This window comes from Rhincodon typus, chromosome 15 (genome assembly GCF_021869965.1).
Source record: "Rhincodon typus isolate 14 chromosome 15, sRhiTyp1.1, whole genome shotgun sequence".
NCBI classification, from domain to species: domain Eukaryota; kingdom Metazoa; phylum Chordata; class Chondrichthyes; order Orectolobiformes; family Rhincodontidae; genus Rhincodon; species Rhincodon typus.
The window spans coordinates 17,446,684-17,518,772 of NC_063346.1; the positions used below are offsets into that span (position 1 = coordinate 17,446,684).

The 72,089-nt window shown below is 39.4% G+C and overlaps 1 protein-coding gene across 1 annotated transcript; it reads left to right on the plus strand.

The window, feature by feature from the left end:
- Positions 1–9,338: 9,338 nt before the first annotated feature.
- Positions 9,339–31,422, plus strand: cotl1 (coactosin-like F-actin binding protein 1). The gene is made up of 4 exons (XM_020517661.2): positions 9,339–9,665; positions 9,767–9,849; positions 11,487–11,644; positions 30,903–31,422. Exons 1-4 carry the CDS (start codon positions 9,589–9,591, stop codon positions 31,011–31,013), a joined length of 429 nt encoding a protein of 142 aa, XP_020373250.1. The 5' UTR covers positions 9,339–9,588; the 3' UTR covers positions 31,014–31,422.
- Positions 31,423–72,089: the final 40,667 nt, after the last annotated feature.

The window sequence follows — 72,089 nt, forward strand, 5'->3', positions numbered from 1 at the left end:
AACAGTGCTATGGATGAACCTGCACCCAAAACTGCAGTAGTTCAAAAAGTCATCTCCACTTTCAACACCACTTCTCCATGGCAATAGGGATGGGCAACAAATGATGACCTAGTCAGAGTCACCCACATACCATGCAGAAATGGAAGGGGCCTATTCGGTGATGATAAATTTGACTAGGTTTGGTGCTTTTCCATGGTAGGATCTCCCATCATCTCTCAGCTTCCACAAAATATAAAGGGTACAGTTGTATAAAGCCACAGTTAAACTGCATCTGGTGGACTTCATTCAGTTTTAAGAATCTTGACTCAAGAAGAATATATTGGTTGAGGGAAGGAAAGACAATGTGTAGTGCAGAGACAATGGAATGATAAGAAGGCTATAATAGTTAAATTATAAGGTCAGTTGCACAGTCATAGAAACATGAGAACATAGAGACAGAAGTAGGCCATTCAGTTAATCAAATCTGCTCTACCATTTAATATATTCATGGCTAATCTAACATTTCAATACATTTTACCCATTCTATTATAATAACCCTTCATGTCATTGGTAATTAATTTATCAACCTCTATTTTAAACCCACTCAAAGACTCAGCTTTTATAGCCTTTGGAGTACAGAATTCCACAGATTCACTACCCACTGAGTAAAACTATTTTTCCTTATCTTGATCCAAAATGGCATCCCTCTTATTGTTAAATTGTACCCCCCGGTTCTTGATTCCACAAACAGGGGAACATCCTTCTCTGCATCTATCCTCTCTATCCATTTAAATATTTTGTAGATTTCAATAAGATCAACTCTTATTCTTCTAAACTCTAGAAAATACAAGCCAAGTTTGCCCGATATATTCATAGGTCAAACCCATCATCACAGTAACGAGTCTGATGAACCTTCATTAGACACTCTTGATGGTACTCCCCCTATGGCAACAATGTGTTTCCCAAGGTAAGGAGACCCAAACAGCACAAAGTACTCCTGGAGAAGTCTATCCAAGGTCCTATACAACGAAGCAAGACTTCCTTACTCCTGTACTCAAATCCTCTTGGGATAAAGACTAGCATTCTATGTGCCTATCCAACAACTTGTTGCACCTGTCTATTAGCCGTCTTATTGACAAGGATACTCAAATCGCTTTGCACATCCAAACTTTCCAGCTTCTCACCATTTATGATATATTCTTCATATCATTTCCTTCTATCAAAGTGGATAACCTCACATTTTTTCCACATTATATTCCATCTCCCACATTCTACCCAATTACTAAACCTATCCAAATGCTTCTAAAGATGTTTTATATCTTTCTTATTGCATATAATTCTGCTTGGCTTTGTGTCATCTGCAAATTGATAAATATTACATTTGGACCCATTGACCAAATCATTGATATATATTGCAAATACCATGGGGTGCACGTACTGATCCTTGCAGTACCCCATTAGTCATAGTCTGACATTGTGAGAATGGCCTTGTTATTTCAACTTTTTTTTCTGTCTGTTCACCAAAGCTTAATCTATGCCAGTACATTACGTCCTATACCATGTGCTATAATTTTGCCAACTAACCACCTGTGGCAGATCTTACAAAACCCTTCTCCATCCATTGACACCCCTTTGTCAATTTTGTTAGTAACATCCTCAAAGAGGCCAAATTTGATTTTTCATTCACAAATCCATGCTGATTTTGTCCAATTAGATCATTTTTATTCAAGTGTCCATTCATCACATGCTTTATGATAGATTCTGTAAATTTTCCTTACTGTGATGGAAGCTAATGGGTCTGTAGTTCCCTGTTTCTCACCCCTTGCTTCTTTTTTGAATAGTGGAGTGATGTTTGCAAGCTTCCAATATGCAGGAATCATTCCAGAATCTATGGAATTTTGGAAGACGATCATCAATGCGTCAACCATCTCCTTAGCTATCTCCTTCAACACTCTGGGAAGTGGCCTATCAGATCTTGGGGACTTAGTAACTTTCAACCCCACTAATTTTTCCACTACAATCTTCTTATTGACATTAATTTCCTCCAACTCCACATTCTCCCTCGTCACTTGGATCTCAAATTCTAGGGGATTTCTTGTATCTTCCTCAGTGATTAGGTTTGTGACCTCTTAACTATAGAATGTTATGGGTTGATCCATTTGAGATTTTTAAGTTGACTAAATGATTTGATCAAGTTAAAAAAAAGAGACTTGCACATATCTAGCACATTCAATGTTTTAGCAAAGATCTGTAGCTCGGGTTACGGTTGGAGTTGTTGGTTGGTTTGCCGAGCTGACTGGTTTTCATGCAAACATTTCATCTCCCTTCTAGGTGACATCATCAGTGCTGTGTAGCCTCTGTTGAAGTGCTGTTGTTCCGTCCCACTCTGAATTTATATGGTCCAGTCTGTCGTGGTGGGCACTCTTGTTTCTGGTTTTGCACCGTAGTGATATGTAGATGGGGTCTACTTCAACATGCTTGTTAATTGCATTGGGGCTGGTTGAAAACCTTTGACGTTACAGCACTATTCACCCCTAACGACATGACACTAGCAAAGGAGACACTAGCCACTCTATTGGACAATCCGAAAACACAAACCTCCAATAAAAACATCAGCAAGGATAACATGCTAAAATTACTAGACCTATGCCTTACCACAACTTCATCTTCGACGGCCAGGTATATGAACAAATTAATGGAACACCCATGGGTTCACCCATCTCGGGGCTCATAGTGGGAGCCATTATGCAAAGACTAGAATGCACAGCCCTCCCCCAGATCCAGTGTAAACTATGGGTTAGATACATGGACAATACCTTCATGATCATTAAATGAGCAAATTTTGAAGAAACACACTACCTTATTAACAGCATATTCACTGGGATCAAGTTCACCAGGAAAGAAGAGAACAACAATCAACTCCCTTTTCTAGACGTAATGGTGGAACGAAAGAACAATAGGGAATTCCTTACCAGGATATACAGAAAGACTACACACACAGACCAAATCCTGAATTACAACAGTAACCACCCCAGCGACAAAAAAAGAGTTGTGTCAAGACTCTTTAAACGAGCGATAACTCACTGCAACACCCCAGAGCTGCGCAAAAATGAAGAAGAACACTTATATAGAGTCTTTGCAAACAATGGTTATCCTAACAGCTTCGTCCACTGATACCCAGCAAACAAACAACATCAAGAAGACACTGTATGCCCCAACACACTGGCCACCCTACCCTGTGTTAGAAACACATCAGAACTGACAACAAGACTCCTTTAACATCTTGGAATAAGGATAGCTCACTAACCAACAGCCACACTGTGCCAATTTCTCTCAAAGACAAAAGACCCCATACCCACAATAAGCTGGACAAATATGATGTATAAAATACCATGCAGCAACTGTGAGAAATGTTACTTAGGACAAATGGGTAGGAAACTCACCACCAGGATACATGAACACCAAATCGCAGTAAAATGGCACCACCAACTCTCCCTCGTTTCAATACACTCTGACATAGAAGGACTGGGAAAAAGTTACAGTACTAGGACAAGCAAGACAAAGGCAAGCATGAGAAATTCCTGGAAACCTGGTTTTCAAACACCAATGCAATTAATAAACATGTTGAAATAGACCCCATCTACATACCAATACAGTACAAAACCAGAAACGAGACTGCCCACCATGACAGATTGGACCATATAAATTCAGAGCAGGACAAAACAACAGCACTTCAACAGAGGCTACAAAGCACTGACAATGTCACTAGAAGGGAGGTGAAATGCTTGCATGAAAACTGGTCAGCTCGGCGAACCAACCAACAACTCCATATCTAGCACATTTCATAACCTTATAAAATACAAAAACACTTCACAGGCACAAAGTTACAATGTCAGAAAAGCAGCAGCCAATTTGCAGCACAAGACCCTACAAATGAGATAATGACCAAATAATGTGTTGTTATAGAGTTATAGAGTTATAGTCATAGAGCAATTTATCATGGAAACCGGCTCTTTGGACCAAATTGGTCCATGCTGACCATGGTGCACACTCAGCTAGTTCCAATTGCCTACATTTGGTCAATATCCCTCTAAACTCTTCTCATCCATGTACCTATCCAAATGTTTTTTAAATGTTGCTATTGTATCTACCTCAACCACTTTTTCTGACAGCCCATTCCATATATGCACGACTCTCTGCATGAAGAAGTTGCCCCTCAGGTCCTTCTTAAATCTATCTCCTCTCACCTTAAACCTATTCCCGCTAGCTTTCAATTCCCCATCCCTGGAAAAACGACTTTGTGCATTCAGCCTATTTATGCCCCTCATGATTTTATATGGCTCAATAAGTTCACCCCTCATTCTCCTACATTCCAAGGAATAAACTCCTATCCTGGCCAACCTCCCCCTATTACTCAGGCCTACTAGTCCTGGCAACATCCTCATAAACCTTCATTGCACACTTTCCAGCTTAAGTATGTCTTTCCTATAACAGGGTGACCAAAACTGTATACAATACTCCAAACGCAGCCTCACCAATGATTTATACAACTGTAACATAACATCCCAATTCCTTTACTCAATGCCTTGACCGATGCAAAGCATCTGCAATAAAAGTGGATGAACTAATCGCGCAGATAGATATGAACGGGTATGATATAATTGGGATTACTGAGACATGGCTGCAGGGTGACCAGAGATGAGAACTGAATGTCCCAGGGTATTCAGTATTTAGAAAGGACAGGCAAAAAAGGTGGCGGAGCGGCATTGCTGGTTAAAGTGGAAATTAAGCAATAGTGAGAAAGGATATTAGCTGTGACAATGTGAGATCTGTAGCGGTAGAGTTGAGAAATACCAAAGGGCAAAATAAAATTGGTGGGTGTCATATATAGTCCCCCAAACTGCAGTGGTGATGTCAAGAATGGCATTTAACTGGAAATTAGAGATACATGTGATAAGGGAGTATTGGTGGCCATGGGTGATTTTAATCTGCATGTAGATTGGGCAAATCAAATTAGCCACAATGCTGCAGTGGGGGAATTCCTGGAGTGTTTATGGGATGGTTTTCTTTACCGGTATATGGAGGAACCATCTAGAGAGCAGGCCATCTTAGACTGGGTGCTGTTTTATGAGAAGGGAATCATTGCCAATCTAGCTACGTGAGACCCCTTGGGGAAGAGTGACCATAACATGATAGAATTTTTTATCAAGATGGAGAGTGAGGTTGTTGATTCAGAGACTAGGGTGCTGAACCTTAATAAAGGAAACTACAAGGAAATGAGGTGTGAGTTGGCCTTGATAGATTGGGGAGAGTTACTTAAAGGGATGAGAGCGGGTAGGCAATGGCAAACATTCAAGGAATGCATGGGGGAACTGCAACAACTATTTATTCCTTTCTGTCGCAAAAGCAAAATGGGTAAGAGGGCCAATCCAAAGCTTACAAAGGAAATAAGAGATAATAAGTGATCCAAGGAAGAAGCATACAGATTGACCAAGAAAAATAATAAATCTGAGGATTGGGAGCAGTTTAGAATTCAGTAAAGAAGGACCAAGGGATTGATTAAGAAGAGGAAAACAGAGTACAAAAGTAAGTTTGCAGGGAACATAAAGACTGACGCTAAGAGTTTCTATAGGTATGTGAAGAGAAAGAGATTGGTAAAGACAAATGTAGGTCCCCTACAGACAGAAACGGGGGAATGTATAACAGCGGGCAAAGAAATGGCTGAGGAACTGAATGCATACTTTGGTTCTGTCCTCACAAAAGAGGATACAAATCAGGTACCAGAATTGTTGGAGGATGTGAGATTTAGTGAGAGGGAAGAACTGAGGGAGATCAATGTTAGTAGAGAAATGGTGCTGGGAAAATTGTTGGGATTGAAGGACGATAAATCCAGAGGGCCTGATAATTTACATCCCAGATACTTAAGGAAGTAGATCTAGAAATTGTGCATACATTGGTGGTTATTTTCCAGGATTCTATAGACTCTGGAACAGTCCCTGCAGATTGGAGGATGGCTATTGTCACTCCAATATTTTAAAAGGGAGGTAGGGAGAAAACGGAATTATAGACCGGTAAGCCTAACATCAGTAGCGGGGAAAATTCTCGAGTCCATTGTCAAGGATTTTATAACAGAGCATTTAGAAAGCAGTGGCAGGATCAGACAGAGTTAGTATGGATTTTTTGAAGGGAAAATCATGCTTGACAAATTGGTTGGAATTCTATGGAGATGTAACTAGCAGAGTTGATAGGGGGAGCTAGTCAATGTGGTGTATTTGGACTTTCAGAAAGCATTTAACAAAGTCCCACATAAGAGATTAATGTGCAAGATTAAAGTACTTGGGATTGGGTGAAGTGTATTGACATGGATAGAAAACTGGTTAGCAGAGAGGAAACAATGGCTCGGAATTAATGGGTCCTTTTCAAATTGGCAGGCGGTAACTAGTGGGGTGCCACAGCAATTGGTGCTGGGATCCCAGCTATTAACAATTTATATAAATGATTTGGATGAGGGAACAAAATGTAACATCTCCAAGTTTGCAGATGATGTCAAGTTGAGTGGGTGGGTGAACTGTGACAAGGATGCAGAGATCATTCAACATGATCTCAACAGCTTGGATGAGTGGGCAAATCAATAGCAGATGCAGTATAATTTGGATAAGTGTGAGGTTATTCACTTGAGAAGCAAAAACAAGAAGGCAGATTGCTACCCGAATGGCTATAAATTGGGAGAGGGGAGTGTGCAGCAGGACCTGGGTGTCCTTGTGCACTGATTGCTGAAGGTAAGCATGCAGGTGCAGCAGGTGGTAAAGAAGGCAAATGGTATGTTGGCCATCATTGCGAGAGGTTTCGGGTACAGGAGCAGAGATGTGTTGTTGCAGTTATACAGGGCCTTGGTAAGACCACACCTGGAATACTGTGTGCAATTTTGGTCTCCTATTCTGAGGAAGGATGCTCTTGCTCTTGAGGGAGTGCAGCAAAGGTTTACCAGGCTGATTCCGGGGATGGCAGGTCTGACATATGAGGAGAGATTGACTAGGTTGGGATTGTTTTCACTACAGCTTAGACGAATGAAGGGCAGATCTCATGGAGACTTATAAAATTCTAACAGGACTGAACAGGGTAGATGCAGGGAGGATGTTCCCGATGGTGAGTGTGTCCAGAATCAGGGGTCACAGTATGAGGATTCGGGGTAGATGATTTAGGACGGAGATGAGGAGACATTTCTTCACCCAAATAGTGGTGAGCCTGTGGAATTCATTACCACAGGAAGTAGTTGATGCTAAAACATTGAATGTATTCAAGAGGTGGCTAGACATAGTGTGAATGGGGTCAAAGGTTATGGGGAGAAAGTAGGATTAGGCTGTTGAGTTGGACAATTAGCCATGATCGTGAAGAATGGTGGAGCAGGCTTGAAGGGCCAAATGGCCTCCTCCTGCTCCTATCTTCCATGTTTCTATGAAGGCCAGCATGCTAAATGCCTTCTTCAGCACCGTCTCCACCTGTGACACCGCTTTCAATGAACTATGTACTTGTACTCCTAGGTTCCTCTGTTCCACAACACTCCTCAGGACCTTCTTGGTTTGACTTTCCAAAATGCAACATCCCACACTTATCTGTATTGAATTGCATTTGCCAATCCTCAGCCCACTTCCCCATCTGATCAAGATCCCTCTGTAATTTTTGATAACCTTCTTTGCTATCAATGATACCTCCTAATTTTGTATCATCCACAAACTTTCTAATCATGCCTTGTACATTCACACCCAGATTATTTGTGTCAATAACAAATAACAAAGGTCCCAGCACCGGCCTCTGTGGCACACGACTAGTCACAGGCCTCTTGTCTAAGAAACAGCCTTGAACCATCAGTCTTTGCTTCCTACCATTAAGCCAATTTTGAACCCAATTAGCTAGCTGTCCTTGGATCCCATGCAACCTAACTTTCATGACTAGACTGCCGTGTGGGACATTGTTGTCTTCATGATGTTTGAGAAATATTCACCTGGGCATGAGGACAGCTCTTCTGTTCTCTATAATAATTCCAGGAGATGTTTTACCCCTATGTGAGAGGGCAGATCTTAAAGGCTTCGAATTATATTGCTACTCCTTCACTGACTCTGGGTCAAAGTCCTGGAATTCCCTCCCAAATGCATTGTGGGTCAATGCACATCAGGTTGACTGTAGTGGTTAAAGAAGGGTCTAGGCCCGAAACGTCAGCCTTTCTGCTCCTATGATGCTGCTTGGCCTGCTGTGTTCATCCAGCTCTGCACCTTGTTGTCTCTGAGTATAAATGTTAGTAAGTCTTGCTGCAGCAAATCTTGTGCATTACTTTGGTTGGACCACACCTGGAGTATTGCAAATAGTGCTGATCTCCTTACTTCAAGAGGAATATACATTTACTGGAAGCCATTCCAAGAAAGATCAGTCAGCTGATTTCTGGGATGAGGGTGTTGTCTTATGAGAAGTTGAACATATGGGTCTATACTTATTGGAATTCAGAAGAATTTGAAGGAAACGAGGGATGGTAGGGAAGTAAGATTCTGAGGAGGTTTTGACAAGTAGGTCTTGAGATCATGTTTCTCCTTGTGTGGGAATCTCAGACTAGAGGCATAGTTTCAGAGTAAGGGATCGCTCATTAAGACTGAGATGAGAAAGGTTATTTTCTTTCAGATGGACCGTTATTGTTGGAAGTCTCTTCTTCAGAGAGTAATAGAGACGAGTCAATGAATATACTTAAGGCTGTGTTAGGCAGATTCTTGATCAACAAGGTTGTCCAATGTTATGGGGGAGGGCAGGAAAGCCAGATTTTGCCATTAAAACTATTTCCAGTTGTGGGAGCCCAGAACAAGGGCACTTAATGACAAGTTGGTGGTGGCATTAAGAAGCACTTCTTCATAAAATGGAAATTGGCAATTTCCTGAAGCTGTTGAGTTGAGATCAGTTGAACAGTATTAGGTAAGGTCATCAAGAACTGTGAAACTAAGATTTGTAAATGGAAATGCAATACAGATAAGTGGTGATTTAAGGAAATTAAGGAACAGTTTGGAGAGGCTGAATGGCCATTCCTTCCTATCCAGGTTCAGGCATGTAAATTGCCACTTGGATGAGGTTGGCATCCATCAAATCCATAACCAAACTTTTTTATATGAAAACAAAATCCCAGGAAACTTGGGAGCAGGGTGAGTCAGTTGGGTTATCGCCCTATACCCTTAGGATCTGACGAAGGGGTAGGTTCATTGCAAACCTGCATTCTCCCTTCTGAATTCCAACAGGGGGAGACAGCCATGCTCAGTGGCCACTTAGATCAGAGTTAAGGAGGTAAAGTGAGCTGATCATGACAGACGGAAATACGACATCACCAACGCCCAAAGCCGGTAAAAGGGGTTGACATGCATCCGCTAAAGCTGCTTGCATTTATCTGCAGCCTCATAGCGGGTGCTTCCTAACCTATGCCTGAGACGTGTTATCAGATGCTGCAGTAAAACGCCAGCAGCAACGTCCCTACGAGCTACAGACTTTTATTATTTTTGCTTTTGCTCTTAGTCCATTGATAGTCGGATCAGGGATTTGTTGTACAGAAGTTCGCCAGCTGATTCACCTATCGCTCAAATGGCTACAAAGATAGATAAAGAGGCGTGCAGAGAGTCATATAACCGCGTCCGGGATGATAACAACGATGTCAATTGGTTCGTTTTAGCCCAAATCTCCCTCTTTGACTTGTAATTATTGCAAACTTTATGCTATTTAAAGTCTTTAACTGTGTGTATGTGCATCTCTTCCTTTGCAGGGTTATTTTTAAATACGATGGGCACCTTATTGTTCCCGATTCACAAGGCACAAATTACGAGGACTTTAAACTTCATTGCACAAGTAAGATTTAGGTTTTTTTTAAAAAAATGTAAACGCCATTTCTTCTCGATTTATTCTTGTTTGACGTCTGAAGCATCCATCTCGTGGAAACAAGGAGATAGCTCGCCTGCCTCAGAAAATCCTGCACTGTGAGAGAGTGCTCCGTTATGTGCTAAGTGCCATTCTTGCGACTTGAATAGTCTCAGGTTAGCCTGCATCTGGAAAACTGCAGCCGCAACAGAAACGATCATTTTGAATCCACGTTCCTTACCAAAGTGCCGATGGCGCAGCTTTTCCCGCACTATCTATCCAGCCTAAGGTTAATCATTAACTAGGTTTTGCTGTACTCAGGTTTAACGTCTCAATGGAAGGGGTGCGCATTTTAGATAAATCAGAGAGAAAATTAATAGACCAATCTAAACAACTAGATTCCTGGATGCAGCATTTTTACCTATCTGAATGACTGACTATCTCGTAACCAATGTAGTTTTGAAAAGGGGGGTGAAAATCACTTATTTAAAATCAAATATTCATAACTTTTAAAAAGAAAACTAAATTCTACAGCCCACTGCTATGAAGTAGCGGGCTAAAGCTATTTCTTAAACCTCCGCGACAAATGTATATTTGTGTAAATATGTATTAAATTGTCCCTCCGGCTATGTTTTGTGTTACTAGTTTAAAGTTTGCGATTAAAATGTAACCTTTTTTATAAAGGTGTGGCTCTCCAGTGGGGAACTGTTCAACGCTTACTTTTGGTTCCTTGTTCCTCCAAAGCGCTGAAGATCAGCTGATCGCCCTCAAATATTTAAAGATTTTTTTTTGAATAAAACTTTTTTTAAACGCAATTGATTTCGAGCTCCGAAATCCGAAGATTGGAATTTTGTGTTGTGATGCATTAATTGACCATAAGTATAAAATAGTTTAGCTGCACTGAACTGCAAACGTTAATCAGGATTTAACTGTCGGGCAACTTCAATCATCTCAAGACAGAACCATTTTGTTTAAAGAAAGCTTGGCATTTTAACGTTGAGAAAATACCATAGAAATTATGATGTTATGTTTGCAAACGTGTGCCATCTTTATTTCCATTTTGACTTTTGGGAAGATCTGTAAAGAGTAGATTTAAGATGATTTTCTATTACTATTGGATGGTTTGAGTTGGTCCCAAAGATGGTTGAGATTTTGTTTCTATTTTTTCCTTGCTGGGCTTTCTTCTTGTTCCACCCACCACAAGTGGGTGTGGAGAGATGGCTTTTGAGCAAGACATGAGTCAGAAGTTAGAGCCCAGTTTCTTTTCCCATTTGAGTATTTGAACCAATCCCCAAAGTCCTGTCATTCTATAGCATTGCACGTTGGCACACTTTCTGCAATACTTTGAAGTAGCTGTAACAAATTATCCATTCACTTTTGAAGACTTCTTCCTTTATTTTGGTATATACTTTAATTCTTTGGGTCATTAATGAAAGAATGTGTTCAAAACAGGTACTAATTCATTAGCGGATATAGTCTATCTTTTTTTATTTTTGTAAAAAAGCTAAAAATCTAAAGATAAACTAGAAACACTGAGCATTTATAGAGAGAGCAACCTTGCTGAAGCTGAATGACCTAAGTACTTATACTCCAAATGGTCCTACTTCTAATTTACTGCCATTCTGCAGATGATCGTATTTTGTTTGGGTTTCATCGAATCATCACTGGAGATGCCATGAGCAAACGTGCCAAGTTTGCTCTCATCACCTGGATTGGAGATGGTGTTGCTGTACTGCAGAGAGCCAAAGTCAGCACTGATAAAAGTTTGGTGAAGGAAGTAGTACAGGTAGGTTGTTTGCATTAGTTGAGTTTTTCTTTTCAACCTTCTTAATCCCATTTTATGTTCTTTCATATAATCAAATATTATATAATGGAGACAATTAGCAGAATGAGTCTTTAATTTACATGTTTGCTTGTGGTTTTGGTTTCCTGTTAGCATTTCAAAAATAAATGACTATATTCATAGCCATGTTCAATCCAGAATCTAATATAGATTTGCAGGATGCCTTTGTCATGCAAAAAAGTTTTGACTGCCCTACAATCTGTAAATACCAAGAGAAGTTTAACTCTTCAAATAATCTGTAGTTGTCTTAGGAATGGCACATTAAACTTTAGGGCTTTTTAAATGCAGCTACATTTTACTCTTCAAAGCTGTCTTTTCATATATTTCATGATGACACGTTGAGCTGTGTATATGTATACTGCACTGTTTATATTGTATCTAAAATGTATTGGTGGGCAAAGTGACCATTTAACCAGTTGAATGCTTTAATAATTGGCTAACTTTATTAATTCCAAGCAACCAGTTTGCTTAGTTACCTCAGCTGAATAGCAATTTTAATTTGGCTATTAATATAAATGTGGGCAGAGATGTATGTCTTGAGGAGAGACAAATAAAATACAGCACTGCCTGCCCTCTAAAAGTTCTAGCTTAAAAATTAAATCTCCATTTAAAAACTACGGGATTACAGACCCTGTTTTGAGATTTTTAAAGCATTTTGCCCTGTTGCTCCGTGTCTCAGCGATAGAAGACTTATGATTTTTGACTTTCTCCTAACACTGTACCAGTATCCGCAGAAGAAAAACAGTTTCCATTATCAGACAGTCTCTAATGAATCACAACCTGCTCTCTCACGCATCTTTTGTGTGGGATAGCATGCCACGGGAGTAATAATTAACTTTAATTATAATGTAACCCACCAGGGATTACGTAGAATGTTTATCATGTAGACTACTATATTTGTCCTCAATTATTTTTGCAAGTAACATTATCTGGAAGCAAGTAAATAGTACAAATGATTCGACCACACATTTTTGAAAATATATATTTACATATTGCATTTCTTGCACCGTCTAATTATATTAAAAATAACTTGCCATTCTTTCATGGACTTCCACGTGCAGAGTTAATACACGAGCTATCACTTGCTGTCCCATGTGAGCTCGGAATTTTTAATGCCTCCTGTTTCAAGAATTGGCCACAGAATGTGGTTAAGTGTACGGTCTAAGGTTAAGCCCAAGAAGGCTCTGAAAGAGTTGTTAATTTATACTGGATTTTTGTGCATGTATGGATATAAAGTGGTAAATAAAATTGGTAGCCTACAGCTACATAACCATGTGGGAATATGATGTCATGGTGATCAGAGATCTGGTTCTAAAGGATGTGACCGGAATACTAAATATTCCTTGAGTAAGTAGTGATGAGGAAAGGTTGGGAGTGAGGAGGAGAGGTGACTATTGATTTTAAGAAGAATATTAATGAAGGAGAATGTGGATGCCTTGTAGAGACTAAAGATATGAATTTTAATTAAATGGATTCGAAGTAGTGGAGATATCATTATACTAACTATGCTAATTAGATCAATAAGGAGGGAAAATGCAGAGGGGTGAAAGAACCAAAGTGTAATGATGATAGGAATACTTCAATTTGCCTAATGTCATTTGGAAGAACAAAAAAATACAAAGGGGAAAAGAGATTATGAAGCATGCTTGAAGAAATTTTCTTGTTTGGTACATTTCTCCTAACCAGGAAAAATTGATATCTGTATCATCTGGTTCTGATGAATGAGGCAAGTGGTGTCAGTAGGGCGAGCATTTAGAGGACAGTGATTACAATACCATGATTAAGTTGGCTTTAGAAAAGATGAGCAACCAAAAGTGAAAATTCTTAATTGGAAATTCGTCCATTTCAGTGGGTTGAGAACTGGTCTGTCCTGTGTAAAATTGATGTCAAAGATTGGCAAGTAAAACAAAACAAAGTAATGGCTACAAGAGGAGAGCATTCAGGTTTAGGGTAGGACACTTCTGTTAAGGGTCAGGGAGAAAGTGTGGCAACTAAGGCCAGAATTCCTTGGATATTGAGAGCGAAGCTGAAATAGACAAAAAGGTGTGCATGATATATCAAATTGGTAAGAGCATGAAAAACAGGCCAAGTGTAAAAGCCAGAGATGAAATTGAGTCTAGCGGGATATGAAAAGATGCTGGAAGTTAATATCCAAAAGCCTGGTGATTGGTATATAAAAATGAGTGAGGCTGATTTTAGTAACTGAAAGACATGTTGGCAGGAGTCATGTCTGACGTGCTAAATGAATACTTTGCATCCATCTTTACTGAGTAAAATGACATTGCCAAAATCATAATGAAAGAGAAATTAGCTGAGACTGGATAGGCTAGAAATTAAAAAGCCATTCTTAGAAAGGCTGCTGGTATTTAGACATAAGTCAGTTGGACTAGATTGGATTCATTCCAAGAATCCTGAGGGGGGGTGGGGGATGGGGGGTTGGTGAAGGTTGAAATTTTTCAGGTACTGGCCATAATCTTCCATGCTGCTTGGTTACATTGGAGGGCTAGAAAATAACCAATGTTTGACTCTTCTTCAAAAAAACAGTGAAAAGGTAAACACAACAACTGCAGTAACCTCCTATGCTTGGGAAACCTTTAGGAAGAATAAGATTAGCTGAGGAAAACAAGCACAGACTTATTAAACGGTACATCATGTTTAACAAAGTCGATTTCAGTTTTGAGACAGCAAATGATCGATAAGAATGCAGTTGACATTTTCTCCCATCCCTTCCTTGACATCTGTTTCCATTTCTGGGAGATGGGCTATCCATCTAGAACCACAGAATCCTTACAGTTTTGAAGCAGGCCATTTGGCCCATCAAGTCCACGACGACCCTGCGAAGAGCATTCCACCCAGACCCAACTGCCTACCGTAGAACCCTGTATTTTCCATGGCCAATCCACCTAGCCTGCACATCTTTGGACCATGCAGACATGGAGAGATGTGTAAACTTCACACACAGGCACCCAAGGGTGGAATCGAAGTCAGGTCCCTGGCACTTTGAGGCAGCAGTACTAGTCATTATGCCGCTGCTGTATCCACTACAAACCCATTGACTCTTAGTTACCTGAACTACACATTCTATCGTCCTGCTTCTGTAACATCTTCCATTCTCCCAGTTTCTGCGCATCTGTCCTGACAATGGCACCTTCCACACGGGGGTCCTCAAATCTTCACTTTTTTTTTCCTCCACTGAGGATTCTTCACCATGGTTGACAGTACTCTCGGCTATCTCTGTTTTTGTTGTTGTTGGTGGAGACAAAGTTGCTGGAAAAGCTCAGCAGGTCTGGCAGCATCTGTGAAGGAGAAAAGAGTTAACGTTTCGGGTCCGGTGACCCTTCCTCAGAACTCATGTCTCCACCAATATGCTTACTCCCCACCCCCACCATCTTCAACATATATGCCACCTTTAACCCAGTTGTTATCACTTTTGAAGGAAGGTCACTGGACTTGAAATGTTAACTTTGCTTTCTTTCTACAGATCCTGCTGAGTTTCTCCAGCAAATCTTTTTTTTTCAGCTGCAGTATTGCAACCTGTTCTGGGCAGCACAATTTATGAAGAGTGAAGGCTTTAGAGAGGGTGCATATTGAATTTGAAGTTGGAGGTTATTTTTCCTTTTGGCCGTGTTTTGTGTTTGGACCATTTAGAACCAAATCTGCTTGATGTAACTCAAATATACTTCAGCTATTTAACTGGTATGTTGCTTCAAATCTTGCCAGTGATTTTTTTGAAGCCATTCTCTGGTTCTGAATTTTGGAACTTTTAAAGTAAAGAGTTGTTTTTCTTAAAATTTGTTTGATCCTAGTTGCATGGAGTTTGTCTCCTTTTTAAATATGAATGTAGCAAGTTTTATCTGGTTGTCCTGTGCCACTAATAAAGGGAGAATTGATTGATTTGGGCTTTATACTCCTTTTCCAAGAGTTTAAAATGTATTTTTAAATTAAGTCTCCTTCCCCAGATCTGGGACAAGCACAAATTAGAGTGTCATGTCTACCTGCCCTGTCATCCCCCTCCTTTCCACTAGTTGCCTCCTGCAGAATTTGGGGTCCAGATGTGAGTTGGCAAATACAACCTGCATGCAAGTAAGGAGAATGTGATCTCTAGAATCATTGGAACCATAGAATTTCTACAGTGTGGAAGCAGGCCATTCAGCCCATAGAGTTCACACTGTACCTCTGAAGAGCATCCAACGCGTGCACACACACAATACCCCCTAATGCACAAAGCCTGCACATCCCTGAACGCGATGTGCAATTTAGCATGGCCAGTCCACCTAACCTGCACATCTTTAGACTATGGAAGGAAACCAGAGCACCTGGAGGAAACATGTGCAAACTTGGCATAGACAGTCTTTCCTGTATGGGCCATTTGCTGAATGGAAGGGCCAGGTGTTCCTGAGAAAATAGTTGTGTAACATTTCACCTGTTCAATAAGGCCAAGATTTTGGTTTTTTTAATGAGGATGCATAGGCTTACCTCCGAGGTTGATCTCTGTCTTGGAACTCTGCTTCCCCTGTTGCTTTTCTCTGCTCTTCCTTTGTTATGCAGATAACTATGTTGTAGCAGCATTTATTGTCTAGAAGGCAATTGAGAGTCACAAAGATTTCCTTCCCTAAAAGATGTTAGTGAATTTACAACAATTGACAGCAGTTACATGGTGGTCATTAGGTTAGCTTTTAATTCAGATTCTTACTGATTTCAAATTTCCCCATCTGCCATGGTGGGATTTGAATAGTGACCCCAGAACACTTAGGGTGGCACAGGGGCTCAGTGGTTAGCAACGGCAGGGACCTGGATTTGATTCCAGCCTTGAGTGGCTGTCTGTGTGGAGTATGTGTGTTGTCCTCATGTCTGTGGGTTTCCACCAGGTACTCTGGTTTCCTCTTAAAGTCCAAGGATGTGCAGGCTGGGTGGATTGGCCATGTCAAGTTACCATGGTTGTCCAGGGGTGTGTAGGTTAGGTGGGTTAGCCACGCTAAATACGAGGATAGGCTTGGGGCACAGGTCTGGCTGGGATGCTATTTGAAGGGTTGGTGCAGACTCAGTGGGCAAAAAGGCCTCTTTTTGCAATCTAATTCATAGATTCACTACATGTCAGCTGACATTATCACTCCAGCAGTGAAAGTCATAAAATATCAACCACGGTGTTTAAGGTGTAAATTGGTTAATGGAACTGAGAATCCACCATTAATTCAGTGTTTTAAATGATTGAACAAAATAGTAGAATATTTGAAATGGTGGGAGCCTTGGAGTGTTACTATGCAACTTGTAGTGGTGCACACTGCCACTGTCAATGGATTGGAGCCAATTAAGTGTGCTGCATGGTCTTGGAAGATGCCAAATTTCCTGAATGTTGGAGCTGCACTCTGCAGTCAAGTGGCGTGCACTGCATCTCCCTTTCCTGACTTGTGAAGGTGGTGGAGATAGGATAATTCCTAACTTCTGAACAAAAACAAAGTTGCTGGAAAAGCTCAGCAGGTCTGGCAGCATCTGTGAAGGAGAAAACAGAGTTAACGTTTCAGGTCTGGTGACCCTTCCTCAGAACTTCTGACCTGCTTTTTGTAGCCAGAGATATGGTATGGCAAGTCTAGTTCTGTTTCTGGGCAATGATAACACCTAGGATGTTGACAGTGGGGGGGAATTCAGCGATGGTGATGCTGTTAAACATCAAGGTAATGGTTCAATTTTCTTGTGAATATGGACATATGTTAATTGTCATTTATCAGCCCAAGCCTGTCTAGGTCTTGCTGCAAATGGCCATGGACTGCTTTAGTATGTGGGGAATATTTATGGTACTGCACATTGTGCAATCATCAGCAACTGTCTACTGAGTTTTATGAAGGAGGGCAGTTAATTGAAGCAGTTGAAGATGATTGGACCGAGGACATGCCCCTGAGGAAGGCTATTGTGGAACAATGGTCGTTCTCTACCTATGGACCAGAATACCTAGGTTCAAGTCCCCCATCTTCCCCCGCCCAAGGCATCTTTATAATATGTCTAAACACATTGACTGAAAATGTCTCATCTGAGGAACTTCTGCTCAATGGCTTAATCCCAACAGCACAACCATCTTCCTTTTCTGCTAGGTATGACTCCAACTAGTGGAGTGTTTTCCTCTAATTCTCATGGAGCCCTAGCAAGGCTGGAGTCATTGATGTGAAGAGCAGTCACCCTCACTTCCCTCGAGGACAGCTCTTTTGTCCATGTTTGTACAAAACTGTAACAAGGCCTGGTGTTGAGTAGTGCACTGGATCTCAAGCTGGGCATCAGTGAGCAGATTATGCTGTGGCAAGAACTAATTGATAGCATTTTTGATGGCTTCTTCCTGTTAGTTAAATGATTGACTGACTGGGGTGGTAATTGGACAGGTTTAATTTGTCTTTGTTTTTGGGTACAGAACTAACCTAGGCAATTTTGCACACTTGCAGGTTGATATCAGTGTTATAGCTATACTAGAACAACTTGGCTTGGGGCACAAGTCCTCTGTTCTATTGCTGGAATGTTGTCAGGAGTCAGTCATTGCATTGTCTGAAGTCTTTGGCTGGTTCTTGGTCTCATGTGGAGTGAATCAAATCAGTAGACCAGCATCTGTCATGTGGGGTGAACTGAAATGGCTCTTCTGCCTGAAGGTTGATGCAAATGCTTCAGCCTTTTCTTTTGCAGAAGGAAAAGAAAGCTATGTCAGCTAAACAATGAACAGTATGGTCGGCAATTGTGGCTGCAACGGGAAAATCATTTAACTGTTAAAACCAAAAATATTGAATTGGGGGCTATTGAAAGATTCTCTTGGATATATTACATGTTTTGTATCCATGTTTAATAGCTGTAAGTTGTGTTGTTAACCGGAAGTGGTTATATAGTAGATGATCATATTATCTTGGGCAGAATAATTAACCTTTAAAATAGATTAGTGCTGGCCCAGATGTAATGTGCCAATTGTCCTTAAAAGAAAGGGACAATTGTTCTGCAGGCCCAGTGTATCTTTTAGTGGTTTGCTGGAGTCAAATTTCCATATTTGGAATGATCTTAATCATTCCAGTATTTAAAAGGTACAGCCAGGTGATAACAACACATTAGCTAGATTTCAGTAATGGGTAACCTTTCTTGTTTTCAGGCATCCAAGGTAGAGATAGAGTTGGCACCTGAACATGAAGTTTTATGTTACAAATGCAATTTTACTCAGTTATGATTTCCTCAATGAGGACAGTCCAAGTCACGTGTGTGCCTGGACTTTCAATACTTTTTTTGACAAAGCATCTTGCAAATAATTGTTTCATGAGAGAATCTTCTGTAATTGGAGGGGACTTAGTACAGTTGAATGCCCATAGTCAAAGTTTTTGGTTTTTGATCTGTGTTTTTGACTAGTTACCAACAGCACCCAGCAAGGATTGGGCCTTTCTATTTGCAATTCTGTCAAAGCTGTAATTAAAAGGTAGCAGAGGAAATAACCCTCCAGTTTGGTATTGAATAAAGCAATGACTTGTGTTAGGCATATAGAAACATTCAAACACAACAAGCAGATCTTAATTTATTGGTGCCATTAATTTGTTTGCCAAAAGATGTTTATCCCCAGCAAACAGTGTTATGCATGTGGGCAGGACTAAAAATACATATGCACCATAGGGAACAGAAGTGAAAGCAGTATTAAAGGAAACTAGAGACAAAAGAGCTGAACTGATGAGGTGAGAGTGATTTGCCTTTGACATCAAGGCAACATTTGGCTGAGTATGGCATCAAGGAATCCTAACAAACTAGAAGTGGGAATAGATTTGATTGATTTGGTCAATACTTTGATATAACAAGGTGACTAAATTTGTGCAAAAGAATTATTTCAACTAGATTGGTTAATGAGGACTGAGGGTCACCTTTGGGTTATCTAAGGGCAGAACTGTGGATGTGTGTCCTTCTTGCAGTCCTGTAAAAAGTGGTAGGCCTGTGGAATGAATTGCCTGCTCAAATGGTGAATATTGACATTCTGTTTGCGGGACTTGAATTTTCTTAATCAGTACAGCAATTGTATTACACAAGTCCTAGGTAGCTTTGCAATATTTCATCATTTGTGGTTTCCTAGATTAGTTTGGGTTGCCCCAAGTGATTGGAAAGTTAGCTTTAGATCAATTAATAATTGGCCTGGATGTGACTGAACTTTGTTTCTGGTAGGTTACATTGCTCAGTGTGGCTAGAGGGTGTCTACAAAATTCTTTCCAATTCTAATGGAGTGTGTTTCACGAACCAGTTGATGTTTTCCTGCTCAGCACTTTGTATTCGTGTTTAGATTTCTATTTGAACTGTTATTTAACTAACTTAAATTCCACTAATTAGAACAATTTTGTAACTGTTCAAAGCTTTGTGTAAGGAAAGATTCCACGATTCTTTATGGGAACATTGTGCTTGGGTGTCATACCCTACTAATCTTGAAACAGAAGTGAGATGGCCAAGTCAAAAAAGAAATGCTTAACACTTTCTTGAAGTAAGTGAGCTGGGGTGGAAATCTGGAGCTTGGGACTAGGCACATGAGGACCTGGCCACCAGCTGTCATGTGATTTTAAAAAAAAAAAAATTGGCAATGTTCAGGGAGCCACAGTTCTATCACTAACTAAGGATGTGGGCCTAGATGAGGCTATGGAGGGATTTAAAAATGAGGATGAGAATTTTAAAATCAAGATGTTGACTGACCAGCCCCATTGTTTAAGTTAGCAAGCATGGGCGAGGTGGAGAACAGGACTTGCTGTGAGTTAAGACACTGCTGGTAATTGTATGGAGGATATAATGCAAGAGACCAGCCAGGAATATGTTGGGATATTTGAATCCAGTACGTTTTGGGCAGAGGCAACTGAAGCTGGGCAATATTGTGAAGGTGGAAATAAGTGTTTTATTTCTAGTCCGACATGGGTTTTGGCTGGTCCAACATTTAATGTCCATCCCTAATCACCCTTGACATGATTCCAAGCTGGTTTTTTTTTTTTTTGAACTACTGCAGTCCAATTAGTCTAAGTAGACTTAAAAGCTGTTAGGGAGGGTATTCCAGGATTTTGACCCAGTGACTGTGGAAGTGTTGTCTATATTTCCAAGTCAGGATGGTGAGTGCTGTTCATGTCCTTTTTTTAGATGGAAGTGGTTATGGGTTTGGAAGGCACTGTCTAAGGACCCTTGCTGAATTTCTGTGCTGCATCTTGTAGATTACACACACTGCAGTGGTGGAGGGTGTGAATAGTGGTGGATCTCATTCTGATCAGTTGGGCTACTTTGTCCTGGATTGTGCCCAGCTTCCTGAGTGGCGAGTGGCAAGTGGGGAAATTCCATTGCATTCCTGATTTGCACTTTGTAGATGGTGGACAAATTTACAGGAGTCAGGAGGTGAGTTACTTGCTATAGGCTTCCTAGCCTCTGACTTGCTTTTGAAGCCAGTAACTTTCGCTGGTTAGTTTTGCTAAATTTTTTTGTTTTCATCAATAGTAACCCCTAGAATCTGTTTTGCTGGGGGTCCTTGATACCACATTCTGTCCTTGACGTCTCGGTAGTATTTGGCAATCACTTTTTTTTTCCCCCCGTGCCTCCAGTTTAGCTCTTGTCCATGTTTGAACCAAGGTTGCAATGAGGTCAGCAGCTTGGCCCTGACTGCTCACTGACATTATTCAATTTGGTTTTAGATTGTTACTAGGCAAGTACTGCACTGTTGATTTACTCCACTTCCATTCCCACACAGGGAAGACTGATAGGACACAAATTAGTCGGCTTAAGTGTCTAGCTTTGTGTACAGGACATAACCTGGGTAATCTTCCACATTGTCAGGTAGATGCCAGCATTGTAGCTGTTTTGGAACACTTGGCTTGAGGACTAAAAAGTTCTGGAGTGCAAGTCTCCAGTACTATTGCTGGAATGCAATAGGCTGTGGTCTGTGTAATATCAATGCCTTTAGCTTTCTTCTGATCACTTGAAGTGAATCAAATTGGCTGAAGACTGGCATCTGTGATGCTGGCAACCAGTGAAGAAGCAGAGATGGATCAAATACTCAGCACTTCTGGCTGAAGATTGCTGCAAGTACTTCAGCCTTATCTTTTAGCACTGGTATTCTGGCTCTCCCATCATTGGAGATAATGATATTTGTGGAGTACCTTCCTCTAGTGAGTTGTTTTAGTGGTTCAGTCGCCATTTGTGACTGGATGTTGCAGGACTGCAGAGTTTAGGTCTGTGGAGTAGTTTAATCAGGTTGGCACTCCCTAAGTATGCCTGGTTCAGCTCCTGGCATGGCATTTTGTACTCTGGTTGATGATAACGCTAGAGTGGGGGCTATGCTGGGCTATGAGCTTGCAGTTTAATTGAGTACAATTTTGCCGATTGGCCACTTGAGTTGCAAGATCTGTTGAGCGGTCTGTCCCATTTAGCACCATTTAAGTGCAGTAAACGTAGTGAGTATTCTTGTGAAGACAGGACTTTGCCACTGCTACCAATACTGTCATGGACTAATGCATCTGTAACAGATGGATTGGTGAAGATGAGTATGCTTTTATTCCCCTCTTGGTTCCTTCAGCACCTACCATAGATTCATTCTTTTAGCAGCTATATTTTTGAAGGCTAGAATGGTCAGAAGCTCATTTCTAAATCGCATCCTACACAAAGATAGTGAACCGACTAGGATAATCTCAAACTGATCCTGAGAAAATTGATAGTCTGCATCGATTGACAGGGGTTGATAGGTGCTGAGAATAGTGGCTTCAGTGTTCTTGAGTGGAGAAAATTTATTGCTGCTGCAGTATTAAGTTTCAGATAGCTTAGCAACACTGGAGGACTCTGGAGATATGGTGAAATAAAGTTGGGTGTCTTCTGTGCATGCATGAAATCTAATTCTGTGCTTTTGAATGTTGTTCTGGAGGTAGTATTCAATTGAGAAATCCGTAGCAATCCAAAGATAGACTCTTGTGGGAGGTTGGAGATGATAGATCAGGAAGAGCAGCCATTGTAACTGACTCTTTGGCTATGACTAGATGTGAGAATGGATTTAGATGAATGTAGCTTAGCTATACAAAAGTGGGGTTTCAGATGCAGATGTTGTGGTCAGCCATTTCAAGGGCTGCAAATGGGTTGAGAAGGTCAAGGAAGGAATGTTTGGCTTTGTCACAGCAACATAGAATGTAATTTGTGATGTTGAGAGCTGATTCTGTACTGTGACCATTGTGGAAACCTGGTCACAATGATTCAAAAATGTAGTTCTGGAAAAGTTGACAATGGATTTGGAAGCCAACAACACTCATTATGGCAGAGGAGGCATTAGTGATCTGCCCGTAAGAGGGTGTATTTGCAGCATGACTGGTTAACATGGGCAATTTCCATTGTAAGTGTGAAAATAATGCATTATAATGTGATTTTTAAAATAAGGGCTGAACTTGCATCTTTAGAAAATGGAGGATTAAAGTGTGGCTGGTGGCATGGGGCAAGAGGTGAGGGTTTAAGTTTTTAGTAAGTTTTATAATAGCAGTTCTGTGGTGAAAGGTATTAATTCAAAATGAATATTTTGTCCCTCAAGATTGGAGCAGATACCTACATGGCATGGTTCATGAAGTGTTTGGGTGGATATTGGCAAGGAAAATGTCATAGGCTGATGCATCTGTAACAGATGGATTGATGAAGATGAGTATGCTTTTATTCCCCTCTTGATTCCTTCAGCACCTACCATGGATTCATTATTTTAGCAGCCAAGTCTTTAAAGGCCAGAGCAGTTAAAAGGTAATTTTTAAATCACATGTTACACCAAGATAATGAACACACTAGAATAATCTCAATCTCATAGACAAGAGGAATGAGATGTATACAGAAGTGAGTATGGGATAGTATCTTGGAAGTAGTACCATATTAGAAGAAACTAAGAACTGAGGAAAAGAGTGGAATAATGATCCGTATATCTAAATGCACAATATGATTAAGGTTGGTGAGGTACAATTATAAATAAACAAGTGGCACTCTGATTGTAATGTGGCTTTAAAATGGAATACTGGGCACCAAATAGTCAATGATTCAAGTGATCCGAAAAAACAGGAGGAAAATGGGAGGTGAGTTAGTATTACTTATTAAGGAAGACTTTAATCATGTTCTTGAAGTAGGTAAAGACGGATCCATGTGGTTAGAACTAAAAATTCTTTGTAAAATAAAACCATGATGACACTGCTTGGGGGAATTCCACAAGCCTCCAAATCCCAAGTTTTTTTTCTAATTTTCTAATCAAACTGTGTTCAGAGATGTTGTCACACCACTCTGGAATGAGTGGGACTTGAATCAAGACTTCTGGATCAGAGGTCGGGGAGACTTCCACTGCACCACAACAGTCACCCCTCCAAGTCTGCCTAAGCTCGAGTAGCGATATTGGACTTAAATATTGTTTTGGGACACCGAGGTAGGGAGAAGTTACTGAAATGTGGTAAAATGTCCACGAGTAGAGTAATGGGATAATCTGAGGGATTGCAGTGTTTGATGCTGGGAATGGTGTGCTAGGCCAGTGCATGTTGGGGAGCACTTGAGTAAGTCATTATTGTATCACAAGGGTTAGATTAGCAATGCAAACAACAACCTAAAGTAGATTCCATTAATTGGAATGGGTAGGAGAGGATGGTGTGGTGGTTTGTTGAGCCAGGGTAAAGTGGAACCAAAGATTGACAGGAAACTGAACAATGAGATGCTTCTGGTATGTTCCAACAAGGATGAAAAGTAGGGAGACCCAAAGTTTCTTGGTTGTTGGAGGAGATGAAAGAATGTATGCATGATGTGTGCATGACCAGGTGAATTCAAGTGAGAACCAGGTTAAATACAGTAGATTGAGTTGGGGGTGAACAGAACCATATGTCTGGCAGATAGAATGAAAATAGAATTGCCGTTAACATGAAGATGAACTAAAAATATTCTCTCATGCAAACAGTAAGTGGGTATTAACAGCTGGTAAAAGGCCCAACAAAGGTACAAGAGAAAGATAGAAGACCAAAATGAATTGAAGACAAAGGAACTGGCAAAATATCAGAAACAGATGATGGAACAACCTGAACAAGTTCATTCAAAAATACTTACAACCCAAAATCTGATTAGCATGGATTAGGTGGAAGTTGTAAAGGATGTATCGAAAGGTTGGTTGTACTTGATGCAAATGGATCTCTTGATCCAGATGACTGTATCCCAGTTTGCTAAAGGAATTTGAGTTGATATTGTGGAAGGACTTGCGATAATCTTCTAAACTTGCCTCAATATTGGGGTAGTTACCTGAAGAGTAAAGAGAAGCAGTGGTGTACAGGTTCTATCACTGGCCAGATATTACAGACTCTGGTTCATGCTGTGGGAACGTGGCTTCAACTTATTCCATAATGGAATTTTTAAAGAAGATAGTCTAATTGAGCCCATGAAAACCATTGATTTTGTTATTTAAAAGGAAAATCTGGGTCATTAGTGTCCTTTTATGGAAGAAATACCTGGTATAGCTTATGTGACCCCAGAATGATGGCAATGTGGTTGATTCGTAATGCTGTCTGAAATGGCCTAGAAAGCCATTCTGTCAAAAGCCGTGTACTAAAGGATCAGGATCTCTTGGTTGTGGTTTTGCTCTCGTGCTCAAGCCCTGTCTGCTCTTCAGTCACTCATCTGTTGCAGATAGACTCTGAATCTGGAGTAATAAAGACATCTGTCTACAGGCCTTTTTAAACCATAAAACTTTAAGAGATTAAGTAGCCTTCATACTGCTGTCTTCCCACTCTGAACCTGCATGTGTGCAGACTTTGAATGCACATGTGAAAGTTGAGGTCTTTGAAATTTTTTTATTGGGTTCTGTACAATAATAGTTTTTTTTCCTTCAAATCTTACATGGAAAAGTTTTACAGTCACAACATGTAAAACAGTTAAATGCTTTCAAGTTGACAGTAACATTGTTTCAAAGAAACATGAGGTATGGCCAAATGAGTGAGCCAATCTATTCCCTTGCTTTTTTGTAATCGCATACATTTGTTTTCCATTGCTCTGAACATTTGAAAGTGATGTCTGCTCCACTCGCTATATACAGTACTTGGTATCCAAGTTGGATACATGGAACTTTAGAAAGCAGCTGTTGCCTTTTTCTACTTGTCAAAGTAAGTTGCTATGGGTGGCAAATTTGTGTTTAGTGAAGGGAAGTTCTCAAACAATCATATTAAGCAGCCAAATGTAGAGGGGTTTGGGTATGATGTGAAAACGTGCTTCTGAATGGCAAATTTCGTTTCATGGTGGTCAGATGATCCCTACTTAGACAAGGGAAGTGAATTAAAGTGGGATATCTGCTAATTGGCTTCAACCTAGAAGAGAACTCCAGGGATATTGGAGTACATTTTATAAAAGTTGTGCAGAATGTAGCAGCAAGGAAGAATGATACTCGGGTCTTGGGTTGTAGAAATTTTAAATCAACCTGTTCAGAGATGTTATTACACCCTTCTAGAAAAGGTGGGATTGAACCCACCCATCCTAGCTAGTCACTATGGGACCACTTAGATTTTGGGTTGTGTACTTGAGTGAATTGAACAGAAATTGAGGACAAGTCTGCTCACTGGACTAGTACAGCTACACAATGACAAGAATGGTACATTTCTGTTGTCCAGAAACACACTGCATGAAATTAAAAATGGTACGTAAAAGCTGGTTTAATCTAGGTGTGCGATACATGAGTGAAATCTTCACTCTCTCTAAAGAAGAGGTCCTGTTGATCTGGGTCTTTAAGCTTGCATAGTTTATTTATTAACTTCTCTTCCAGAAAAAACAACCTCCAACTTGAAAGGTGAGGGCATTAGAATATTTTGCATGTAGGGAATTAATTCCCCAAAGGAGGTATGGAAGCAGTGTGGAGGAAAAAAGATGGTGTGTGAGAAAGGACTTGAGTTTTGGAAATTGTCAGAGATGCTGTTTGTTTATGAACCCACATTTTCTTTGTTCCTCAGTACAGCGGATTCCCCCTCCACTCCCCTGGTTTCTTTGCCTCCCTGGTACCTTGCTGTGCTGCTACATTATGTTTGTGGAATGCTATTTTTATAAAAGCGCAGGCATTGCGCATTGTGGTTAGTGGTGAACAAATGGCCCACTCAATTTGATCAGTACTTAGCACCCTTAATTTGATATCAATGTGTAATTGGTATAATGCTAGTGAATAGTGTTGAAATGTTAAAACGCAGCTACTAAAATAAAGCATGAAATGGAATATAGTCCAATATAATGTGTAAGATGTGCTACAGGCAATTACTTCAGTATGATTTTAAATCCCCTGCTCCCTCCTTCCAATGTTGCTGCTGCATTTTTCTAGCAGGTAAAAATAATTTTGTCATTTTACTTGCAGCTGGGAGAAAAATCAGACATGAACAACTTGGAGAGTAAATAAATTAGCAAACAATTAAAACTTGTTCCTTGGAGCTTTGAGCGGAGTATTTTTTGACTAGAGATTCTGCAAGAAGTAGGATATGTGCTTTGTACAATAGAAGGACAGTTTGTATTCATTGTGCAGAGTAAATTAACATGAGTATCAGGGCCTCTGCTCGCAAAATGCAACCATTCTGCTACTTACAATGCAGCTTTTGTAACCAATAATAAACGGGTCTGAAAAACGGATGGCCAGAATTTAAGTTACTGAACTACACTTAATGCTCAAAACCTGATGTTGGCATTTCTCAACTTTTACTGCTTGGACTTCTTTATTCCAAATTTGGACTATTCATACTTAACCATAACAATAAAGTATTTGGCCATAAGATTAGAAGAACTTTTGAATTTTCTTCCACCCGGAGGGTGATTTGAGCCTTGGAATTCACAGCCTTAATGATTAGCTGAGGTAGGAACCTCCATCATATTTAGGAAGAGCACTTACTTTTAAAATGTAATTTGAATTGCTGTGGATTCAACAAGGTTATGGACCCTATGGGAAATGGCATGTGATTGGATAGCCCCAACATTGTCTGAATGGTGGTCTCTGTTTATGATTGTATACAGAATATGAGCTGACCCTTAAATAACTGTTTTGGATATGGGAAGTGATATACTAAATATTTGGCAAACATTGTACCGTTCACAACTGTTATTTTGCTATAAACATTGACTTCAGAACACTTTGTGACATGTATGTAGTAGTTCTTTGTGTATTTTTAAAGTTTTTTGTAAATATAATTTTTAAGTAAGTTTTGTCTATGCAGTGTACTAAGCCAAGGAAAAATTGAGCTGTCCTTGTATAGAACTGATATGGTATACTTGTGATCTCCTGCTGAATGAGTACTAGCCAAAAATAATACACTATGCCTTTCAGCCTAACATTAAAATTCCTGAAGTGTTGTTTATACAATACTAATAATTTCCAAGAAGCAAGTTACCACTTCTTTCCAGTTTTGTAGGTAAAATGCTTTTGAGGGTCAATATCGCAGATACCCCTTGGGTCATCAGTTCTTTTTCCCAATGTTATTTTAAGAATTCATTTTATTTATGCATTGTTAACTTCTAGGAATATTCTAAACTGGAATCGTTCAGTATAATTTTGCTACTGACTTTCCAAGTTCTAATTAACTTATTGTTGTAATGGATTTTAGAGATTTTGTAAATCATGTAATTTTTTTGTTAACCCAAGCCATCTTGATCCCAACCTTAAGTTCACCTGGACCATCTCTAATACCTCTCTCTCCTTCCTGGGCCTCTCTGTCTCCATCTCGGGCAACCACCTAGAAACCGATATCCATTTCAAGCCCACCGACTCCCACAGCTACCTAGAATACACCTTCCTGCAAAGATGCCATCCCCTATTCCCAATTCCTTCGCCTCCGCTGCATCTGCTCCCAGGATGAGGCATTCCACTCCCGCACATCTCAGTTGTCCTTGTTTTTCAAGGACCACAACCTCCCCCCACCACCGTGGTCGATAACGCCCTCAGCCGTGTCTCCCACATTTCCCGCAACTCATCCCTCACACCCCATCCCCGCAATAAGAACCAAAAAAGAATCCCCCTCATCCTCACGTACCACCCCACCAACCTCCGGATCCAATGCATCATCCTCCGACACTTCCGCTATTTGCAATCCGACCCCACCACCAAAGACATCGTTCCCTCTCCACCCTTATCTGCTTTCCGGAGGGACCACTCTGTCCGGGACTCCCTTGTCCGCTCCACACTCCCCTCCAGCCCCACCACACCCAGCACTTTTCCCTGCAACCACAGGAAGTGCTACACCTGCCCCCATACCTCCTCCCTCACCCCCATCCCAGGCCCCAAGAAGACTTTCCACATCAAGCAGATGTTCACCTGCACATCTGCCAATGTGGTATACTGCATCTGTTGTGGCCTCCTCTACATCGGGGAAACCAAGCGGAGGCTCGGGTACCGCTTTGCAAAAAACCTACGCTCGGTTCGCAATAAACAACTGCACCTCCCAGTTGCGAACCATTTCAACTCCCCCTCCCATTCCTCAGACGATATGTCCATCCTGGGTCTCCTGCAGTGCCACAACGATGCCACCCGAAGGTTGCAGGAACAGCAACTCGTATTCCGCTTGGGAACCCTGCAGCCCAATGGTATCAATGTGGATTTCACAAGCTTCAAAATCTCCCCTCCCCCTACCGCATCCCAAAACCAGCCCAGCTCGTCCCTGCCTCCCTAACCTGTTCTTCCTCCCACCTCAAGCTGCACCCCCATCTCCTACCTACTGACGTCATCCCGCCTCCCTGGACTGACTTATCCCCTCCCTAACTCCCCACCTACACTCACCTTTACTGGCTCCATCCGCGCCTCTTCGACCTGTCTGTTTCCTCTCCACCTATCCTCTCCTCTATCCATCTTCTATCTGCCTCCCCCTTGCTCCCTATTTATTTCAGAACCCCCCTTCCCCTCCCCCATTTCTGATGAAGGGTCTAGGCCCGAAACGTCAGCCTTTCTGCTCCTATGATGCTGCTTGGCCTGCTGTGTTCATCCAGCTCTGCACCTTGTTGTCTCGGATTCTCCAGCATCTGCCGTTCCTACTATCTCTGATTTAAATCTTTTATCTGTGTGCATAATTGGGCTTTGGGTGCTTTCCCTGTAATTTCCACTTCATAAGTGTGGTTTTGAAAACTTGAAGGTCATTCTTTTCCCCAGATCATGACTGGTCTGGATAGGGTGAATAGTTGAGGTCTTTTCCCTAAAACTAGAGGGCATAGGTTTAAGGTGAAAGGGGAAAGATTGAAAAGGGACCTAAGGGGCAACTTTTTCATGCAGAGGGTGGTGTGTGTATGGAATGAGCTACTGGAGGAAGTGGTGGAGGCTGGCACAATTACAACCATTTTAAAGGCATTGGGAGGGGTTTAGAGGATTATGGGCCAAATGCTGGCAAATGGGACTAGATTAATTTAGGATATCTTGTTGGACTGAAGGGTCTGTTTCCTAGCTGTATGAATCTATGACTCTAAATCAAAATGGAATTGGTTGAAAGACCTCAAATGTTTTGAGGGATCTACAGAAGAGAGTTTGTGAATGGGAGAAGGGGGAATTGTATTGCAAACTTTCCTGAAAGAAAGGAGCCATTCACACCCTTTGGGAATAAGTAAATCAGATATGAACAGCAGTGGATTGTGATACATGTAATATTTTGTACGTGCACTTGAATGCTTAGTTGATTTGGATTTAATAGCATGGCTATCTATATCTATATGGGTTTGTTCAGAATCTGTAGAACATAGGATCAAAATGCCACCAAGTCTTTCTTACCATTTTTAAATGGTTTTCCAGTTGACAGAATACAAGATGGTCACTAGTGCACAAAATATTTTTAATGTGCCACCAAAATATATATAATTCCTCTTACTACTGTTCACTTTCTGTAATTATCCTTACTTTCCTGATGTGTTGTTTTCCAGTTTCAATTACAATTTAATAGTTGCTCAGGCACAGATGCACTTCATTTTTTTTTTTTTGCTTATAGGATTTGAATTTAATATGAATCTTTTAGCTCTAACAATCTAGTTAAGAAAACCTTTTTTTTTTTTTAAAAACATATCACCATTTGTTTGAGGCCTTGAGCGACTGAAGTCACTTCACTCCCTACTCCAGACTTTTGACAGTTTGTTCAATTCTAGAGAATTACCTTTCCAATGTGCACTTGTTTTGAAATGCTTTGAAACTGGTAATTTTGGGGAGTCAACTTTTGTGTCAGGTACATAATTTGCTGTGAAATCTTTCATTTCATTTCTTTTTATCTTGTAGAACTTTGCTAAGGAGTTTGTCATCTGTGACCAACAAGAATTGGCTGAGGAATACATCAAACAAGAACTAGAGAAAACTGGAGGAGCCAATTATGATGCACAACTTGAATGAAGTGTATTAGCAACCTTCTACCTGCTGCTTGGCTATAAGGATGTGGAGAAAATTGGATGGCTATATAGTTGCACCTCTACCCACATCAACCCCCAAGGGACATGTAGTCATTCAGCATTGTGAATGCCCTCTTAAATTTGAAGTTTTGGAGGTGCATGTAAGAGTCCACTGGCACAGTCAAAAGCGCTTCATCAATTTATTGGTTTGTTTTGTTTTAAATTGTGGTTGACACAATTTTTTTTTTCCCCAAATGGTCCTAGGAGGAGATTACTTATTTTGTTTCAATTTTTATATGCAAGTTTGCCAAGGCTCCTTGTTCTGGAAACTTAAGTGAAAGATATCTGTTGGAGGAGGGTTTGGGGAAATAGATGGTGGTTATGCATTCTCAAATAAACTTTTTTTTCAAAAATGAAATGTGTTTTTATTTTAATAAAGCAACTTTTAATGAACCTAGAGCTATGAGCTATTAATCTTAATTGTGCTTATGAGACACATAGTAAGCACTTTTGGCTGGCAGTGGTTGCTGCAGCAACTGTAACCTGATGGTAGGATTGAGTTTTCTATGATGTCCCCTGGATGGTAACTGCCTTGATCACACAATCCATTTTAAATTATGCGATTCATTTTGCTCCGGCATCATGATGAGACAATTTCATAACCAGTGGTGTTCTATTCAGTAACGTTGCTGAGTGAATTGGTAAAATTCCAAGGATTGCAAGTTCAAATTCCACCTACAAATATGCAGAAGCTAAATAAAGGCTGCCAGCAATTGCTATTTATCGCATTTATTGGCTATAAACAATATGCATGCAAGATGGCATTTTATGTTCATAACTCCATGTACACTTAAGCAGGACTGAATCTTTGTTTTGGTACAATTATGATTTTGGTTTGATAGATACACAGTGGTTGCTGCACACTAGTGTTGAGGAGCTGAGTTTGCAGCCATTGTTTCTTCCTTCCTTGTGTCAATGGTATTAAACAACATTTAACAAAAAAACACTTTCTTTTTAAAACAAAAGTTGTATAGTAACTTGGGATGATTAATCTTTATTTTCTTTAAATTTACATTTACTAGCTCCTTGGCAAAAGGAGTGCTAACCCGTATATGAAAGCAGCTGTTTAGTTTCCTTCCCTTCCCTCATTGAATCATATGGTGGGGGATGGTCATTGACCTCTTCAATGTAATAAGAGTTAAAGGGAGGCCATGAAAAATCCAACATCTTGAGCATACCACCTTCAGATAATAGCGTCTTGCAGTAAAAAGACATTTGTATGGCATCTTTTAGTATGAAATGCCAAGGTATTTCAGGAGCTTTATTGAACAAAATGTGACATGGACCACAATAAAAGAACAGCTATCAGTGGTGAATGATAGCAAATTGGGGTTGTGCAAGAGGCTGAAATTAGAGCTTGGAGTTTTATAAGGGTGAAGAAGGTTAGCAGTTGGGCAAGGAGAAGGTAAAATAGAGACTTAAAGGTTTTTAAAATTGAGACATTGCAAACTGGGGTTCAGCATTGGTCAGTGAACACAAGGCAATGGATGAGTGGAGCTTGGTGAGAGTTAGGATTGGTACAGTGGAGCTTTAAATGGGCTCATGTTTATGGAGAGGGTGCAGATGGGAAATTTGTTTAGGAGACTGTTGGTTACTATTCCAAAGGTACAGTTGAGGCATGATCCCAATGTTCAAAGCAGCCCATGACTGCAAATCTGCAAAAGTTGGAGATTAATCTGTTTGCTTAATCCCTGGCTGAAGCAGCATTCCACAGGCATATGTACAAAAAAAAAATTGCAGTGGATTGAGATGAACATTTCTTTGTGACCAGTCAATTCAGGTAGGTGCAACTAATCAGTTGATGTAATAAGAGAGGTCAAGGCTTAGCTGCACCTAGCAAGCAAATGATTTGGTCTGTAACAAGAAAGGGTTTGATGTTTTGCTTATCAAGCTTTATGTAAACAGTAATGATATCATAGGCAAGATATCGACAGCTAATTGTTCCATTTGTGTCTCTACATTGCATTGCAGTTCCTGTTCCCTAAAGTGCCAGACTATTCTCTGTCCTTGAAGCTTTGCTGAGTGGATATTGTTTTTTTTTAAATAAGTAGTGCTACAAATGGTGACACAAGTTATAATGACATGCTTGTGACTTTTTTATTTGGATTTATTGAGAATTTAAAAAAAAAAAAATTGTACAGATTCCTAAAACACTCTACTGTAGCACTTCTCACTAATTCAGTCTTATGGAATGTTTGCTGAATCGTAACCAGGGGTCAATGGATTTGAGACCTTTTGGTTGCTACCCTATATTAAACTAGATTGATGTCATAAGATACAAAGATTGGATTTTTCTGTTTATTATCAATGATATTGTTGAAAGAGAACCTGGACTATTTATAGCCAGTATGTACCATCTGAAATTCAAGTAAAGACTAGACTTTCTTGTCAGAAGTGACCATGAGCTTACTATCATCTTGTATCTTGTATCTTGCTGTTACCTGAAACGGTAACGATAAGACATTTCTAATTTCTCAGCAGTTGGAAGAATGGGAAATTATGTTGAGCAAACTGATGCATGATTTCTATAAAAAGATGACCTAGACAGTTGAGATCCATTAACCTTGATGACTGGGAATATAGCTTAAAGGTGCTAATGAATAAAGGTATAAATTGGAATTCTGAGGGCAAGAGTGAATCGTTCTGTTGTCTGTTGAGTTTTATTGGTTGTTTGAGTATTATACAGCCACCATAATTAACTTCTTCGAACTAATTTACAGCCCTTCAAAGAACTGCACCAAACTAAAGCTTCATTTGTTCCACAAATGCTTTACACAATAAAATAACGCAAGTATAAGTTCTGATTTATTTTTGTGAAAGCTTATAAAGTTCATTTCTCTTAAGTGATTTGAATAATGACAATCTGACTCCTTTATTATCCTCCATGGGTCATAGCTAACTGGTAAGAGGGGGGAGAAAGAATAATGTTTGCAATGGTTACTTACCTCTTTTAAGCAAACTTCACACAGCAGCATGCAATTCACACTTCTACCTCTGCAATGAACAATGGGTAGCTGTAGTTCTTTCAGTCGCAGACAGTATTTTAAGAAGACAGTGTGGAGCTGGAGGAACACAGCAGGCCAGGCAGCATCAGACGGGTAGGAAGGCTGACGTTTCCCGACCCGAAACGTCAGCTTTCTTGCTCCTCTGACTCTGTGTACCTCCAGCTCCACACTTTTATCCCTGACTCCAGCAATGGCAGTTCTTACTATCTCTCAGCAATTTAAGAAGATGCTGATGCAGCGTGGAAATGGAAATACAGCTTGTATACGAGAAGACTGCAGGAGTGAGGCCAGGGTATTCTAATACCTTCAGATTAGTTATCCTGCTTTTAAGGTGTACAGTGTATTGAATGAGTCAAAGTTTTCAAGGTAGGATTGTCTTTTAAATGGAATCCTCTTCAGTACATTATCGAATGAGTGCGTGTATATATACGGAGTTGTGGAAAATGCAAATTGCCTGAGGATGTAGAGTTAATTTGACTTGGGGCTTTAGTCATGTGATGGCAGTCTGCCTAGATTTAAATAGTCTAAGTAGTAATCAAATACACACTATAAAGGACATTTTTCTATAATTGGAAATCTTGATTAGTGGCTTGCTTTTCTCACTAATTAATATCCTTTATTGTTACCTATTTCAAAGTAAAATGGTCTTGTCTGAAATGCAATAGTAGATTTTTGTATTTCTGATTGTTCTTTGTTTGAAGTATGATAGGAGAGGTCTTGTGCCTCTAAGACAGAAACTCCAGTTTTGAATACCACATCAAGACTAACTGGCTATAGAGGATGTTTTTGTAATGTAGCCAAATAAGTTGATTTATTAATCTGCTCCCAAGACAGGAGGTAAGGAAGTTCTCCCACTGTTATCAGCCATGTGATGGAACAAAGTTAGAACCTCTATCATCATTAACTACATTTCCAGGTTACAACATTGTACTCTGATCTTTAACACTTTAACACACTAGCACACTACCAATACGGATTTAAATTTTTGAGCTACCTCTATGAAATTCACGCTCTCATTGATCAAGTTACCTGAGTATCTTTTGCATGTTTGTGATATTTTTAGTCGAGATTTCTAATTCATTAAGACTGTATTGTCTAACATTAGAATAATCACCAACCATATATTGGCTTTACTGTTTAGAATTCATTTTGTTGGGAACAAAATGATGTAACTCAAAAGTGCAAGTAGGAATATGATGCACATTAAACAGTTTACTGTGTGTAGAAAGGTAGATAAGAACACCCCGAACACTTTTTTTTTTAAAAAAAATATTTATTTCTAGTCTATAATTGTGATGGTTTGTATTTACGTGACCTTTCTATAACCCCAGATATTCTTCTAGTTCAGAGAATTGATATAGAGCTGGTGGGTTGTTGGATTCTCAAGTTGAGGCTAGTTCCAGTTTATCTGCTTTTAGAGTAGAAAACTCTCTGTACCTCTAGAGTTTGTGACTAGTTTTATCTCAATTTCTTGGTAGCACTTGAGGCAAATTTCTACAGCTTTCCATAAAGAAACACTGTCTGGATTTAACACATCTAACACTGATCTGAATGTAGTGGAAATTTTATGGATAAATGTTCAATTAATAGCTAACTAAATTTAATTCTAAATGAAGTCAAGATTGGTAGAACGCAACTTATGTTTCAGAAGAATTGAAATTGTATTCTCTGTTTCCAATTCCAGTGAGATACCACCTTTTTTAGTTTTGAGTTTAACTTTTCTCTGGATGCTTTGGAATGTTTTTTTGCTACTGGGTGCTTTCACCATATAAAGGGTGAGGATAGTAAACTTCACACTAAATAGCATTTTTATTAATAATGCATTGGATTGATATACTGTTAACTCCAACTCCAAACTAATCTTTAAATGGGACATTATGTACTTTTTTAAAAAATTCAGTGATTTTCTTTAGTTACTTAATTAAAAGTGGCTTTATGTATAGAGATTAAAAAATTAAATAATTTTTAAGAATTTGTATCCAAAGTTTTGGTGCAAAAATGACACTTGTTAGGAATAGACAGTAGCGAGGATTAATCCAATGTGTGCCTGCGAGCAATTCTTCACTGAATTGGTTATAGAAATACCCACAAACAATTTTAATTTGCAGTAAAATTATACGTACCCTCATTTGATGCCCATCCAACACTGCCAAAACACAAACTCACTGAAGGGTCAGCTCATAGCCGTTCTTTTCTGTAGTGCTTGCCTGAGCGCACTCTCTTTAAGAACACAAGCAATGAAGGGAACCTGATTTTTCTATGATTGCTGAAAGAACAAGTCCATTTCATTCTCTGCAATATTGAGCTATGGGTGAATCGTAGTCACATTGATTACAATGCATTTCAGTCAGTTGTGGAGTATGAAGGCTCCTCAATGGTTGTTGTTTGTTAAATGCAGTACATTTGAAAGCATTGCTCTGAACTGTTCACAATGATAGAGACCCAAAATCCACAGGTTTGGAAAGCTTGGGAAAGGGCATGGCTACAGTGTCCAAATAAATCAAGGCAGGTTAAATTCTAGAAGTCAACAGTATTATGGTGTAAATTCTTCCCAACCCCTCCATAATGTGGGCGATGGGGAGTTAGTTGGAAAAGTATGGCATGATCAGAAAAATGAGATTCTTCTGTCAAAAAAAGCTGATTTTTAATGGTGAGGCGAGATTCTCACTGGAGTTGTGAGGAGTCTGTTTGCTTGTGTTTAGATGAAAATAGTTCATTAAAACATAATGTGCAATTTGATGTTCTCCCACATAATGGACAGACACTAGACCCTGACATGAAAATCTGAGCAGGGACTTGCTCCCCCAGCTTGACTAGCAATCCCCAATATCTCAGGGTATACAGTGAGTGGTGACTGTGTGTCCTTCAGCCACAGAGGTTGGCATTGAACATAGTCTTGCCACAATATTATGGCACATCTCCAATTCACTTATAATACAGTTATCCATTTCACTGCTGTACTTTGGGACTCATTGACACTTTACATCATAATGCAGTTGCCAAGTTGCTTTGTATGCAATCATGGATGTCCCTCTCCACTTCCCAGGCAGCTTGATCATGTGCTTAGTCACTAGAAGCAAATTGCATTTTACAAAAAATTATCTTGCAGAGAAGCATAGTTCTTAAAGCTCCACCTCCCCTACATTAAAATGTTATGCATTCCCCAAACTTGAAATATCACGTCAGTCACAACCATCTTATTACCACTTTAGAAAGTTATGAGGCTTTTCTACTACTCATGCTGCTACAACATCCTTGGAGTGCTAGAGTGGATAATGTGGATTGTAGCAGTTCACAAAGATGCATTCTCAAGAGTAATTAGCAGTGGGTAATAAATGCTGGTTCATTTTGTGTGGTTTTAGTGTCAGCAAACATGACAGAGGGCATCTTTACTTTGATGACAGGATTGCTTCCATGTGGATTATGAGGTGGTTCTTCCTATGATTTTATCAGAGATGTGTGTGTCTGCAACTAGAAGATTGTTGGCAATAAGGTCAAGCGTATATTATTTCCCCTCTGCAATGCAGCAACTTGTCATACTTCCTTCAACAGCACCATCCCAGCCTGTACCCTCTAGAATCCAGAAGGATAGTGGCAGCAGTTACATGGGAGCATAACATCATAAAGTGTAGGGGCAGAATTAGGCCACTCAGCCCATCGAGTCTGTTGCATCATTCAATCATGACTGATATGTTTCTTAGCTCCATTCTCCTGTCTTCTCTTTATAAGTTTTTGTCCCCTTAATAATCAAGAAACTATTTAGCTCTATCTTGAAGACACCCAATGAGTTGGCCTCAATAGCCTTCTGTGGCAATGAGTTCTACAGATTCACCACCCTCTGCTTGAAGAAATTCCTACTCATCTCAGATCTAAAAGGCCATCCCTTCACACTGAGGCTATGCCTACATCATGAAGTGCTCATCCTTCTGCAAATAATGTACCAGTTCTTAGCAGTCCACCGACATTCCTTCACTGTCAGTGATTCTATGACCTAGAACTCCCTATAAGTTACAGGGGTGTGCTAACATAACATGGTCCAGAATGGTTCAACAGAGAATTCACGATCACCTTCTCAAGGGCATCTAGGGATGGACAATAAATGCTGGCCCTATTATTGATGCTCTTACCCTATGAATAAATAAAAATAATGGACTGAAATTGATTTTGAAGAAGGCTTCGTGCAGGGTTGTAGAGGATTATTCAGCTGAAGACCTACTAAAGAACTGTTGCTGACGAGAAACAATCAGACTTTTGAGTCATTCATGGGATGTGCCCTGCATTTATTGTCCATCCCTAGGTGCTCTTGAGAAGATGTTGGTAAACTTCCTTGAACTGCTTTGTCTGAATGGTGTCAAGCTTCTTGAGTGTTATTGAAGCTCACTCATCCAGGCAAGTGAGGAGCATTGTATCACACTCCTGATATGTGTCTTGTAGATGGTAGACTGAATTTAAGGTGCCAGTAGACAAGTTCTCACTGTAGGATCCCTAGCCTTTGACCTGCTCTTGTACTATTTACATGGCTAGTCCAGTTTCAGTTCACTAGTAACAGTAAGGATGTGGATAGTGGGGGATTCACTGCTGGTTGTGGTATTGAATGTCCCTGGACCCAAATGTTAACTCTGCTTTCTCTCCACAAACGCTGCCAAAGCTGCTGTGTTTCTCCAGCAATTTCTGTTTTTGTGCCAAAGATTGGTTTGATGTCCAAGATATTCCAGCAGTGAGCAAGCTTCAAATGTAGGACCTTCTTGGCCTCCTGTTTCTCAATATTTATGCCAATGATGTTCATATATTTTAGCCAATATATTTAATGGGAACCCCACTGTATTGTTACAATTTGTATAGCAGAATGCATTTGATGGACCAAATGGTTTTTAACTCGTTCCAGATTTTCTTTGGTCATTAAGACTCCAGAGATGTGTGGCTCAGCAGTTCATTGGAATGTGTTCTTCCACATCAGACACCATGACTGCTGGATGTAGGCAGCAATGATTATAGGCAATTGGGCACACCAGTGTGGTAGGAATTAATAAAAGATCTTGTAATAAAAAACAGTTTTGAAACAAAACTCTGGAGAAATAATGAATGTTATTTGTAAAGACTTATAATTTGCTCAATCTGAAATATTCTTTTAGAATGAGAGTAAACGTATTAGATGTGAATGGGTCCTGATGCATGTGGTGCAGTTCAATCACTTGTTATTGGCAGTGTTAAGCAACAGTATGTTATTTTCTCCCTGATCACAGATGGTGCCAAAAAAAACAAAAATTCACGACTGCAACTTTAAGCAAACAACAAGCTTGTAGCCGATGCTGAGAACAAGGACCGGGAGTTACTATTTACTGGAGTTTTAGTTCATAATGGCCACCTTTTTTTTTCTTTTGAAATAAAAATCAGAATAGATTTATATAAGTAAGGTGAAATTTTAACTATTTGTGCCAGTGTAAAAATAATGTTAAGATTAATAAAATTAAGAGCATTTTTATGTATATTTGCTGAGAATTTAGTGAACTTTATATGTGTGGAAAGACTTAATAAAAATTTTGTAATAATGCTGCCTTTGTGTTATAGAAATGCAAAGGTAAAAATATGACTAGACACGACTTTAATATTTCCATTCATTGGACAAAAGAGAATATCTGGTCTGTATCAGGAGTCACAGTAAAGCTAGTATGGGGGGAAAGTACCTTATTGGGCACCAGTGTAAGACTGGTGTTTCCTCTCTGTCCCCTGAAAATGCAAACTGTAGTGGATTGAGAGTTTAAATCTAGCTGCCTTGCACTCCCAGTGGGAACTCCCTTCAAGTGTAGCTTTCCTGCTAGGAACACTGGATTTCCGAATTTACTCGGTTGTTCTGTTGACAAATGCAGCCCATTAACAGTCAGTCTCTCCTCATGAGCTAAGAAAGTATCAACTCATTATTCAACCAGGTACAATCAGGAGGCTGTGGAAGCTGTCCCAACATACAACTTTCCAGCAAGGTCCATGCGAAACATTATTAAATAGAGAGCTCTTTGCCAATACTGGCTCAAGGACATTGCCTTGAGTTGTGCTGTACATTGACTCATATTTGATTTAAAGCCTATTGTCAGTGGCAGCATTTTAATTATGTATTGAAAACCTGCTCCAGTTGCTTGAGTATGACTTACACTGACCCTTAAGTGTAATAGTGAGAATGTGCTGGATTCTTGGAGGTTTAGATGAGACAGTAAAATGCGGCATCTTTTGTATATTTAAAAGATCACATGGACTATTTTTAAGAAAAATTCATCTCACATCCTGCCTAAAATAGATGCTTTCATCAGCACCTCCAAAAATGGATAAATTAGTAATTCATCTCATTGCTACTAGGGGTCCTTGTGTGCAAACTGGAGGTTGGTACGAAAAGACAGAAAAAAAACTCTTATTTATACAATACTTTTTCAACATCAGGATGTCCCAAAGAATTTTACTGTCAATGAAATATTTTTTATTTTGAAATATACACTGGAAACATGGCAGCTAATTTTCTTGAGGTACTACAAACAGCAACGTGACCAATACCAAATGATATATTTTTAATGATAATACAAATCTCAAATATTGTGGATGTTGGAAATCTGAAGTAATAATACAAAATGTTGGAAATCCTCTCCAGATTTGGTAGCATTTGTTGAGACAGAGAAGCAGAGTTAATCATAGAATCCCTACAGAGTGGAAGCAGGCCATTTGGCCCATCGGGTCCACACCAACCCTCTGAAGAGCATCCCATGCATACCCTATAATCCTGCATTCCCAGGGCTAATCCACCTAACCTGCACACTATGGGAAATTTAGCATAGCCAATACACTTAACCTGGACATCTTTGGACTGCGGGAGGAAACTGGAGTACCCAGAGGAAACTCACACAGACACGGAGAGAATGTGAAAGCAGACGGTTGCCCGAGGGTGGAATCAAATCCAAGCCCCCGATGCTGTGAGGCTGCAGTGCTAACCGCTGAGCCGCTGTTCCGCTCAATGGTGAGATTTTAACTCACTTAAAACTCTTTCACCAATACAGATTTAAAGATGAAACTATTTTAGGCCAATGATTGAGTAATGAATATTGGCCTGGACTTAGGGAAAAATATCACTTATTGCTATATGAACAACTGCCATGGGCTATGTTGGTTTAAAAGTGCCTATGAAAATCAACATTTCTAACAAAGTTAGACTTTCTCAGTACTAAATTGGAATCTTCAGCTTTGGTTTTGTACCTAAGGCTCTGAACTTGAAGTTTCTGATTCAGAACTGGGAGTACTACCCATTGAGTTGAAGCTGATGTTGTTGAGAAAGGTACTACTTGAGAATAACGTTCTTACCAATAGTGAAAACTGATTCCTGTAAGGTGCTTTTAAACTATTTCTTTTGGAAGCTCAGCTGAGGATCAAACTGGCAGCAGTTTGATTCATCCTGAGGCTGTTGTCAGTGATACAGATGGAATCAGTAGCAAGATGGGCATTTTTATTTGTGGCCAAACGTGATGGCCTTGATAACAATGTTTAACTGAAAGAATTAGCTTCAAAACTGTGACTGGAGACTTCTTTCTCATCAGGATCAAAACCCTTCCTTTCACTACCTAAGCTCCTGTGAGTGCTTTGCACATTATTGAACATGAAGATGGATGGAGGAAGCAAGAGAAGTTTAAAGAAATAGTTGATGGTTGTGTAAAGCACTTGGTAGCCTCTACATTTGGGTTGATCTGTGGTGAGTGGGTGGCTCTGTATATAGTGATGCCTGATGTGGCTATCAATCTAGTTCTTGTGTTGATGTGGAATTTGATTTAGTGGGAGAATATTATCAAATGAGCTCATTTTTTAAACATTGTTCTGATTATGCAGTATTTATTGTGCATATTTGTTGCCCTGCAGTCAGTGCTGACTACATTGTGTAGGATTGAAGTCACATACACGATTGTAGGGCATACAAGCAGAAATAAGCCATTTGATTTATTGAGTCTGCTCCACCATTCAATGAGATCATGGCTGATCTAATATCTCGCGACTCCACCTTCCTGATATTTTTCCATAATTGTCGACTCCCTTATTGATTAGAAATCTGTAACTCTTACTTATGAATATACTTAATGACCCAGTCTTTGACAGCTCTCTGTAGTAAAAATTCCATAGATTCACCACCCAATGAGAAAAGAAATCCCTCCTCGTCTCTGTCTTAAATGGGTGACTCCTTTCTCTGGGCTTATGCCCTCTGGTTCAGACTCTTCCGCAAGGAGTGACAACCTCTCCACATCTACACCATCAAACCCTCCAAGCACCATACATCTCCTCTCATTCTCCTAAACTCCAGTGAGTACATGCCCAAACTTCCCAACCTTTCCTCATAAGAAAATCCCTCCATACCCAGAAGCAACTTAGTGAACCTTTTCTGGACTGCCTGCAATGCCAATTTCTTCCTTGAGATAAGAGGACCAAAACTATTCACAATATTCCATGTGTGGTCTGACTCATTCCTCGTATAGTTTTAGCAAGACCTTCCTATTTTTATACTCCGTTCACTTTTAATTAAAGACCGACACTCCATTTGCCTTCCCTAATACCCGCTGAACTTGAATGTATCTTTTTGTAATTTCTGCATAAGAAGCTCCAAATCTCTCTGTGTCACAGCTTGCTGCAGTCTTTCCCCATTTTAATAATAGTCAGCTCTTCTATTCTTCCTGCCAAAGTGCATAACCACACATTTCCATACATCATGTTCTATCTGCCAAATTTATATCCACTCACTTAACCTGGATATATCCCTCTACAGACTCTGTGTCATCCTTACCATTTGCTTTCCCACCTTCTTTTGTCTGCAAAGTTGGTGATTGTACATTCATCTCTATCATCCAAGTCATTAGTACATATTGTAAATAATTTTGACTTCAGCATCAATCCCTGTAGCACTCCACTAGTTACAGATTGCTGTCCTGAAAATGGTCTCTTTATCCTAACTCTCTTTTAGCCAATCTTTCCATGCTAGTACACCACCCCAATAACATGGGCTCTCAGTTATTAAGTAGTGTTATCTAGGTACCTTATCAAATGCCTTTTGGAATCTAAATATACTATATTCAAAGTTTCTACTCTATCCATCCTGCTTGTTACCTCCTCAAAGGTCTCTAATAAATTTATAGGCATGTAGGCTGAACCATGCTTCTCTTCCTGGACGTTAAAAAGCCATTCGGATTTTTACAATAATCTGGCAGCTTCTATGGTGAAATTTTGGTGCTGTCCAATCAAATATCAGATTTTTTCAATTCAGTTTTACAAATTGTCACAACAAGATTGAGAACTCTGGGTTCCTAGCCATATGTGTCATAACTACTAGACTATGTACAGAAAGAATTTCCATCAAATAATGTTTTTGGCAATACCAGAATGGCCTAAATCCATTTACAGTGAACAAAGCACACAACAAGCATCAACAAACAACTTGCTAACATATTTGTCAGTAGTTAACTGTTTTGTTAACTGTTACTGAGCTGTAACGTTGTCTCTGTTTCCCTCTCCAAAGATGCCCCATTATCTACTGACAACTTTCAATGTGGTCTACATTTTGTAAGCGTTTATTTTAATCATGTTGATTGAGGGATACGTATTGACCAGGCATGATAGCAAAAATTCCCTGTTCAAATAACATTATGGGATCTTTTATATCCTCCTGCAATGGAAGACAGGGTTATGTTTTATCATTTTCTCCAAAGGATTGCAACCATGACAGTGCAGCACTCTCTGTGCTGCATTGAAGTGCCAGGCTAGCTGTTGTGCTCCATCATCTACAATGTCGCCAAATGGGCAGCATGGTGGCTCAGTGGTTAGCACCGTTGCCTCATAGCGTCAGGGACCTGGGTTTGATTCCAGCCTTGGGTGACTGTGTGGGGTTTGCTTGTTCTCCCCATGTCTCGTGGGTTTCGGCTAGGTACTCTAGTTTTCCTCCCGCAGTTCAAAGTTGTGCAGGTTAAATGGATTGGCCATGTTAAATTACCCATTGTGTTTGGGGATGTGTGGGTTATGTGCTCTACCCGTAGGAAATGCAGGGTTAGGGAGATGGGTCTGGGTGGGATGCACTTTGGAAGGTCAGTGTGACTTGTTCGATTGAATGGCCTGTTTCCACACTGTGGGTATTCTATGAAGGCTGACAGGGCATACCTGGCAACTCAGCGCACGCTGTCATATGCTCAGCATTGCATAAACATTTTATTCAATCGAGGAAGAATTAAAGAAGAATTGCAAACCTTAAATAATAAACAACATTACAAACTTCTGGATTAGTAAACGTAAAGTCACCAAAGGACTATGGGACTGCACTCTCATTAGACAGAGATGTCTGGGAATGGTTTAACCTGAATGTCACAAGACCTCAAGTGAGGGGAGAGATTGAGAAGGAGAGTCCTTCATGGTAACCTCTGTTGGTGTGGGAATTAAGCAATAATGAAGTGTCTACAGACGTTATTAAACATCCTGAAAATTGCTCTAATAAACATAGAAGCGTTAATGGTATTTTCTAATGTACAGCAGCATGAGCTATATATTTATTTTAACCGAAGTCTTTGAAGGTAGGCATACAGTCTCAGTTGGTTTACTGCAGTTAATTTTATTTCTGTAGTGATTGTAATGAGGTCAGCTGGGTAGACCTCATAGAATATGAGTTCCCTGATTGGACCAGGTTAATGGCCCCAATCAGGGAGCCCCGGTTGACAGATATAAACAGGAATATCAGAGGTTCTGATTTTTCTGAGAGCTGGTTCTGAAGAAGCCGGACTATGTCAAGTACTATGCCCATGTTAATAAAGGGTGACTTGGTGATGGGATACCGGCCTCTGTGGAGTTATTTCAATTTTACTGCACACCATTTATACAAATCAAGAACAATCAAATGAAACAATATCACAGCACAACAAATCTCTTATCCATTGCAATCAGTGGCCTGAAGCAAAGAGACAAAATGGTGAGTCAGAGTAATGCCCGGATACACAACAACTGATTATATGTGTCAGGCTAATTTGACACATTATACTTAAAGGTACTCTGCAGGGATTCCCTATGATAACATGACAGCAGTAAAGGAAAGGTAAACAGTGTTTGCAGCACATAGAGTACTGTGGCACCCTGGGTGAAGATGTTCCAATACTACATCTTTCACTTTGTGATTGCGATCTGGACATTATGTTTAATCTAAACTGTAGTGTTTCTGGCATGATTCTCAATGGTTAGGCAAATATGATAATCAATTGAGCAGTGTAGACTTGTGATGTTTACCATATTTAGCAATGACAAACACTCTTGGATCTGTGGCAACCTTCTTGCCTGAGTCTAAAATTTCTAAGGATTTAAAGGTTTAAGCTCGAGCCCAGCATCGGATCTAAGCTGCTACGTCAGTAGAGCACTGAAGGAGAACTGCAGAGTTGAAATACTGCAGAGACTGAAAATACAAAACAGAAAATGTTGGAATTACCTGGCAGGTCAGGGCAGCATCTGTGGAGAGACAAAAAGAGGGCTGAATTTTATAGTGGCATCAGAAGCTTTGCTGAATGTTGGGAGTGTGCAGGGGCAGTGATGTGAAGGTGTGGTCAGGGTGAGTAGGACCTGGCAGCCACATCCTGTTGGTGGCAGCCAATTTAATGGCCATCACTGGCACTGCCATCTCAATTAAAGACACCGGCCCACACCCAAGAACTGTTTGCCAATCAGAGAGCAGGTCAGCTCAGCAGCGCTCAGAAAGGAGGGCCATAACTCGAGCTGACCCACATGCTGCCAGGATTTAATCATCCATCTCTGAACTGATCTCCCAAAGTGATGGTGGAGGAGGGAAGGGGCCCTGAATCGGCCTCTTCAGTAGCTCTACTGTGTTCTGGGCAGGTGGGCAAAATGTGCCCTGCTGCTGGTAAAATGGCACAATCTTCCCAATTTTCTGAGCTCATCTCTGAAGGGCTGGGAGTAAAATCCTGCTCAGAGTTAATGTTTCATATCAATGACCTTTCATCAGAACTGGAAAATGTTAGAAACATTAGAGATATTAAGGAAGGATGGGAATTGGAGCAAAGGGAAGAGCTATGAGTGGACTGAAGTTTGGAGAGATTCAATGTCAATGATGTATGATTATGATACAATTGGGGAATGTGGATGTAAAAAGGGGATTGGGTATCCATGTATACCAGTCAACAAAAGTACACAGATAGGTGCAGCAAGGAATTAGGAAGGCAATTGGGATATTGGCTTTCATTGCAAGAAGATTTGAGGTCAGAAGTAGGGATGTCTTCCTGAAGATATACAGGACCTTGGTAAGACTTCAGCTGGAGTGTTGTGTTCAGTTTTGCCTGAGAAAGGTTATACATGCCATAGAGGGAGTACAGCAGAGGGAGTGCCTTTACAGGGATTTGCAGCTGTAGTCAGAGCCAAAGCCTGGTCTGCTACACGGTCTGACTGACTCCCATTCTCTACATGAGGTATATGTGCCTAAATAAATCTTACAGGTTTTTTCTGTAGTTTCCAGCAGTTGGCTCGGACATACTTTACCATTCAGCAGTTAAAGCACACAGTCATCTAGGCCTCATTTTTAATCTCAGCACTACCCTTTCTGTCTGATGAGGGTTCCCAGAACTTTTCTCTTTCCCATGAGTGCCCAATTTTTCATCACAATCCCAATCCTACCTTTTCCCGTTGGGAACAGATGACATGGGAAAGGTTTATTCTGGAACAGGGATTTGTGGATCAATTCATAATCATCAGCCATGTGGTGATCTTCCTGGACCAAGTTACTCTCTGTTCCTCAATATGTATTCTTCTATGAAGTTTGTGAAGTCCTCAAGGAGAATTAATCCCTGCAGGTTTTCAGAAGTGGCTTCTGACTTAAGTGGTTTCTGTCTCAAACCAAGCTTTCTAAGATTTTCAAATTCCAGATATGTCTAACCAGTCTGATTTCTGAGGATACAGACTTTTTGACAGTATGTCTCCAGTACACAATATTTTACTGCCTCATAATCAATCGCACCTTCCTCATGTGAGAGGAAGTTAACTTCATGTACTTTCTCTGTGGGCTAACTTTGCAGTAATAAGAATCAGTGTCTTGGACTGGCCAATTTATTTGCTGTGCTACCTCTTTATAGAGTTGAAGAATGATTCTAGCTCTGCCTGTTCAAACTTTGGAATTTAATGAGCAAATCGAGCTGCTCCACCACCAACTGGTGTGGTGTTAGGATTATGGTTCCTGTCCATCAGTGCAAGCTCTTGCTTCAAGTTCATTTTCTTGTCACTTCCTGCTGTTCCATCCTTGCCCTTTCCTCCCTTGTTAATTTTGTCTCCTCTTGTTCTCTTTCTCTTTCTCTCTCTCTCTTTGGTTTTCCCTTTCCTTGAACTGCTAATTTCTGCTACTCCAATTTTGACCTCCCTACCACAACTCTATTTGTTTCATCATCCTCAATTTCCACCTATAAACCATTGGCCACCTCTTTTAAAATTTCAGATTACATGACTTTCATGTAAAATTTTAACTCCACGTCCCTCGCCAAATCTTTGGACAGTTTGAGGAACAGAACTTTTGAACCTTCAAAAGTTATGACTCATTTCAGCTAGGACTGTGTTCCACAGACATTTCTACACTAGGATGGTCACTGTGTTGGATTTATTTTCTGAAAAATTGGATTCAAACTTACAGTTTACCCAAATTAATCTTTTCGGTTCATGTGTGAGTACAAATTGTGGATACAAGTGACCATTGGCTTCACACAGGATTTTGTCAGTCACTAACTTGATAAAAACCAAAAGAACTGTGGATGTTGTAAATCAGAAACAAAAACAGAAATTGCTGGAAAAGCTCAGCAGGTCTGGCAGCATCTGTGGAGAGATATCAGGGTTAATGTTTTGGATTGAGTGACCCTTCCTCAGTACTCTTCAGGGTTCTGAGGAAGGGTCACTTGACCCGAAACGTTAACTCTGATTTCTATCCATAGATGCTACCAAACCAGCTCAGCTTTTCCAGCAATTTCTGTTTTTGTTTCAGTCAATAACTTTACGTTGTCAATTTTCTACAGCAGTTCTCTTTTTCTAAAAAAAAATGTTAAATAAAAATGTCCACAAATACTTCAGGTCTGTATTCATCATCATACCAAACACTCAGTAACAGTAAAGCGAACATGGTAAATCACATTGAATAGTCACGTTATCATGGAAATGGACTTTCTTATGAAAAATGCTTGAGTGTGGCGTGGTGGCTCAGTGGTTAGCACTGCTGCCTCACAGCCCAAGGGACCTGGGTTTGATTCCACCCTCAGGTGACTGTGTGGAGTTTGCACATTCTCCCTGTGTCTGTGTGGGTTTTCTCTGGGTGATCTGGTTTCTTCCCGCAGTCCAAAGATGTACAGGCTAGGTGGATTGGCCATGCTAAATTGCCCATAGTGTTCAGGACTGTGTAGATTAGTTGGGTTATAGAGGGATGGGTCTGGGTGGGATGCTCTGAGGGTTGGTATGGACTTGTTGGGCCAAAGGGCCTGTTTCCACACTGTAGGGATTCTATCATTGAGGATTAGCAATGCAATGAACCTCCATATTTCCAACACAACAAGGCTAAGTTATAATCCTTTGGCAATTGAATGAATTAACAAACCATTCATTCATCTTTCAAGTTTGTGGTTAGATCCAACTGAGATGCGTAGGTTTTTATGTTTCCTTTCTGATGGATTTAACACTTGTGTGAATAATTAATTTAGGCAGTCAGCCTCCACAGGAGACATGTTGTCATTTGTTTGCAGACCTACAGTGATGTTTCAGTCCTAAATACAATTTTAATTCTTTTCATTCTTGTCTCTGAATCTTCATATTTAGTCTTATTTATAAACTTCCAAAGAAGTTTGGTTCTGCCTTTAGTCTAGTCTTTTGCTCTAAAACTCTCATGATAGAATTATAGAGCACAGAAAGAGGCCATAGAGTCATACAGCATAGAAACAGACCCTTTGGTCCAACCAGTCCATGCTGAACACAATCCCAAACTAAACTAGACCCACCTGCCTAATCCTGGCCTATATCCCTCCAAACCTTTCCTATTCATGTATCTATCCAAATGTCTTTTAATCGTTGTAATTGTACCCGCATCCACCAGTTCCCCAGGAAATTCATTCCACATGCAAACCACTCTCTGTGTAAAAAATTGTCTCTCTTGTCTTTTTTAAATCTCTCTCCTCTCACCTGAAAAAATGTGCCCCCTAGACTTGAAATCCCCCATACTAGGGAAAAGACAACTACTATTTACTCTATCTATACCTCTCCTTATTTTATAAACTTCTATCAGGTCACCTCTCAACCTCCTCCATTATGACTGTTCTATCTCTGAGAATTAGAGATCATTGGTATTGTACTTTTTTATTCTTTTTAATAAATCTTCAGCATTAAATGGTCTTGTGATGCAGTGGTCATGTCCTCTGTCTGGGTTCAAGTTCCTACTGTCCCAGAGGTGTGTCATAATATTTCCAAACAGTCTGATTAAAAATAATTGATTTTTAATATCCAATTCTGTTTTGAAAGCTACAATTGAATCTGTCCCATCACTTCTTAAACAGTTAAGTTCCAATCTTACTGTGTTAAAAAAAGTCTTCTCACCTTGCCTCACTAGATTGCTTGTTAATTATCATGAGTCTGTATCGACCAAAACATGTTGCCATTGAAAACAGTGTGCTGGATTTAATGGTTTCACTGGTGTCCATCTTGAGCATGCCAACAATTAAAATTCAATCAGGTCTTAGCTGGCCAATGTCTGCACTCCCCAGGTTCAGCAGGTTAGATACACTGCTCTGAGAGCTGCCACCTGTACACTCCCAGCAGTGCCACTGGGAGTGGTGGTCACTGTCAGTACTACTGCATGGCCCAGGAGCTGGAACTACCATGGAGCTGTGAAAACTCGGTAAGTGACATGGCCTCCCAGGGGGCCAGTCAGCCAGAAGATGGGGAGGCAGTCAGCTTGAGAAGTTAGAATGATTCTTCATTCTGGATAACTCTTCCACCAGTACGCCTTTGTAGGTACCGCTCCCTCAGGTTGCAGACCTTTGGTATATAACTGGTGGATTGTCAACATGGTCTGTTTCCATTGCCTTTACTGCAGTTGAATACCAGTGACTACATGCTTATCTGTAATTGGCCACAATAAGGGCCTTGTCAGCAGGAAGTCTGACCTTGAGCACTTCCAGCCTTGATTTAATTGGATGAAGATGGGAGGGCGACAGATTCACTACCTGAAGCCTTCAGACCCATTTCACAATCTCTGTCTCAGGAGAAAATTCAATTCTGCACTGTAGCTCCAATTTATTCTATCAAAATCCTGCATTTGTTTAAACAATTCTATTAAACACCTCCCCCCCGCCCTTTTCTTCTCATTTCTAAAGATAATTCCGATTTCCCTGGTCTTTGAAGTTGCTCATCCTGTAATTGTTCTGATAATTGTTCTAATATATCCTCTTCAAGGTCAATCATTTCAAGTATAAAATTATATCAATAATCATTTCTGATATAGGTTTCTCCAGTTACTGAATGTTTTAGTGCTCTGTAATCCTAATGATGAAACCTACTCTGCCCAGATGCAGAGCAGATATGGATCCAGCTTAATTGCCACCCCTGTAAGTTTGAAATTCAGACTAGTCATAGAGATCCCACAAAAAATGCTTAGTGTCTTTAATATTCTCGTGTAAGTATTCAGAATCCATCACATGATGGGGTGTTGTGTATGCTATTACACAAATGTGCAATTTGTCCTGCGATATGCAATATGGGTCTAAAACCAGCTTGTTCATGTGCCAGAGGAGATTGTAAAAATTCTCCAGCTGGTTATGTTGATTCTAATTGTTCACCTCTACACTATCAGTATGTATTATAAACAGGGTGTAGAGAATTAAGGTGCACCGACCAAAATGGTAGCACCAACTTCAGAAAGAGTGTAAATAGAGCAAAAGTGAATAATTTAGGAATGTGTATAATGGAGGAAAAAATACTGTGATATGAATTACGAGATGCAACGTTAAGTAGAAGGAAATAGAAGGAAAGCAAAAAAAAATTAAGGGCAAAGATTCCAAGGTGTGTGAATAGATTGGGTTACAGATTTTAAATGCCAAAGTGGACTTTATCTTAAATAAAACTGGGGAATTAGAGACACTTATTTGAATGGAAATGTAGGGTTTTGTAGTCTTGGCAGTATGTTATGAAATGATTTTCATGCATCCTGTCTGGTAGAAACTTGCAGATGGGGGCTTAAGATAACAGTTTAGGATAATATTGTGCCTCTTTTCAGTCTCTTAATTTTCGATTTGCCTGAATTCAGACAGAGGAAGATCACCTACCCCAGAAGGTTAGTAGCCTATTTTTTCATCCTGATGATGCTTTTGTGAGGGCTTTAACTGTGGACCAAACTAATTCTATCTTGGAACTCACAGCCTGCAGACTTTGGGGCCTTCCTCACTTACTTTTCTGGGAATAATTTCTGTGAGTCTTTACCAAGACTTGAAACTCCTCCTTCTACCAACAAGTTATAACTTCTGCCTGTCAGAAGTGGGGTAATACCACATAATAGGAATCATTATTGGGACAAATGAACCAAGGGAACTAAATTGAGAAATCTGGCCAATTTTAATTGCTCTTTTGGCCAGTTTCCATATTTAAAGGTGTGAGTTAAATCAGAAACAGCCCTATAAAAATACAAATAGAACCTACTTTTTTCATATGAGTAATTGAATTTGTACAAACCATTTGTTCAGCCTCATTTAGAATATGGTATAAGTTCTGGATGCATTTGATTTCAATTCTTTGATCTGAATTTCAAATTCTACCAAGCCTTGTATACGTCACTTCTGGGACCTTATACTTAATTGCAGCAGAAGTAGGTCTTCTATTTTGGACTAGTTTTATGGAACCCACAAAAGCCTGAATTGCCTTTTGTATTTCCATGTAGTCCTCAGCGTACATCACACAACTAAGCATAATTTTGTTTTAACACATACTTTTTCTTAATAAAAAGACAGAAGAGTCTGATAGTGCAACATTGTTTGTTTTACATTATACAGATTATGCTCTCACAGTGACTCACAGAAAGTTATTCTGGTCTTTTGCAAGATAAACATTAAAATTTTGAAATTATGTGGTTAACTATTCAGAATTTCAATATTTTTAATCAGCCTCTTCCGACATGTTGTAACACATCTCCAGGGTAGATGAGACTTGAATATGGATCTCCTGGCCAGAAGCCACAACACCACAACCATGCCACAAACCCTACAATTCAGGTTTTACACTTTCTTAAACAATAAATTGCAAAGTTATTTTTGAAAAGGCACAGGATAAGATACAGGCTGTTCAGCCCCTCAAAACATGTTTTACCATTCAGTTAGATTGTGGCTGATCTCAATTACATTTCCTTCCTTTGGTTCTATGTTCCTTAAGATCCTCACTTAGCAAAGATCTATTAATCTAGTGGTGTTGATGTTTTCATTGTGTCCGTTGTATAATGGGCAAAGTGAAGTCCTGCCTGCTGTGTCTAAAGGCAGCTGGTATTACTGATAAGGTCAGCTCACAAATAGTTTTCTGTTAGCAGTGTATTCAATAGCCTTAATGCGTTGCTATATCATACTGCTGCAGTGCTCTTAACAGGACATGATAATGCAAAGTAGATAGTTATAAATTTAGCCTCAGGCGTAGTTTCTGTCCCATTGACTTCTAGCGGAAAGAGATGTACTTTTTTAAGATCTATTTTACATTGCTGAAATGAAATGTACTTCATTACAGCGAAAAGCTTCCGGTTGTTATGATTGGTCCCTGGGCAATTGTCACCAGTTTGTTCTGATTGTGGATGAGGAGGGAGAAAATAGTTCACCTTTTTCATTCCATAACCCCTCCCTGTGTGGTTGCAACAAGGTTAACTTAAAACAAAGGATTCCTTCCCTATGGATACTTCTTAAATTCCTAATGTATTTATGTTTTAAAAAGGAGTCAATGTATTCAGGCTTATATGAATTAAAGTAAAAGTGAGATTTAATTACTAAAATATGAGGAAAAATAAATTGCACACACACGGATTAGGAATTAGCAGTGTATGAAAAGAATACAGTTTTAAAAAAAAATGAATGAGCCAATCTTTGGTTTGTCTAGGTGGAGGAGATGGTGCAAGGTTGTGGCCATTAAGTTGGATGATTCTAATGACATTAACTCTGGCAGTTGAGCAGTTGATTTGGAAATTCTGGATTCTGCAGATTGTTAAAAGGAGCTGTCCAGGTTCCAGTTCAACTTTAGCTTTTGACTGATAAATCGCTTCCAGCAATCAAGGTAAGAAAGAGAGAGAGAGAAAAAAAAGGTTTTCTCTCCTTATTCTTATCACCTGGAAGTGTTTGGGGATAGGAGGGGATAATAGATATTCTTCAACCGTAACCTTCACAATGCACTGTAGTCCTGTAGCAATAGAACTCCAGATTGGCACATATACACCAAAAGTGACTTTTGACCTCATTTCTTTGACAGGAGAAAGCCCAGACTATGGACATAATGTGAGCTAACTTTCTGTAATGTGACATTATGTCCACAGTCTGGGAATGTAACTCACAGGAGATGGTTCAAGCCTTTGCATTATACCTCTTCCTTTGAAGTGTTCCTCTGAAATAACACCTTTCTAAGTGTGACAGTCTATTGTCTCTCTCAAAAGCTAAGTGTAATCTAGACAAGGACTTTCCAGACAGTCACTGAATTGCATTTTCAGCCTTCTTCTGCTTGCATGTCCTTTTCTTTAAAACAAAACAATCTGTCTTCCTTAAAAGTTCAAAATGTGAGTATGTAATTCAGGGTTATGAAAGTTTGTCATGACATTATTCCATTATATATATTTCTTTTGAAGAGGAGTTTGGCAGGGAAGGAGCTGTAATGCTCGAAAGTAACAAAAATCCCTTTAGGTTTTTGGAGGGTTTCATAAAAACAAAGTGTTGGGTAAGCCTGGGACATGGTAAGGTAAGACTTTTCTTCCACTGGTCAGAGGACTGTTCCTACTCCTACTTGTCATAGAGTGATACAGCACAGAAACAGATACTTTGGTCCAACCAGGAAATGTTTTAACCTAGGTAGAGGACCCATTTGTATTTCGTGCTAGTTGGCAACTTAATTAAGTTAAGTGGCTTAAACGGTTTGGACAAACTAAAATTCTATTTGATCTATTGATGTGACAGGACACCCGTTTCAAAAAGTCATGACTTTCTTGCCTAATTTACGCAAATGCCACATGTGTCTGCAAAATTGTGGGGTGAGTGGAAAAGGTTAGGTTCCAAGCAGGTAATTCACTTGACTGTTTTCAGACACAAAGCCCAATTTGGTTCGGTGGGTGGAATGAGTTAAAAGAAACTTTTCAATTGAATCACTTCCAATATAAACTAGATTACAAAGCATTGCTTCAGAAGTTAACTTTGTAAAAGATTTCTGCCAAATTAAGGTCGAGCTGGTTTCTTGTGATATTCTGGAGTTAAGTATACCTAACTAAAACAGGTTCTATCACAAATTGTAAACAGAAATGTGAATGCATTGTTTCAAAAATTTCACCAGCACTAATACCCGTCCCACATATAGAAATGTAGAAATAATCAGATCCTATGTTGTTGATTTATGTTTTTCATTCTTACTCCAGGATAAATATTTGCCATGAAGATGGTACAAAATAGGATCAGAAAGACATAACAGTTTTGTGAAGTTCTGTGGTATGGTGTCTTATCTTATTAGGTTTTTTTCCATTGTCGTGAGAAAACTGGCCATAGTAAAATCAGAGAATAGATTTAAACCCTTTTCCATTAAATAATTTTCTAAATTCCGTTCCTGGTCTTGCAAGACATCTAATAGGCCTATTGCAGTTATAGCAGTCAGAAGTTTCAATTCTCAGAGGATTACATTTCTTTAAGTGTTTAATTCTAATATTGAGACACAGCTGTATTTTAAGGTCAAACTAGTCCCTAGCTGCAATTACAAAACAAAACCAGAATTGTTTATGGCCACTTTGTGGACATTAAGTATTCTGCTGTACCCTAGAAAATCTCCATATTCAGTTAAGTATATTTTAAAAGTTTTAGTGCAGTCTAACTGCTGGATTTAGGGAGCACTGTGTGTAAACTTCATTTTTCTACAGATAAATCAATTTTGCAATGGGGTCTTAAATAGGCTTTTGGTGTTGGATTCATAAATACAAAGAGATAGTGCCTACTTCAGGTCTGGGCACAGCAGATCTTTAGGCCACCACCAATGGATTTGGTACTTCTAGCTTGTATTGAGTGTGCACTTCCTACCTGCCTCGGTGGAAATTTCAGGGAACATCTGGTGCCTGAAAAATAGATGCTACAAATTTCTCAGCGAGTACATTAATAGATTAACATGTGATCTCATAGATTTTGATTTCAATAAGAGAGCACCAACAAGATTATACTTGATATATACAAAGTCCAGTGTATTAAAATAAATCTCTTTGGCAGGACAAAGTCCACGTTTAATAATTGTAAATTGGTGTCATATCAGATGTTGAAGTGAAATAATTAGCAGGTTATGGATCTTAAAACTTACATATTCAATTCACCAAACTAAAGTCCACAGAGTGAGTGAACCCTGGCTCAGTTCCACACTCTACATTAGGTATAGGTTTGGATTCTTTTGATGAATAAAGCTTTTATGTTATTGAAGGAAATCAGCCTGAGTTAATTACTGTATCTCACCTTGATCAAATAACCACATTCAAACAAACTTGACATTTAAACCTGGGTTATATTCGTACCTGGTACAAAATTAGATTTGAAGCTCCTATCAACTGCTAACATTAATTAACGTGAAAGGTTAATGAAATCTTTTCCACTGTGAACCTCCCAGTGACAGCATCAAGTATTTCCACGTCACATATTCCCAGGTAAGATTCCAAGTGATGTTGCCTGTATTTTGTCCAAGTGGTATATTTAATCCCTAAACAGAAATGCCTTCATGACTATCAGCATGCTTGCATCGTCCATGCTTTGAAGTCCAATGCCATTTAGCACAATCTCAGAACAGTGCAGCTTGCCTTGCTGCTCAACAGTTATCAGTTGAGGAGGTGAATGTCCTGCTGTACAGCAGTGAGTTACATCAATCTCACACCTGCACATTGTGCCAACAGCTTATGCAGCCAACATGCTACATGTGCAGCAAACAAGCAGCCATGTCTCAAAATCTTAGGGGAGTAGTCCTCACTGAAGGCAATAGAGGCATCTGTCAGTCAGAAGTCTCAGCACAGTATGTGAATTGCAGCCTCGGATATCAGTTCAAGGGATTGGCCACGGTAAGGCATTCAATCGGGATGATTTGGGTCAGGGGCTCCATGGTGCACTCTGCAGGGAATGGGTCATTGTCAGTCCTATGGCTCTGTACCAGTCCATCCGGGATGGTCAGGCTAACAGTAGGAAATTCAGCATGTCCTTAAGGACCCTCACCAACTTTTACAGATGCAGTATAGAGAGCATTCTATCCGGGTTAGCCTGGTACGGCAACTGCTCTGCACAGGACTCTAAGAAACAACAGGAAGTTGTGCGCACAGCCCAGGCCATCAGGGAAGCCAACCTCCCATCTCTTTTACTACCCTGATGTACTTACATAAGGTATGATTTGCTTGCACAGCACGTAAAACAATGCTTTTCATTGTATATCAGTATGTGACAATAATAAATCAACTCAAATCCTCTCAATGCCCTAATTGTTTCCCAAAATATTGATCTATAAAACTATCTTGAACACATTCCAGGAATTAATAATCCAGGAATTCTTCCTCCACAGCATTGCTGTTCATTGATTTACCCAATCTATATATGGATTGAAATCATCCATGACTATTACATTCCCATTGTTATGTGCACCTCTATTTTATGAACTGAAAATGCTTAGAGATAGGGAATAAATGGTGTCCTAGCCAAGGACTCCATGAATGGATAAAGTAAAAATTCAGCAGGTCAGACATCATCTGTGGAGAGGGAAACAGTGTTAACATTTCAGGTCAATGACAGAATGGTCAACTGCTTTTTCTCTCTGCACAGATGTTGCCTGATTTGCCGAGAATTTCCAGCATGTTTTGTTTCCACTGCTGACTGCACTGGCCTGATTTATTTCATTTCTAATCTCAGTCATTCTTGTGGTTTTCATAAGGGAGCCTGCCAAAGTGTGCTTTGTGAGCAGCTAAATTTTTCAAGCAAGGAGCAATCATAACTGGACTGAGACTGCCAAAGGTTAGTTACTTCTTGCAGCGTCGAGAGATAGGACGTTGTGACCCTCTATTCTGGACAAATTGATTTCTGCTTTGAGAGTTGGAAGAGCAACATTTTAAACCACTTCAATATTCAGTTTAAGAGATAACAAGGTGTAGAGCTGGATGAACACAACAGGCCAAGCAGCATCAGAGGAGCAGGAAAGCTGACGTTTCAGGCCTAGACCCTTCTTCAGAAATGGGGGAGGGGAAGGGGATTCAGTTTCCTCATTTCTAGAATTTAAATACTTGAGAAAAACCAGTTTTCCATTTAAATCTAAAATGTTTTCTTCTATATTAATGCAGCCACAACTGAGTTGGACCAGTCATGTAGCCAGAATGTCTGAAATTCGCTGATCAAAAGGAATTTTGCCTTTAGCCTGGGATGCATTTTCATTGCAGTGAAATAAAATGCTACAAGGACACTCTGAAGGTTTCTGTTATGGCCAGGTAAAGAGGGATAGAGGGGTTTGCTCTTTATCCAGCTCTTTATTTGACTGCAAAAGGTCTTTTTTATAAAAAATGCTTTAGGCTTGTCAATTCCAATAGTGTTTAGCGATTCATATGCTATGTCCATAAAAGACATGCCAGACAGTTTTCTTTAAGTATTCGAAAAGAAAAGAGCATAGTGTTTAACCCAGTCTAAGTAAAATAATAAACAATGCTCCAACTTTCACACAGACACACACACACACACACACACAGACACACACGCACACACGCACACACGCACGCACACACAGACACACACACACACACACACACACACACACACACACACACAAGAATAGGAGGATAAATTAAACAATTTAAAATCCAGCAGAGTTTAAAAGGGATAAACTGATCTTGATGGTTGGTGACTTTCTGGCTTCAGGCTGAGCTTGATGCTCCTTTTGGGTTTGGGGTCAAAGCAGGGAAGATTTTGATGGTCGATTTTCCTCTTCTTCCAGAAGGTTAGCAGCTGTTCAGTTGATCCTTTGTTCTCTGCCTGGGGGACATAGAGAGTTAAAATATTAGACAGAGATTAAAACTCCAAGTTGGTTGGCAAGCAAGAGAGAATCTATTCAGTGTGTTGCTTCTTCAGCATCCTATTTGCTTATACACCAATCTGCAGAGGAAACAGGTGCTCTCTCCAATGGCCTACTGACCCAAATATAGTTATGACTAATGGATTCCACTTGCCTGGCGTACTTGAATGGATTACATCTGGGGACATTCTTTTCCTAGCTACAGTCGCATTGTCCAAGTGATTGCATCTAATTATTTGTCTCCACCAAATTGAGAGCCCAGGTATTTGTCTGAATACTTTGACAACAAGGTAGGAGATGGCTCCTATTCCTACTCCTTCTAGGTACTTGTTCTTAGTGAGGTTTTGAAGATAAATTGTTGCCATTCCATCAGTTTTGGAATGTATAATTTACAATGGCATATGCGTTCAGCCGTCTTTGAAATGAGAATTTCAAGTCATTGGAAAATGGCTTCAGTTTTAAAAAAAAATGTTCAATGACCAGTTTCTGTCCAGTAAATTTAAGGAAAAAAATACTTTTTGATATAAAGCATAGTTTCACAGCTTCATTTAGGAGGTACAACATTAACTTTGAGTCCCAGGAGATATAAATCTGCACCTGGCACAATCAATTTACAAATCTCAAAAAGCAAGGCCACAGAGAGAGAAAAAAAAACACAAGGAAAGGAAATCCTGAGCCAGCAACTTGTCCAAAACTCAATCATCTTTGATATCCTGTCCTATTTACAGTCAAAATGTCAGGGCATAGATGAGACTCATCTGTCAGCTTTTTATCTGCTGGAAGTTACCAAATACCCCAAATGATGAATGTAGTTATCTTCACCTCAAAGGGTGAATAAGAAGACTCCAAAAAAGGTACAAAAACAAATACAAAGCAAATTGCACAAGATACTCACAATGAGAAAATAAATTTCACTGTGTCCCACATGGTCCTACCATATCACAATGACCCATATGCACCATTGCAACATCCATTTGGGACCTCTACTTATTACCTTCTGACAAATTGAGTGCAGATTTCTAATCTTCATTGTATATCCCATAATTAATCATAGTGACACAATGACCTCTTTATTCTGCGCATAGAATTTAATGAAAAATTTCTTTTTTGCTTAGCTCTTCATGATAAGACCAAAATTTCAGGCACTTGTTTATACCCTCATGGATTCATTGAGCCGTAACTGTGTAAAAAGTAGGTAATTTGACCTATCAAGTCTATGAATCTATGGAGTTCTCAACAGAGTAATTTCCCTGTTCTAAAAGACAGCAAGTTCTAGGTCATTAACACTTGCTGCACAAAAGTGTTGTTTCTCATGTTCCCCAAGTCTCATGCCCAAAACTTTAAATCTGCATCCCCTAGTCTTTGTAGCATCAGGTAATAGGAACAGCTTATGTTTGTCTACTTACCAAACCTGTCAGAATTTTGTCTGCCCCTATAAATCTCCTCTCAGTAGCTTTTGCTCCAGGGAGAAGAGCCTCAGCTTCTCTAAGCTAATGTTGATGGCCCCAGAACCATTCTGATAAATTTCCTCTACACCTCCAGAGGACTTTCACGTCGTTTCTAAAGTGTGAAGACGTGAACTGGCCACAATACTGTAGCTTGGGATGAGTCAGAGCTTTTTACAACTTGAGGATAACTCCCCTGCTTTTGTACTGAATGCCATGATTAATACTATCAAAGAACAAAAGATTGAGCTGAAGATTTTGAAGAACCCCTTTGCAAAAGGTTCTGCTATTCTAAATCTTCTAAAGTACCAAATGTTGTCTTTATACCAACAACTTATATGTTTTGTTGACCTTGATGAATCTCAAAAAGTGATTGCACATGCCATCTGAGGGTCACTTATTGTCCTGGTTACATAATGCAATGAAATACAAACTAATGCAGTGTAACTTTATATAACTTAACAATGGAACCTTGATGGGGAAATCAGCAGATCATTCGTTACTTATAAGATGTTCTGTGCATTCATCTTTTCTCTTCACTTCTACTGAGATTCTTGTCACACTGCTCACTTTGGTACTGTATTTTTGATGAAAATGCAAATGTGAGAAAGGAAAATTGATGGTCTCTTTTACAGATGTACACACTATTCTGACCGACTTTCCTATGTACCCTGAATCCAGGCATTCCAATAAGCATATGCTCAGGGCCAGGAAGGTCCATCTCTCTTGGTTTCCTGATGGACTGCTCCATCCAGGATTGAAACAATTCTGCCACAACATTAGACGGATGGATTCATCAAGTCTGTGAAAGAGTAAGACAGATTTATTCCCCATGTCTGCAGATGGAACAGATGAATTGATATGTTTGCCTGCCAACAGTAACACTCTGAATGAAGAAAAGCATCAGAAATAATGTGGTTGGATGAAATATAGCGGCGGTGTCACAAACAGTAGACTTTGAAGAACCTTGAATTCATCTCTTCGATTTAATTTTTAAGTCAAGCGAAGATTATTAATCTGCAAAAATCTGAGTAGAGCTTATGTAGTAACTGAAAGACAAAATACAAACTGTTTCTGGGCATTTTCAGAAGATACACAGCAGATTGAGTTTGATAGTAAAATCGGAAATTTTAATGATTTATTCTCCTGCTGTATTGCTTCGGGGAAAATTAGCTCAAAGCTCCAAATAAGAACAAAACACATGATTTGTACAAGGCTATTCAGATGACTTGACCTGCCTTTGGCTTTAAGGATGACACAGTTATAAAGGCATCTTCTGTTACCACTAATACATTGAAAACATTCCCGGTTTGATGCAGACGTCGTCGCATTCCAGGCTCTTCTGTTATCTCATTTTAAGGCTCACAGTCTCGTGGAACTGTGAATCAACAGAAAGCTGTCGGGTTATTTCTGTGCTCCTGCATTGCCAAAGGTGACCTGTAGTTGAAGAGGGCACAGGTTAGAGATATGGCTATAACTACCAGGCCAATTGGTTTGACCTGTGCTCCATCTCTTCTAAAAGGACTGTTTTTTTTTCAGATATTTAAACAGTCCTGTTAGGACAGATTTTAAAGAAATTAAAAATCACAGTAAACAAATGCAGTCATAGTGAGAACATTGATCTGAATCTCCTGATTGTTAAATGGTGATTTGAGTAATTTTCTTATATTGTCACATAATTGTGGAATATCTTACCATCCACATTATGCAATGATAGAAACTCTACAGTGCAGATCACACCATTAAGTCTACACTGACCCTTCAACGAGCATTCCCATTCTCTCCCCGTAACCCCATATTGACCATGGCTAATCCACTTAGCCCATACATCCCTTGCCACTACAGGGTAATTTAGCATGTCCAAACCACCTAACCTGCACATCTTTGGACTGTGGGAGGAAAGCGAAGCACCTGGCGGAAACCCACTCAGACATGGGTAGAACGTGCAAACTCCACACAGACAATCACCCAAAACTGAAATCAAATCCAGGTCCCTGGTGCTGGGAAGTAATGTGCTAATGTGGTGGCTGTGCCACTATGCTGCTCCCTATATCTTCTAAATCTGTGGGCTGTGAGGGGTTTATGTGGTCTAGGTTTTGTGTTCGAGAGTGTTCTGGTCTAACAAGAAGAGTAAACATGATATAGTTTAATTTTTCTCTGCAACTATTTGTAGGTTTTAAGAATAAGTTTTATATTACTACAAAGATTGGTGTAGGATCTAGCCTTAGGTCAGTCTTCCACAAGATCCTACATTACTTTTTCACCAAGTCATCATGACATCATCACAGTGGGCTGACTGCTTTTTGTGCTTTCAGACTCATATACAACCAAAACCAAAATACTCCAAGAGATTATGGTGTTGATTTTTCAAACAGAAGTGGCCATTGGCCATTAAAGTCTAGAAAGTGGAGTACAGCTTGTTTGGTTGGAGTTATCCCTTTTTTGCATAGCCTCGGGATTTCTGGAACTTTCTGTGCTGGGCAATAGGTGCAAATTGATAAATTGGTTAATGTTTCTACAGATCTTGTAGTTTTAAGCAAGCTATTTTTATTAATGGTGGAGCAGTTGCCATTTGTTTATTACTTTTTCAGAAATATTTTTTCCAGATTTAGCAATAACTGGCAATTCATTATGGTTTATCCAACAAAGATTTTAGATTTCGTAATTTTCATAATTTCTCCTAAAGTGCTTTCAATAAGTGTTTCTCTCATTTAACTGGAAACTAAATGATTAAGATTAAGGATTAAAATTTGTGTTTCAGAAGTTTCAGTTGTGGTCGTTGAAATCTTCAAATATCAAAAATGCATGTACATGAAACTCCCTACATGCTTGAGGAATTAGGCCTTTTGTGGTTTTCTATTTGTATTTGTCCACACAACATATACCACAAATAATAAGATTTTGTTGAGTCAGATATCATGAATTTTATTTAAAACACTATCTGTTCCCAAAGCCACACTATTGCAGACTTAAACATATTGTCTGGGTTCTGTGCTTACTGATGTTACTGTACATTAAACTCAAAATTGACTGACTGTACTGATTCTATTGCACAGAGAAAATGACTGAAGATAATTGGGTACCTTTACACTGAAGCATTACTTACCACGATGATGTGTAACTGTCTTAGAGGTACAGTGTATGTGTGATCTGGAATCTATGCCAGAAGACAATAGAGAACATAATCACACCTTTCTTTTGCCAAGATTCAAATTGATTCTTATCATAGACACATTCTCTACTGAATCACGAGCTTCTTATTTTTCACCAACATTTTGTCAAGGGCAATGTTCATAGTCTTACTGGTAGTTTTTTCTCATTAATTTTCCAACACATTGTACTCTTGGGTAAGGATTTATTCCCATTGTTCTTTAAAGAATAAGCTCAATTTCAATGAGAAACTATTCGGAGTTCTATTAAAGCAAAAGATCTTTTGGTTGTGATGATAACCATGACCTCCTGTATCAGTTCTATGTCATGACGATGGAGGTCCACTGAAGTATTTATGGATAGGATGAAATTGTATTTGTGACGTGTTTTTTTTATGGAAAGGACATACAGCCAAAAGATATCCGCAGATGTGAATTAAGTGGCTGTCTAGAGGGGGAGGGGGGAGAGCTCTAAAATGTCACAATTGATGAGGTGTCAAGGAAGCTTCAAGAAGATGAACTTAAAAGGGACTACTGCCTTGTAAACTGAATGATAATCTCCTGGGAATTATCTCAGACTGTGAACATGATAGGAGAAAAGACAGCAGTCTGGTTGAGAGACATGTTTAAAAATTTCGTTGCAATGCTATTTAGTAGGATGTGAGCATTGTTTGTAAGGCTAGTCTTTGTTTGTTCCCCTTTGGTCTTTGAAATGTCTGGCACTTAAGAGTCAAGCACATTGTTGTGTATCTGAAGTCATGTAGGCCAGACCAAGCAAGGATGTCTGATTGCCTTCCCTAAGAAAACCAGCTTTTCTTTTTAAAAAGAAGATGATAGCTTCATGATTTCTACGAGTGACTAGTACACAATTCCAGATTTGGTTAACTGAATTCAAATTCCAGCAGCTGTCATCATGGATTTGAACCATTGACCCAGAACATCAACCTCGATCTCTACATTACTAGTCGAGCAACATTATCACTATGCACTATCTCGCTCTGTAATTATTCCTAGGTGATTTATCATTGGAGAAGACACATTAATAATTTCAGGATCAGATATCACAAACACATCCTTTAATTAGTCCCTACAAAAAATTGCTCTTGGCAAGAGAAAAAAAAACACAATCCGCAGGTAATCGAAGCAATTTTCATGCAATTCTATGAGATTCTGCATGGAACAACAAAATTAGGAAGTGGTAGTGAATTTGTAATCACAATGTTATCAATTTCCTTAGCTTGTTACATATTTACATGAAACAATATTTACTTAAGAGAAACTGGGAAAACTTTAAAGTCTTTAATGTCTTCAAATAGATTTGTTCAAATGTAACTAATCAAATAAAAGAATAGTGATAGTAATGCAATTCTAATCTAAGTACAGATAGCCCAAAGTAAAAAAACATGCTGCCTTGACAAAAGTTTGGCAGCCTTTTGTTTTGGTCCTAAAACATTGATTTGTAGCTGCAGAATGGAAATGATTTCAATATAAGTTGGTTGCTGAATACGTCAAAAATGCTCAACATAATGAACCATTGCAACAAAACCTGCAGCCATTCAGAATAGCTTTTTCTCACAAGATTGTCAATAGCCTGTTGGCGGAAATCAGCCTTTGACTGTGTGTGTGTCACTCTTGTTAAATATAGATATTGTAAGAGCCTCAACCTCATAGCCATGGACGTTGATTTCCAAAATATTTTGATGTTTTCATTTGACCTTTTTTTCACAGATTTGGCCAGCAATAAAGAGTTGCCACATGCCAGCAAATGAAGACTTAAGGGAGTTTTCTAAAATGGGAAGTAACAGCAGGATTTAACAAATAATTTAGTCTCCACTGTTCAATAAAGATTAACTCTAGATGTCCCTGATGTTTAATTGAGTAATTCAAATAGCAACAACTAGCATTATATAGTTTCATAGTGCAATAAAACAATCTAAGGTACTTTCAAGGTTATGAGAAAACAAACAATGATATTGAGTTACAAAAGCAGATATGAGGCAGATGGTCAAAAGGTGGGGTTTTTATTATCTTAAAAGAGGAAAGTTGTTCAGAGGTGGGGAGATTTAGGGAGAGAATAGCATAAGGAGGGTGATGAAATACTCTCCATTTGCCTGGATGGGTAAAGCTCCAAAAACACTCAAGAAGCTCAACGTCATTTGGAGCAATTGCCTGAATGGCAGGCCATCTACCATCTTCAACATTCACTCCCTCCATCAGTGACACAGACAGTAATGCAGCAGTGTGTGCCATTCACAAGATGCATTGCAGCAAATCATCAAGTTTTCTTAGACAGCACTTTCCAAATCTGTGACCTCAACTATCTAAAAGCATATGGAAAGCAGATGCCCAAGAACACCACTGCATACAACACCACCACCACCCTCTGTCTGCCAAAAAGATACTGAGCTTCCAATTCCTGGCACTTCAACACACCACTCTGTTCCCTGGCCAACGTCTGTGTCTCAGCCTTGTTGCAGTGTTCCAGCAAAGCTCAGTGCAAGCCAGAAGAGCAGCACCTCATTTTCCACTTGGGGACCCTGCAGCCTTTTGAACTCAATATTGAGTTCAACAGATTTAAGGCTTGAGCTCTCCCAAAACCCACACTCCAGGCCTCATTACTATGTAGTCTACTATTACACACAATCCATTGTTAGCCACTAACGGTCCCCATTAATAGCTCTTCACCCTCCAAGCCAGATCGTTATCCACTCCTTTGTCTGTCCAACTGTTCTTCTCTCTCTTTGGGCTCTTTCCCCACCTATAGTTTGCTCCTTAACCCCTCCCCCCACCATATCTTCTGCATGTAAACCAACATTTTCCTAGCTACCATCAGTTCTGCGGAAGGGCCACTCAACCTGAAACATTAACTCTGACTTCTCTCCACAGATGCTGCCAGACCTGCTGAACTTTTCCAGCAATTTCTGTTTTTGTGACACCACCTACAAGTTCTCCATGAAGGCTTGCTTGGAACTATATAAATGTTCCTTCACTGTTAGTGGGCGAATACTTTCCCTTTCTACAGCTCTATGGCTGTAACTATGCCAACAGATTGCAGTTGGTAGCTCATTCCTAATGAACAATACTGGACTTACCAATGATACGCATACCCCATAAATGAATCAAAAATAAAACTGTAGGTATGACCACCAAAAGTAGAGTGACTAAAGTCATGGAATGTGTAATTGTGTATAATTGGAGAAGTGCCAATAACAGGTTCGTCAGGCTGGAGTACCTACATGACAGACATAAAGCAGGTTGCAGTGGTTCGAAAACAGGCATGAAAATGTTAAAACCGAGGCGTTATTTAACTGAATAGTAACCAATGTAGATCAATCGATATGAGTTCGATGGGTGATCAGGATCTGGTGCACCTGAGGATATGGGCTGTAGAGATTTTTTTTTTTATTGTGCTTAATTGGCTTTCGTTACATAAAGGTCATATTACAAATAGACCAGCATTTGGATTGTTTCAGCAAATGCACTCACAGATATTCGTAAATAAGGTACTAAAAACGTTCACTAAGAATTGTCAACCCCACCAGCAGTTACCATAGTGACAGTAAAAATCACTGTTCATGATATTTTTATGTGTCTAATTAAAAATTAACGCCAGTGTGCATCCAAGTACCTTTGAGTTGTCTTATTAACAGTCAGATATATTTGCTGTTTTTATCGTAGAAAATGCTGCACAACTGTACCATTCCCAATGCTTATTAAATGGAAGTTGGGCAAGTAATTATTTTTTATGAAGGCATTCTCATAAATGAAAAATAAATTTTTGACTAGACTCAGCACCCAGGTTGCAATGATTTATTTTTGTGACCTTTTACAAATTTGAATGGTGCCACTGACCCTAACATTTAATTTCACAGGTCTTGAAATGGAAGAAGAAATCATGCTAAAGAGACCGATATCAGATATGAAATCAACAGACGCTTAGTTGTTATGAATTATGCAATAAATTAAATGAAGCTGTTTAGAACATTGCTGGTGAAAATCTATGTTGCATATATTTCTATTTTTTAATTCCCATTCTATTAAAGATATGAAAGGAGAACTATGTTGGAAAATTATTCTGCTCATGACAAAAAGTAAAGCCAAAATCGCACATGTTTTTGGACATTGTTAGTTGATTTAAGCTCTAAACAAAATGCTTCAACAGATGAAGGGGAAAGAAAAACAATAACAAGGAGAAAAAAAAAGGGTGAGAGGAAAGGCTGTAATTGAAACAAACAGCTTTACATCTACACTTAAAATTATGTTTTAAATTACCAATGCATTTGGATTTCAACCACTGAATGTCAGCTGTTATTACTTGGACTTCATAGCCTTAGCTGTTCAGCTTAGCTCTATTCATATCTCATCCTTTATCCAAGGCCCAATGTACGTTATCTACAACTTGGACAGATCTGATGAAGTTGTCAGCCCTAGCAATGTCAGCACTGAAGTAACACCTCAAAAGTTAACAGTGGTTCATCTGGATGTTCAGACTCAATCCAAGAATGTAATATTTAATATAATCCTACTCCAATATTTCCTATTATCATGTACCAATATTATGGAAGACCTGTTGTGAGGGTTCACACATCACTTCCTTGTGAAATATTGACAAGGAGCAGCATGCATTATTCAGTGCAGCTCTTTGTGGTTATTGATGGGTCTATACGATATCCACAAATCTTTTTATGCCCTCAGTAATGGCCAGGGTCAAATCTGCGAATATTCTGACCTTGCCAGATTTGAGTCCATTTCCTACCTTGCTATTCAACCTAACACACCATAAACAGTTGCTGCATTCCACAAATGTTGTTGCAGCGTTTAGAATTCTTGTAATCAAAGTCAGTTGCTTATTTCATGTTGACCTGAAAAGGAATGATGGGAAAGATAGAAATTATACTTCAAAATATTGGATTTTCCTGACCTATAACCCTTCATTTTGTCTTGTATCATTTACCACCCTCAGAATGGTCAATATTAAGAACAATACAGTTTACCTAGGAGTCAGGAGGCATCGATTAATTAGAAAAAATAACTAACTGCTTTGCTTTATACTAATAGAAACTGCATACGTTTTGCTTCTGTCTGCAGCTGTAATTGTGGCGCATACTTTTTGATGATTTTACAATGCGTATATTGTATTTAGCATCAAACTAAGAGATGTAGCCTTCAAATTTGACAGAAATGGGATACTTTAATAAAATAATCTTGCAATTTATTCATTCGATATATATATATGTATATAAATTTCTTTTGTCATGCATTCCCAGGATGTGAACATCTGTGATAAGACCTGCATTTATTGCTCATCCCTGTGGGATGAAACAAGAGAAATAAATCTCAAATAGTGTTGACATTGATTTGATTCTCTACCAGCAAACAGGGAACGATTGGCACCAGTACCTGGTTATTCAGCTTACTACCAGTATTTCAAATTAGAATAGAAAAGATGAGCACAGTGGAAGGGAGCGAAAGAAGGAGGAACGATTCAGTTGTTTGGAATTTAAAAGAAACAACAAAAAATTATTTGAAATACTGATTGAAAAATTATTAAGAGAGACTAACGATAAAGTTTGATTTGGACGACAAATTAGAGAACCAGGTTGACAGATAACATGGCAAATGAAGATTAAAAAAAATAGTTTGGCATGAAAATCAGCATTAGACTGAAGCACAATGCTGAATTTTATGAAAAACTGGCTAGGTGTCAATTCTGGGGAGTTTCATGAAGGGTTTCTGTTGTGAGCTCTACCATGTTTTCTCGTTCAGTTCTTGGCTGTTTATGATACATATGCCATGTCTCAACACAATATGTTTATGCTATGTGAAATGACCAGTTGCAGAAATACTTGCTGCTGCAGGGACCTTATGGGATTTGTGCCACTGGTGCCAAATTTGAAGCTCAGCTCTGTGCCTGGACAAATACTGACAGTGACAAATTGCCTTCACAGTAGACATAGTGGGAAGGAAATAAAAATGTTGAGGACCCATAGGTGGTGCAGATGACACTTCATTAGAAATAGAATCTCACGTTCATAAAAGTATTGCATCTTTACATCATCACTATTTGATTGTCTGTCATTGTAATTGTAGCTGCAAGAATGAGCCAAGGCTACTCACCCTTTTAACATACACGTAGTCAAATCCTGTCTGAAGGAATGCTCTTTCCCTAACACCCAATTTAGCATAAAATCTTGCCAATGATCAATGTGGGAACATCAGATGTTGTCAAGCCTTCAAACAGCTGAAAACATTAACATTTATTAAACAACATGAAAATTGAAGACAAAGCGAAGAACTGGATTTACTTCTAGGAATAAGCAGAGGCTCCATGCTTTTGAAGCAGCCACAAATTTACAATCCATGAATGGTGACTTCACCTAACACACTTCCGTTGGAAGTGGGTGTCAATTAACATTGAGGATTGAGTTTTTCTGATTTTGCCATATTTTCCGAGCTGACTTGCCATTGCCCAGGTTGTTCAGGGGTTGGCAAGATTCTACCCATCAAAGACTTTCTGGTAAAATTAAGAAAGTAATTTAGGACAAATATAGGGCTATTATAATAATAGAACTTATCACATCAAATGTGGAAAAATAATGAAATCCCTGAAGTCAGAATTTTTCGTCATGTATCAGGGAATGGACACAAAATAACATTGACATTAATTTAGGAGCAATTCTACGGAATTGTTACAGTTACAGAAGAACTGTAGAGTGGGATTTCAGTTACTGATGAAATGGCAGTTTGAGTTTTAATGGCAAGTGTGGAAAGTATTGTGAAAATATTGCAAAAATACATTATCAGAAAAGAGGAGGTACAACAATAAGAAAAGGGAGCAAGTTACTTCAGTTGCAATCTAGACTCAAAATGTTAGCTTGCTTACTCTCCATGGATGTTGCCTGACCCTCTGTGATCTCCAGCATTTTTTGTTCTCAAAAAGAAAAAGGAGAATGATAATTAAAGAATGCAGTAAAAGAAACTTGAGCAAACCTGGGAGATTGTGAAGCCTAAGTGTTGTTTTAAGCACTGGCAAATTGGTGAGCAAAATCGTACAGGACCATAGAGGGGTGCCTCAACAGAGCACACATTTGTGCCCCAAGTGATCACCGGTAGCTTGCAGATTCAATTTGCTGCATGAAATTCATGTACTACAACTTACCCACATGGTGTATGATCACACAGTTAACTGTGGCAGGGTCTGCAGCTATGTTTGGTGCACAATGATGGGTGTGGGTAAACTAGCTTCGCTGTTTGCAAATTCTTGTGACGCCTCTCTCTTTAATCTATGCCACTTCAAACATGGCACATTGTGTTTGCATTGCTGCAAAACAATCTCTTCATTAATTTAAATCGACTTGCCCATGATCATAAGACTCAATAGATGCCTTGCCATGTACTTATGTTCATTCAGCCCTTTGTTCCTGCCCTTGATGATTCACAGCTCCTGTTCTCCCCATCCTGCTTTCAAAATCCTTGTCAAATCCTCTTTGCTTCAGTAATGTCTTCAATTTTTCATTTTACCTCTTCTTTCTATTTAAATTGCTCATGCTTTGTATCCCCGTTCATCTTCATTATAAAGTGCTATCAGATGTTTTCCTGCATTTGAAGAGAGCAACATAAATGCAAGTTGTAGCTGAGATGGTGAAATTCTTTTTATTGTAAAGCTCCTTTTTCCATATCCCTTCCTTTCATCATTTCTTCCTGTTGGGCAGAAGGCTTATAAAAATCTTTCAATCCCAGTCAGCTTTCTCGTGAATTAGTAAATAATAATCAGCTGTTTTGAGATTCCACATAAACATTACCACTTGGAAAAAAAGTAGCCTCCTTTAATAATTATAGATGAGAATGTTTCATGAAATTATTAAAATAAGTTAGCATTTAAGTATACCGTGAAACTAGGGAAAGGACTCGATAGCCATTGTCCTTTAAAAGCATAATTATTCAATGAAATCCGCTTAAATCTACTTCACACAATATAAAAAATGTTCAAACTAATGCCATTTTAAGTTTTAAAAAATGCATGTGCTTTAATATAAGTGAAGTTACAACTCCATCTGTGCAGTAGAAATTGGAACCAAAGTGAGTAATAACAGTAAAAAGTCCAATCACATGGCTCTTTACTGGAATGTGCGCACTGTTTAAAACAAGACAGATGAGTCAGTGACATAATTGGAAAAAAATGAATGTGATTTCATGGAAACTTTGTTGCTGGGTGACCACGACTGGGAACTCAATATTCCAATGCATTCGGCGCTCTGGGTGAAGAGGTGAAAAGGAAATTGAGTTGAGGTAACTTTTTGTTATAAAGGAGGGTATCAGTTCATTTTTGAATGGTGATATGGGTGCAATAGATCGTGATGTGGAATTTGTTTGGATGGAAATAAGGAATAGCAAGTGAAAGAGATAATAAATGTAAGTTGCCCGTGGGCACCCAAAGAGTTGTTTCACTATAGGTCAAAGTATAAATTGGGAAATTATGGAAGTAGGGAGGACATGATAATTGTCTTGGGTGATTTGAATCTGTGAACTGACTGGACAAATCAGATGGGTAATGGTAACATGAACGACAAATTTGTAGAGTGCATCAGGAATTGCTCCTCAGAATAGTACGTTGCGAACCCACCTGAGAACAGACTATTTCAGGTCTAGCAATGTGTAATGAGGTAGGATCAGTAAGAAATCTCGTGATTAAGGATCCTCTAGGTGATAGCAATCCTCAGCTTAAATAAGGGCAATTAAAGAGATATGAAGGAAGAATTAGAATCCCCACAATGCCATTCAGCCCATAAAGTCCACACAGACTCATTCAGACCCACCCCAACCTTATCATCCTGCATTCCCCATGGGTAGTCCACCTAGCCCACACACTGTGACCAATCCACCTAACCTGTGGGAGGAAACTAGACCACCCAGAGGAAATCCACACAGACATGGGAAGCATATACAAACACCAACAGACAGTCACCCAAGGCAGGAATCAAACCCAGGTCCCTGTCAGGCAGCAGCGTTAACCACTGAGCCACCATGCCACTTCAGGTTGCCTGAAGCAGGCTGGGAAAATAGACAAAGGAGGAAGCTAGTGGATGAGAAATGACAAACATTTTAGTGGATATTTCATAGCACTCAGCAA

Coding starts and splice junctions, on each gene's coding strand:
- cotl1 (XM_020517661.2), top strand. CDS start 9,589: ATGGCTACAAAGATAGATAAAGAGGCGTGCAGAGAGTCATATAACCGC. Junction 9,666..9,766: donor GATAACAACGATGTCAATTG/GTTCGTTTTAGC, acceptor CTTCCTTTGCAG/GGTTATTTTTAAATACGATG. Junction 11,645..30,902: donor TGGTGAAGGAAGTAGTACAG/GTAGGTTGTTTG, acceptor TTTATCTTGTAG/AACTTTGCTAAGGAGTTTGT.